The 72,089-nt window shown below is 42.9% G+C and overlaps 4 gene segments (V, D, J or C); all 4 read left to right on the forward strand.

Moving 5' to 3' along the window:
* Positions 1-16,009: 16,009 nt before the first annotated feature.
* On the forward strand, positions 16,010-16,496 carry LOC128399148 (immunoglobulin heavy variable 3-21-like). The segment is given in 2 exon segments: positions 16,010-16,079; positions 16,168-16,496. Coding segments are annotated over 2 exon segments (375 nt in total).
* Positions 16,497-31,678: 15,182 nt separating this feature from the next.
* Positions 31,679-32,190, forward strand: LOC128399149 (Ig heavy chain V region 3-like). The segment is given in 2 exon segments: positions 31,679-31,724; positions 31,808-32,190. Coding segments are annotated over 2 exon segments (429 nt in total).
* A 20,161-nt stretch (positions 32,191-52,351) lies between these two features.
* On the forward strand, positions 52,352-53,043 carry LOC128399150 (immunoglobulin heavy variable 4-38-2-like). The segment is given in 2 exon segments: positions 52,352-52,583; positions 52,670-53,043. Coding segments are annotated over 2 exon segments (510 nt in total).
* Positions 53,044-59,067: 6,024 nt separating this feature from the next.
* On the forward strand, positions 59,068-59,766 carry LOC128399958 (immunoglobulin heavy variable 4-61-like). The segment is given in 2 exon segments: positions 59,068-59,153; positions 59,241-59,766. Coding segments are annotated over 2 exon segments (420 nt in total).
* The last annotated feature ends 12,323 nt before the right edge of the window (positions 59,767-72,089 follow it).

Consider the following 72,089-nt stretch of genomic DNA (forward strand, 5'->3'; position numbering starts at 1 on the left):
AGCAAACTATCTCAAAGTTTTAGACAACGCTAAACATCGATGGGCATTTTCCAGGGCCCGCTTTAACGCTCTCCCTTCAGCTCTTCTAGAGGGAAGATACAATAAAATACCGATCGAACAAAGATTATGTCCCTGTAACAGCAATGAAATCGAAACCATTGGGCATGTCATCTTATACTGCCCATTATATCGAGACTCAAGAAAAGGGCTGATCAAACCGATTCTGAGGAAAATACCTCGTAGTACAGATGACACCTATATCAGACACCTCTTAGCTGACAAAGAGCCCAAAATTAACAGGTCCGTGGCAAAGTACTGTTACATTGCAACAAGAATAAGACAAGCAATGATGTCAACAACGGAGTTCAAATTGTAAACATCGAAGGAACGATAATAAACAGTAGCGACACCTGAATTGAATTTTTAAAACTTTAAAAGTCGAAACCTGGTCATAAATATAAGCACCAATTCTGTGAATTGGCCATATTTCTACTGTTATTTGTAGCACAATACTACTTTTAATGTCATATTTTTATAAATTGCTTCCTGGTCACTGACCGTATTAAAGATATTTGATTTGGTGCTGCTTTGCTCTTCCCAATGTCACTAAAAGCTACAACCAGAAATCTATGCCAAATGCCATTTTGCAAATTAATCTTCCAATCAGAAACCAAGATCCATATTCCACTTCTTCCTGCTGCCCACAGCAGTATGGTAGCGCTGCAGAGAGCTTCCTGGGGAGACCATGCATTAAAAAAAAAGGACTCAAAAATAACTTAAACAAGGTTTTAATAAGGAAAATAAAAACTCCTTTTACACTAAATACATTAACGACCAAACCAGACCCAACCACCAACCCATCCCCCAGGGTAATGGGAGAGCTAGGTGCTGCTCCTTATATACTACACCCAAATGCTGACACACCTTAATCAAATACAACTCAGCAGCACCTGCTATGTTTCACAGCTGTAAAGCTGGGTTTCGTTATCTTGCTCTGGCCCTTGCTCTGGCCCCTTAAAGACATACACATCAGGTGGAACAATGATGAACCTTTACATTTAAAGAAACCATTCAACACAGCCATGGTGTGAAGAACAGAAAATTCCATCTGCAATAACTGGAATGGCATTGGGTTCCCCACACCTGTCCAAAGGCAAATGCTGGTGAGGAGGACTTCTTCTTAATTCACCCAGACAACCTCCACACTCCTGCTACATCCTGAACCACAACCCTTGCTTGCTTATGACTTCTTGTCAGTCAACCCCTCACCAAGCAAAAGGGAGAGGGGTGGGTGGGATTGGCACAACTTTGTCTCTTTCCATTGACTATGAAATAAGTAAGTAAGTAAGTAAGTAAGTAAATAAATAAATGCCAGTCCCGTTAACTTTCCACCACAACCAGCAGTTTTAAAGTATATATATAAAAATCCATCCCCAGTACATTAATCTCTTCCAAACCTTCCTCCAACACCAACGTCTTTGATTGAATTTTGCATTCCATCTATGCCCCCTCCATTAGAACTCCACTCTGTGTGCATTTGCCTATGTGTGTTTGTGTGTGCAGGGGACAAAGAGGAAACCAGCAGCAAAACTTGATCCCCCAAACGGCTTTTATCTGCCTCATGTGCCTCACTGGGGAGGTCTCATGTAAATGTGACCAGGAAGTTGGGAGTAGTTTCAGATGAAAAGCCCTGAATATAAAATCTTCACTTGCTTCCCAGCCCAGAGTCCCCTCTTTCCTGTATCTCTAGCATATTCATTCATCAACATTATGGAGCTCTTCTTGCTCTTGTTTCCCTTGGTGGCTTTTTCAAAAGGTAAGGGAAGTTCTGCAATGTTAATTTACTTCATGGGGCCATTAGATGACGAACAGCCATTCATTGTTATCTTTTCTCTTTCCAAGGGGTCTCCTCAGACATTCAGCTTGTATCATCTGGGCCAGGAATAGTGAGACCTGAAGAGAATCTCAACCTGCTTTGTAAAGTCACAGGTTTCTCCATCTCTACTCAGTCCTATTGGTGGAGTTGGATCCGTCAAGCTCCTGGGAAAGGTCTGGAATGGATTGCATGGATATACCCCTATAATGGAGAAACAAGATATGCCCCTTCTCTGAAGAGCCGAGCAAGCATTTCTTCAGATGTCTCAAAGAATGAGTTCTCCCTCCAGCTGAACTCCCTGACAGCTGCAGACTCCGCTGTATATTTCTGTGCCTGAGAAGACACAGTGAGAGAAAGCCTATTGGGCCCTGTTCAAAAAGTAGAAGTCCTGCTTCTATAAACAAATAGACTGTGAAAGTTTTGACAGAGCAATTCTACATTCCACAGATGATGCGGAAAAATATCCAAACTGCCTGCCTCTTCAATCTGCAACTTAATCCAGAAATGATTATACTGATGGAAACCTACAGAAGTAACACACAATAGAAATAGAAAAATGTGGATCAGTACAACGTTGTATCAAGTGACTTTGCTGCAAAATCAATATCCAGTTTTGTAAATACATGATTATCTGTGTTTTGTCTGGTCACACCTCTGAGTTATGGTTCCAGGCGATTCTCACTGGGGAGAGCATTCCACAAACAGGGAGCCATTGCAGAAAAGGCTCCTTCTCATTTTCTCACCCTCCAGACATCATGTGGAGGAGGAACATGAACAAAGGGCCTCAAATGATGATCTCAGTGTCCAGATCAGTTCTATGAATCTTTAATTTACACCAAGGACCATCAAACATTCTGCAATGGGCACTACACACAAACACCACAACCAGCCACACACCGCAGCTTGTTCTATTGGTTACACTAAAGAGCTTCTTTAAAATTTCTATTGTGGAGAGAGGATACTGTGAGAAGTGTGCTCGCCCTTTGCAGTCTACCTCATTGTGGGCAGGCACTCCCCTGCGTGCCAGGATCTGACTTGGGATTCCCAGACATCACAGGAAGGCTCTACCAAACTTGTTGCTTAACTACCGTATATACTCGAGTATAAGTCGGCTTTTTCAGCTTATTTTTTATGCTGAAAAAGCCCCCTCGGCTTATACTCGATTGAGGGTCCCTGTCGGCAGCTGTCAGCTGTGGTGGCGGAGGAAGTAGCAGCCTGATAGCAGCCATTTCGGGCTGTTTGTTCTTCCTCCGCCGCTGCCGCCACCAGCCTCTGACCTCTCGGCAGCACCCTAGGTAGGCAGGAGGGGCTGGGAGGAAGAGGTTTGTGGTGTGGTGAAACAGCTTATACTCGAGTCAATAAGTTTTCCCATTTTTTTGTGGTAAAATTAGGTTCCTCGGCTTATATTCGGTCGGCTTATACTCGAGTATATATGGGTAATTTGCCCTGTCCACTTGCCTTATCAAGTGAATCGGGAGCAAGCATGGGCAACCAAGTTAAAGGACGTTCCTCCAGTATATAATACAGACCCGTGGCTTGTTCTGCAGCCACTTTTCGTTGGATCCCCACCCACCCACTTTACATATTGCTATTGCATGTTGTTCTGCTCCACTTTGCTATGGCATAGTCGATCACCGTGTTGGGGGCCAGGTTAAAATTTTCCAACTCAGCCCTCTGATTTTTGCCATCCTCACTGTAATTGTCACAACTTTGACAGTTTAGGCATTGGGTAGGTATAGTGTTGCTCTGAGGTGCGGTTGTAGCCCCTGCCTTTGAAACGGGGTATCCTGTTAAAGGGATCATGGGGAGACGCTTCTGTCCGGACCCCCAGGCAGGGGTGAGGTGCCACAACACTCCCCAGGTGCAATCCAGTGGGGGAGATACCCCTTGATGTAGGTCAGGGACTCCCTCATTTCTTCTTGTCCCCAAAATACAAGTTCTTTTTGCAGGAAGGGGGGGTATACAAAATACCTATGTCAAACTTTTGTTGTCAATAAAGTTGTGGCCTGATTTCACCCAAGTATTGGTTGTTGTGTTATTCTTGGTATTGGGGAGGACCAAAGGGAGGATGCCTTGACATGCAAACAGGGAATGTTTCTGAACGTGCATATGCACCCATATAACACCCCCCCCCCAATGTAAACAAAGCTTTTGTATTTCTCATTCACATCTTACAGAGACAGGATTCCCCATGCCAAAGCAAGGGGCTATGTCATGTGCTCTTCTATTCTATATTAAGACAGGATTCTTATACATATGCTATTCATGTATCTTTTTTATTTAAAGCCTTTAAGAGAGAGCATTCCACGGATATTTCATTTCTTTGCTGAGCTGTGATCTACAGTGTTAATCTAGATTTTTCTTCCACTGCATTTGACCATATCATTGCAGCCCAATTCCTCTCCACAGTTATGCTAAGAAATTGTTCCCCACCTTTGATGGTACAAGCACTGGGCATGCTGAAAGTGATGGAGTTTCTGAAAACCTGCGTTGCTCTTTTTTCTGAGAGTTATACATAAAATCATCCCTGTATAGACCTATACAAACTGTGCAGCAGCAAAGAAGGAGATTTCTGACAAAGTGCAGACATGACTCAAGTCCCTCACTTCCCAGAGTCTCTGTTGATGCTTTTATACTAACGAGTATTTAAATCTTCAGAGAGAGCTTCCTCTTTAAATCAGTCAGAGAACCTCCCTTCCCATGCATACCACTTCTTGCTTAACTCTCTCAAAGAATCAGATAAGGAAAATGATAGTTTTACTTCAACTTGTTTTCTTTTCAGCAGCTTGGGGAGGTAAATTCATTTTTCCAGTTGAAGAAAGCTGATACAGTCTGGGTGTTTATAACATGGATCTGGTCTCTCAATATGCCTTTCTTTCTAGGTGTCCAATCGGAGGTCCAGCTGGTTGAGTCTGGGGGAGATGTGAAAAGGCCTGGGGAGTCCCTCCACCTCTCCTGCCAAGCCTCTGGGTTCAACTTTGGGAATGCTTACATGAACTGGGTGAGACAGGCTCCTGGAAAAGGCCTGGAATGGGTGGCCTACATATATCCCCAATCTAATTACATTTCCTACATGGATAAAGTGAAGGGAAGATTCACCGTCTCCAGGGACAATTCTAATAGCCTCCTCTATCTGCAAATGAACAGTCTTAAACTGGAAGACTCGGCTGTGTATTACTGTGCAGGAGACACAGTGAGAGGAAGTGAATCTGGAGCCAAGCAAAAACCCTCCTTTGCCCACAGCTGCCCTTTGAATTGATTCAGCTGCAAGAGACTGAAGAAACATTTAAGAAACAAATGATTCTTTTTTGTCCTTTTTGGTGTGTCAGCACTCCCCCAACTGTTTCTTATTTAGGTCAATGTGGCCCCAAGACATATTTTAGGTCAGGATTTTACATGGGTTCAAGCAGCAAGCCGTGGTTCAATTCTTGCTTCTCTCCCTCTTTTACATGAATTACATATGACACACATGATGCCCAATGTTCATTTTTTTTCTTTTTGGAAGTTAGGGTCTTTTTAAGGCTCACGTGTGTGCATTTGCCTATGGTGAGGTCATATGATGTTTTCTTTATGTAGTGCATATACTTTATTTAGTTGTCGTAAAGCATTTTTCATGGCCTCTGGGTGTGGATATTTATTCATTGGGAGAAATGTTGGAGTAGGGACACCATCTCTCCACACAAGACTCTGCTTCTCCTAAAACATCTTAGTGTCTTCCTGCAAAGCAATCATATATGACAATTCAGATATGCATGTGTAACAAGGGCTTTTATTTATGCAGAGAGCCGCCTATCAAAATACACAAACATTGTAAATATACATTGGTACCTCAGGTTAAGAACTTAAATCGATCTGGCGGTCCATTCTTAACCTGAAACTGTTCTTAACCTGAGGTACCACTTTGGCCAATGGGGCCTCCCGCTGCCGCCGCACCGCCACTGCACGATTTCTATTCTCATCCTGAAGCAAAGTTCTTAACCCGAGGTACTATTTCTGGGTTAGCAGAGTCTGTAACCTGAAGCGTCTATAACCTGAAGTGTCTTTAACCCAAGGTACCACTCTATTAGATAGATTAGATGATAGATGATAGATAGATGATAAATAGATAAATGATAGATGATAGATATAGATGATAGATGATAGATGATAGAGTCTCTCTCTCATTCTGCAAGTGGATTTATACAATCAAAAGAAATGCATCTGGTGAGACTGAAAGTTATAGAGATGTTTAGTAGACAGAGGTTACAGTAAGAAGCACTGGAGGAGGAAGAGGTGTGCGGGGGGAGCACACTGCCCCTGGCAACGCGATACCGGTGGGGTACCATCGTGGCTGCCCCCCCACGCCCCTGCAGGTGGCACGCCCCGCCCCCAGGACATGTGCCACACCCCTGTAGGCAGCACGCTCTTCCCCTGGGATGCCCCCAGCCCCTCTCCCACCTGCTCTCCGCCCCCTGGTTCCAGAGCATGAAGCTCCATCACAGGTGAGAAGTTTGGTAAAACAAACAAAAGCAGACCTCTTCCCCCTCTTGTTTCTCACAAGGGGGCAGTCATGGTGCAAAGATGAGAAAAGGCCCCATCTGCCAGGACTGAAATAAAATGCTGTTCGAACTACGGTTGGTGATTTCATCTGTGAAGCATTTACTTTCTCAGATGTTTCCTGGTCAACCAACTTTCTATAACCGCCCTGAGACTTTGAGTCCCTGAGAAAATTTCAAGCAATTATCTCTGTGCTTCAGCCAATGGGCAACAGTTTCTGGGGAAGGAATCCATGGCACAATCTTCTTTTCTACAAATATGGATGCCCTGTAGATTGAGGGCATGTGTAAACAAAATATTTGTAGTACAGCAGACCTTCCAACTGTCCTACTTTGAGCAGAACGTCCCAGATCTACAGAAGCCGCCCTTCATTATCATTATCTCTACCCATTAATCTTCACCATCATGACCATCATCATCATCTCTCGAACTTCAAAATGGCTACCCCTAGGATGAAAGGCGTTGGACTCCCAAACCATTTGCATGAGTTTCCCCACCCCTGTCCAAAGGCAAATGCTGTTGAGGAGGACTTCTTCTTAATTCACCCAGACAACCTGCACACTCCTGCTACATCCTGAACCACAACCCTTGTGTGCCTTTGACTTTTTTGTCAGTCAACCCCTCACCAAACTAAAGGGAGAGGGGTGGTTGGAATTGGCTCAACTTTGTCTCTTTCCTTTGCCTATGAAGGCAAAATGCCTCCTTTCAAGTGTATAGGACTATTCTAAATATTTATGCAAATGAAGCTTTCCAATATCTCCCTTCTTGCAGAGGAAGCATTTAAAAAAAATTTTTTTAAGACTCTTGATGTAATTTCATGAGGGAAGGTAATAAATAATGGTTTTGCATTTGGGAGTGTGGTGGGCATTCCAGTGGTGAATGAAGGGTGCACTGGAGTGTGAATATAAAGATGGAACCTATATTTTACATTTTCTTTTATTTACTTAAAATTCCACTTCTCCAGGTTGCCATAGCAGAGCTCCCTCCCAGCACATTATTTTCACAAGCTACATTTGAAATTATAGTTGCATCACACCAGCATCATCTCTAAAGTTGCATGGGGAAGGGAGGCAGAAATAATAATAATAATAATAATAATAATAATAATAATAATAATAACAACAACAACACCACCACCACCACCACCACCACCACCAACAACAACAACAACAAATTAATAAATGCCAGTCCTTTGCACTTTCCACCACAACAAGCAGTTTTAAAGTATAAAAGAAAAATCCATTCCCAGTACATTAATCTCTTCCAAACCTTCCTCCAACACCAACATCTTTGATTGAATTTTGCATTCCATCTATGCCCCCTCCATTAGAACTCCACTCTGTGTGCATTTGCCTGTGTGTGTGTGTTTGTGTGTGTGCAGGGGACAAAGAGGAAACCAGCAGCAAAACTTGATCCCCCAAACGGCTTTTATCTGCCTCATGTGCATCACTGGGGAGGTCTCATGTAAATACCACCAGCAAGTTGGGAGTGGTTTCGGATGAATGCCCTGAATATATAATCTTCACTTGCTTCCCAGCCCAGAGTCCCCTCTTTCCTGTATCGCTAGCACATTTATTCATCAATATTATGGAGCTCTTGTTGCTCTTGTTTTCTTTGGTGGTGTTTTCTAAAGGTAAGGGAAGTTCTGCAATGTTTATTTAGTTCATGGGGCCATTAGATTACGAACAGCCATTCATTGTCATCTTTTCTCTTTCCAAGGGGTCTCCTCAGACATTCAGCTTGTATCATCTGGGCCAGGAATAGTGAGACCAGGAGAGAATCTCAACCTGCTTTGTAAAGTCACAGGTTTCTCCATCTCTACCGGATACTATGCGTGGAGTTGGATCCGTCAAGCTCCTGGGAAAGGTCTGGAGTGGATTGCACAGATATACCCCTATAGTGGAGGGAAAGTATATGCCCCTTCTCTGAAGAGCAGAGCAAGCATTTCTTCAGATGCCTCAAAGAACGAGTATTCCCTCCAGCTGAACTCCCTGACAGCTGCAGACTCCGCTGTATATTTCTGTGCCCGAAGAGACACAGTGAGACAAAGCCTATTGGGCCCTGTTCAAAAAGTAGAAGTCCTGCTTCTATAAACAAATACACTATGAAAGTTTTGACAAAGCAATTCTACATTCCACAGATGATGCGGAACAACATCCAAACGGCCTGCGTCTTCAATCTGCAACTTAATCCAGAAATGATTATACTGATGGAAACCTACAGAAGTAACACACAATAGAAATAGAAAAATGTGGATCAGTACAATGCTGTATCAAGGGACTTTGCTGCAAAATCAATATCCAGTTTTGTAAATACATGATTATCTGTGTTTTGTCTGGTCACACCTCTGAGTTATGGTTCCAGGCGATTCTCACTGGGGAGAGCATTCCACAAACAGGGAACCATTGCAGAAAAGGCTCCTTCTCATTTTCTCACCCCCCAGACATCATGTGGAGGAGGAACATGAAAAAAGGGCCTCAAATGATGATTTCAGTGTCTGGATCAGTTCTATGAATCTTTAATTTACACCAAGGACCATCAAACATTCTGCAATGGGCACTACACACAAACACCACAACCAGCCACACACCGCAGCTTGTTCTATTGGTTACACTAAAGAGCTTCTTTGAAATTTCTATTGGGGGGAGAGGATACTGTGAGAAGTGTGCTCGCCCTTTGCAGTCTACCTCATTGTGGGCAGGCACTCCCCTGCGTGCCAGGATCTGACTTGGGATTCCCAGACATCACAGGAAGGCTCTACCAAACTTGTTGCTTAACTACCGTATATACTCGAGTATATATATATACCGTATATACTCGGCTTTTTCAGCTTATTTTTTATGCTGAAAAAGCCCCCTCGGCTTATACTCGATTGAGGGTCCCTGTCGGCAGCTGTCAGCTGTGGTGGCGGAGGAAGTAGCAGCCTGATAGCAGCCATTTCGGGCTGTTTGTTCTTCCTCCGCCGCTGCCGCCACCAGCCTCTGACCTCTCGGCAGCACCCTAGGTAGGCAGGAGGGGCTGGGAGGAAGAGGTTTGTGGTGTGGTGAAACAGCTTATAATCGAGTCAATAAGCTTTCCCATTTTTTTGTGGTAAAATTAGGTTCCTCGGCTTATATTCGGTCGGCTTATACTCGAGTATATATGGGTAATTTGCCCTGTCCACTTGCCTTATCAATTGAATCGGGAGCAAGCATGGGCAACCAAATTAAAGGACGTTCCTCCAGTATATAATACAGACCCGTGGCTTGTTCTGCAGCCACCTTTCGTTGGATCCCCACCCACCCACTTTACATATTGCTATTGCATGTTGTTCTACTCCACTTTGCTATGGCATAGTCGATCACCATGTTGGGGGCCAGGTTAAAATTTTCCAACTCAGCCATCTGCTTTTTGCATCCTCTTTGTAACTGTCAGAACTTTGACAGTTTAGGCATTGGGTAGGTATAGTCTTGTTCTGAGGGGCGGTTGTAGCCCCTGCCTTCGAAACGGGGTATCCTGTTAAAGGGATCATGGGGAGACGCTTCTGTCCGGACCCCCAGGCAGGGGTGAGGTGCCACAACATTCCCCAGGTGCAGTCCAGTGGGGGAGATACCCCTTGAAGTAGGTCAGGGACTCCCTCATTTCTTGTTGTCCTCAAAATACAAGTTCTTTTTGCAGGAAAGGGTGGGGTATACAAAATACTATGCCAAATTTTTTTTGTCAGTAAAGTTGTGGCCTTATTTCACCCAAGTATTGGTTGTTGTGTATCTTATTCTTGGTATAGGGGAGGACCAAAGGGAGGATGCCTTGACATGCAAACAGGGAATGTTCTGTCCGGACCCCCAGGCAGGGGTGAGGTGCCACAACACTCCCCTTGATGTACCCCTTGATGTAGGTCAGGGACTCCCTCATTTCTTCTTGTTCCCAAAATAAAAGTTCTCTTTGCAGGAAGGGGTGGGGTATACAAAATATAAAGACAGGATTCCCCATGCTTTGAGAAGAGCAATAACAAGGAGCTATGAGCCTTTAAGAGAAAGCATTCCACAGACATTTCATTTCTTTGTTGAGCTGTGATCTACAGTGTTGCTCTAAATGTTCTTCCACTTCATTTGACCATATCTTTATAGCCCAATTCCTCTCACAGTTATGCTAAGAAATCGTTCCATTCCTTCGATGGTACAAGCACTGGGCATGCTGAAAGTGATGGAGTTTCTGAAAACCTGCATTGCTCTTTTATCCTGAGAGTTCTACATCAAACCATCACTGTAAAGACCTGTACAAACTGTGCAGCAGCAAAGAAGGAGAATTCTGACAAAGTGCAGACATGACTCCAATCCCTCACTGCCCAGAGTCTCTGTTGGTGCTTTTATACTGATGGGTATGTAAATCTTCAGAGAGAGCTTCCACTTTAAAGCAGTCAGAGAACCTCCCTTCCCATGCATACGTGGGACCACTTCTTGCTTAACTCTCTCAAAGAATCAGACAAGGAAAGTGATAGTTTTCCTTCAACTTGTTTTCTTTTCAGCAGCTTGGGGAGGTAAATTCATTTTTCCAGTTGAAGAAAGCCGGTGCACTCTGGGAGTTAATAACATGGATCTGGTCTCTCAATATGCCTTTCTTTCTAGGTGTCGAATCAGAGGTCCAGCTGGTTGAGTCAGGGGGAAATGTGAAAAGGCCTGGGGAGTCCCTCCGCCTCTCTTGCCGAGCCTCCGGGTTCAGCTTTGGGAATGCTTACATGCACTGGGTGAGACAGGCACCTGGAAAAGGCCTGGAATGGGTGGCCTACATATATCCACAATCTAATTACATTTCCTACTTGGATAAAGTGAAGGGAAGATTCACCGTCTCCAGGGACAATTCTAACAGCCTCCTCTATCTGCAAATGAACAGCCTTAAACTGGAAGACTCGGCTGTGTATTACTGTGCAGGAGACACAGTGAGAGGAAGTGAATCTGGAGCCAAGCAAAAACCCTCCTTTGCCCACAGCTGCCCTTTGAATTGATTCAGCTGCAGGAGACTAATCTATTGCTGAATGTGGAAACGCTGTATCTGGAGGAGTTTGTAAGGACAGAGAAGTTACAATTTATGGACTGCTTCAACAGAGTTTTGGGAGCAAGAAGCCACAAGGGAGAGAAGCACACTTCATTGGGCTTGATATATGTATAATAGTTGTGATCCTGCAATTAAAGAGCTATTTTAAAAGTTTTGTGTGTGGAGTCCACTTCATCACTAGGGAGTCATAAGGGTTAAACCACTGCATCACTCTGCATGGGTCCGAAGAAAAAGCTAATGGGTGGCACAAAATTAATTGAATGAATCACCATTGCAGGTTCAATCTTGTTTTGGGAACAGCTACAGGCTTGACGCTACTGCTCTCTGCGCCATTTCACTGGAAGGAAAACCCATTCTTCTCTACAAAATGTAGAGATGAACATTAATCATCTTGTCACAAAACCTGGCCTCTCCTCCTCCTGTTCCTCACAAGGGGGCAGTCATGGTGCAAAGATGAGGAAATGCCCCATCTGACATAACTGAATTAAAATGTTGTTCGAAGTACGGTTGGTGATTTCATCTGTGAAGGCAAATACTTTCTCAGATGTTTCCTGGATAACCAACTTTCTATGAGCCCCCTGAGACCTTGAGTCTCTGCGAAACTTTCCTGCAATGATATCTGTGCTTCAGCCCATGGGCAACAGTTTGTGAGGGAAGAAATCCATGGCACAATCTTCTTTGCTTCAAATATGGATGGTCTGTAGACTGAGGATATGTACTGTATTTATTCGGGATTTTACATTGTTCTTTAATCTTGTGAACCGTCCTGAGATTTTATGATGAAGAGCGATATATAACTATAAAATCATCATCATCATCATCATCATCATCATCATCATCATCATCATCTCTCCAACTTCATTAGTTCACATTATTGCAGCCTGATTCTTCCCATAAGTATGTTCAGGAATTGCTCACTATCTTCCACAAAGTGCTTGGCATGCTCAGAGTGAAAAAGGGCTTGCCCACATTACTCTTATTCTCGTGTTTTCTTTTCTCCCTTCACTTTCCCCAGGAAAAGCCATGGTTTAGGACTAAAAAAGTCAATCAGGTTTTCTATTGGGTTGACATTTGTTCTGGTTCAGCGATAAACTGTTGACAAAAGAAGAACATCTTCGACCCATGCTAAGAGAACACAGGACAAATGAAAATGTGGATAAGCCCAGAGTTTTCAAAAGGCCATGTTGCTTGTGCATTCTGAGAGGGACACCCAAGTCTACAGATGTAAAGAGCTCTGCAAACATCAAACAGTGCCAAAGGGACAGATTTTTGCAAAGTCCAGGTATGCCTGCAGTAGTACATTGCAGAAAGTCCCTGTTGGTGTTTTTATCTTGATGGGTATGCAAATTTTCAGAGAGAGCTTCCTCTTTAAAACAGTCAGACAGCCTCCCTTCCTCTGCATATCTGGGACCAAATTTTGCTCAACGCTGTCACAGGATTAGACAAGTAAAATCATAGTTTTGCTTCAACTAGTTTTCCTTTTGGTAGCTTTTGGAGGTAAATCCATCCTTTCCGTTAAAGATAGTTGGGGTACTCTGGGTGTTAATAACATGCAGCAGACTTCTTAAAATGCCTTTCTTTGTAGGTGTCCAATCAGAGGTCCAGCTGGTGGAGTCTGGAGGAGATGTGAAAAAGCCTGGAGAGTCCCTCCGCCTCTCCTGTCGAGCCTCTGGGTTCAACTTTGGGGACTATAGCATGGACTGGGTGAGACAGGTTCCAGGGAAGGGCCTGGAATGGGTGGCCTACATAAGCTCCACTTCGGGTACAATTCACTACTTGGATAAAGTGAAGGGAAGATTCACCATCTCCAGGGACAATTCCAACAGCCTCCTCTATCTGCAAATGAACAGCCTTAAATCGGAGGACACGGCTGTGTATTACTGTGCAAGAGACACAGTGAGAGGAAGTGAATCTGAAGCCAGACAAAAACCCTCCTTTTCTCATGGCTGCTCTCAATTACAATCTTGAGGAACAAACATTGCCATTTATAGTTTAAAGGGATATTTTCATGTCTCCTTTTGCACATCAGCATTCACCATCCCATTTTACAACAAGACCCCAAAACACATTCCAAGTCATGGTTTTGCACAGATTCCAATAGCACTCAGTGGCTCCAGCTATTTTCACCACACTTCACATTGGTCTCCATTGCAGGACTCAGGTAGACAACGGACCAGGGAAAGGGTGAAATATCTATTGCTTGACACTGTTTGAGGGGGGGGGGAGCATAGCTCTTAGAAATATAGAAATCTTATCCTGACTTCAACATATTCCTAGATAGGGTTTAATTCTTGTTTCTCTCACTGTTTTCCATGGGTTATGTAACATATGATGCTCACTCTCTACATTTCTCTAAAATGTTAGGGCCTTTTTATGTTTAATTGCATATATTGGGTGTAAATCACTGTCCACATGTGTGCACATGCCTCCGTTGAGATCGCATGATATTTATGTAGTGCATCTATTTTTACCTCCATAAGCTACTCTTTCATTAACTGTGGGCACAGAAGTACTTCATTACGTACACAGGTTGGAATATGCAAACCTTTAGAGCGACACACATTTGTCTCCAAGAGCAGAGTTCTGCTTCTCATAAAAGAGTATGTGGGGGTTCTCATGTGGGATGGACATTTATCAGGATTCAGAAATGCATGTGTTACAAACATTTCCACCCACACAGGGAGAGTCATTCATCAAAAGAGCTGAGGGCTCTATCTATGCAAGTTAAAGCCACTCCTGACCTAAAGGGGGGGGGGTTGCGGGCTCACGCCCCCGTCTACATTTTTGCGGGGCTGGCAGCAGCCCCGCGGGACTCAGGGATTCCCCAGTCTCATTAATATTCATCACCCTCGGGCCAGCCAATCAGCTGGCGATAGGGGCGGGCTTACCTAGGTGCTCTTAAGGTCGGGGCAGCCCTGGCTCGCACCTTTCCTTCTCTACAGCAGCAGCGGTTTCCCACCCACCCTCCCTCTAGGTTCCATCCGGACTTTGCTATGGGCTTCGGCTGGTCGCCGCAAGGGGCCTGGTAGGAGTTTTTCCATTTGGCTAATTGGCTGTGATTTGAAGCCACTTGGTTTTTTTGCCTACCTCGTAGCAAAATGTCACAACACCTTTGGTTTTGGCGGTAAGGCATTGGCAGGGGTATTGTTATGCAAATGAGGTCGGGAGGGGGAACGCCATCACTTCCCCCTCATCTTGAAGGGTAGTTCGTTAAAGGACTCCGGGGGGTGTCGCCTCATCCGAAACCTACGGAGGCTAGGGCCTAAAGCGCACTCCCGAGCAGTAACCCCTTGGGGAGCGCCTACGGATGTGCATCTCGGGGGGCTCCCCCTGTTGGTGCTTAACCCTTCCCGGTTAGACAGGATAGTATGTTAGGGCCAATGCCTAAAGTCAATACCACTCTTACCTGTAATCAATAAAGTTGTGGCCATTTTCGCCCATTAACCTTAATTCTGGTGTCCGGTGTCTTTATTTACTCCATCTGTGGGAGGGGGCGGGAATCGCCACGCAACAGGAATACACACCTCAGTCAGGTGCAAATTCTGTTCCTGTGAGGCTGCTCTTCTTCTCACAATTCTCTGTGTGTCATCAGCTCATGGGGAACAATTCCGAGGGCATGAGCATGTGATATTTTCTTATGTAAATCATGTACATGTGTAAACAGGATTTAATCCAAACAATTTGTGCCTAGTTCTACATATGGATATACCAATAGAGACTTTTTGCGCTGAGAAAGATACTCCCGTTTTGGGGTTTTCTTTCTGACTCAAGTGTCTGCTTCATGTAGGCCAGGGGCCACGAACAACTCATGGGCGCTTTTGGGTATCAGGAAAATCTGTCATGGGCACTATGCACAAACACCACAACCAACCCATCACACACCACAACCTGTTATATAGACTGAGCTTATATAAAGGCTAATTTCTTTGGGAAGGAGAATTAGGGAAGCTTTCTGCAGATGCATGGGCACCTATGGGCAGCATGTTAGCAACCCTGGATGCGACACATTTTTCATATTTCCTCATTCACACATTGCAAAGGACACGTTATAAAGGACTCTTGTTGCTTTGAGAAAGGCAGAAAGAAGGAACTATGAGCATGCCTTGCCTGGTGCTCTATTACTTGGTCTTAAGGGAGGATAAACTATATTTTCTACCTTTTCATTTAAAACCTTTATGAGATGGCACTGGACATATTTCTCTCTATGCTGAGCTCTTATCTACATTTTTATTTAATTTCCAATCTAAACTTTCTGAAAACTCATTTGATATTTCCATTAATGTTAATGAGCTGTTCACAGCCATCCTTAATAAGGGCACTGGACATGTTCAAAGCAGAAGCCTGTGTTGCTCTTCTAACCTCATACGAATACATAAATCCACCACTGTAAAGAGCTGTGTGAATTGTATGGTAGCAAAAAAAGAGATTTTTGCAAAGACAAGACACAGCTCCAGTTCTACATTGCCAAATGTTTCCGCTAGTCCTTTTATCCTGATGGGTATGTAAATCTTCAGAGAAAACTTCCTCTTTAAAGCAGTCAGACACCCTCCCTTTGCCTGCATGCTTAGGACAACATTTCACACAGGGAAAATGATAGCTTTGCTTCAACTTGTTTTCTTTTCAGCAGCCTTTGGAGGTAAATCCATCCTTTCTGTTGAAGAAAGCTAGTACATTATGGATGTTAAAGACATACACCAGGTCTCTTAAAATGCCTTTCTTTCTAGGTGTCCAGTCAGAGGTCCAGCTGGTTGAGTCAGGAGGGGATGTGAAAAGGCCTGGGGAGTCCCTCCGCCTCTCCTGTCGAGCCTCTGGGTTCACTTTCAACAGCAAATGGATGCACTGGGGAAGACAGGCTCAGGGAAAGGGCCTGGAATGGGTTGCAAGTATAAATGCAGGTTCATCTGACATTCGCTACTTGGATAAAGTGAAGGGACGATTCACCATCTCCAGGGATAATTCCAACAGCCTCCTCCATCTGCAAATGAACAGCCTTAAACCTGAGGACACAGCTGTGTATTACTGTGGAGGAGAGATACACAGTGAGAGGAAGTGAATCTGAACCCAGGCAAAAACCCTCCTTTGCCAGCAGCTGCCTCTGAATTGATTCAGAATCAAGAAATTGAATAAAAGTATTCAGGTAATTCAGACTGATACATTTCTGTGCACATCACAAGGCACACACAAAGAAAGAGTCATGGTGCAAAGAACTGAAAATGCCATCAACCACGACTAACATAAAATGGTGCTTGAAGTATCACTGGTGATTTCATCTGTAATCATTTCCTCATATTTTCCTCAGACATTTTCATGTGAACCAACTTTGTATGAGCCCCTTGAGACCCTGATGCCTTGAGAGACATCTCTCTAGTTCTTCAGCCCATGAGTAATAATTCATGGAGGACTCACAATTGACTCCTCTCCTAATCTAGGTGTCCTATAGATTGGAGGTATTAAAATAAAACCACCATAGATAGTGATTATGAAATACATGAGGAACCATAATGTGGAAACAGGACATGTGCAGTATGATGTGTGCCTAGTTCAACGTTTGTATATCCCTATAGTGATATCTGAGTGGAGAAAAATACTTCTTATTTTAATGTGCGACTGTACTGTCTGGTTCATCTACACCTAGGGCTGGAAACCCTGCAGTGCTGAACCTTGGGATCTCAAATTTCAGCAGCACCCTGTGTGATGCCAAAATCTGAAACCCCCACCTCTCATGCTCCATACTAAATCATAGTTATGGCACCCCAAGACTCCATGTCTAGTGCAACCAAACTTGTAATGTTCCCTTGAATCCACCTCTGACCCCTGGATATTTTGCTGCTCGGAGATTGGGATGGTGTGCAACAGGATTGTCAGGCATGAGTTTGACACCAAAGAAACACAGGTGCCCTCTCTTGCTTAAGATTGGTAAGATAACACCTGGGATTGGTAAAATACCACTTGTTTTGCTAAATGCAAGAATCCCTGACAACTTCTGGCATCCCACAACACATCTTCTGGCATCACTTGAAGGAAAATTCATAAATCTCTCTCACATATTAACCATATTGTCACAATACAAGACCTCAGAACTCCCTACCACCACAACCTCCTCCTCCTCGTCTCCCCAAGGGGGCAGTCATGGTGTGAAGAAAAGAAAATGCCATCGGCCATGACCAAATTAAACTGGTGCTTTAAGTACAGTTGCTGGTTTCATCTGCGAGGCTAATCATTTCCTCAGACATTTCTTGTGAAGCCACATTTTAGGAGCCCCTTGAGATTTGACTCCCTGAGAGACTTTCTCACAATCTTCTCTTATGTCGCCAGCCCATGGGTAGCAATTCATGAAGGGGTAATTCACGGCCTAATCAGCTAGTGTCTGATTCTGGGTGCCCTATTGCCTGAAGACCTCAAAAGAAACATAAATGGTGACTGGACCATGGGCATGGGCATATGACATTTTCTTGTGTGACCCATGAAGATTGTTCTGATTGAAAAGCATACAGTTCACCCCTAGTTTTACCTTTGGGGATGAAAATACTTCTGTTTGCTATTTATGTGAATGAAGCATCTGGTTCATGTAGACCAGGGGTCATCAACTATTCTGGACCCATGGACCTATGTGCCATCCAGAAAAAAAATATCTCATGGTCAGCGCACAGAAACACCACAGTCAACCACACACCACAAACTATTTTCTTGGCTACAATCAAGTGCTACCTTCACACCTAATTTCAACGGGGGAAGTGGAATATACGGAAAGCAAGGGAGATTGCCACATTGCCACCCTCTGATGTAAACACAGCTTTCCTATTTTCTATTTCAAACATGAGAAGGGCAGCAACAAGATTCTATGAGAATGCCTTGTCATTTTCTCCAATATTCTACCTTAAGACAGTGTACCCATATATAAGCTGTATATCGATAGACCCCATGGTGAAAACCATTGCTGAAACAGCACCAACTGCATACACCACAGCCAACTATTCTGTTGGCTAAAGTGTTTATTTATTGAAGTCTAATTTCAGCTGAAGTGGGGCTGGGAGCTGTGCTTCACAGGGAATAGCTCTGTGTGTAAACAGGTAACCATGGGCAGGCCAGAAACAAGGGACCCTGAGAGGGCCTTGTCTTTTGCTCTGATTCTTTACTTCAAGTCAGGATACCTATAAAAAAAAAAAACCTTTTAAAAATATTTTTGCTTAATGGTTAATCAAAGCTTTCCCTTCTGCTGCTTCACTTGAACGTGCCATTCCGGCACAATTCCTCCCTGCAACAATGTCAAGAAATTGTTCACCAGGATTACATGGCATTTTCAAGAGGACATTCTCCCCTCAGATGTTTGTGTATTTTATCCTTAGAAAGATATATATTTCCACCCTTGTTAAGAAGTACTGAAGTTGTACGTTAACGAGGAAGCAGACTTTTTCAAAGACTAGATATGCCTAGTCAGAGGCTGCCTGAAGTCTCTGTTGCTGCTTTTCTCCTGCTGGGTATGCAAATTTTCAGAGAGAGACAATTATTTAGGATGGTCAGACCCCCTCCCTGCACCAGTGACCCTGAATACCTCAGCCCACTTTTCACTCAGTTCTCTAGCAATAGATAAGGGAAATGATACTTTTGCTACAACTTGTTTTATTTTCTGCAGCTTTTGGAGGTATATTAATCCGTTCTCAAATCAAGAAGCATGGGACACTCTGAGTGTAATAACACGCAGCAGTTTTGCTAAAATGCCTTTCTTTTTAGGTGCCCAATCTGGAGTCCTGCTGGTTGAGTCTGGAGGGGATGTCAAGAGACCTGGGGAATCCCTCCGCCTCTCCTGCCAAGCCTCCGGGTTCACCTTCAGCAGCTACTGGATGGCGTGGGTGAGGCAGGCTCCTGGAAAGGGCCTGGATTGGGTGGGAGATATAAGTACAGATTCATCTGCCAAACGCTACTCGGATAAAGTCAAGGGACGGTTCACCATCTCCAGGGTCAATTCCAACAGCCTCCACTATCTGCAAATGAACAACCTGAAACCAGAGGACACGGCTGTGTATTACTGTGCAAGAGACACAGTGAGAGGAAGTGACTCTGCAGCGAAGCAAAAACCCTCCTTTGCCCAAAGACGCTCTCTGAGATATTTGTCCCCATTAGCATGCCAACACTCCCCCACCTGTTTGTTATTTAAGTCTCTGAGGCCAAAGACATATTTAAGGTCAGGATTTTACATGGCTTCAAGCAGCACCTAGTGGTTTGATTCTAGCTTCTATCCCTCTTTTACATGAATTATATAACACACAGGATGATCGCTGTTCATTATATTGTTGTTGATGATGATGATGTTTATTATTGTTGTTGTTGTTGTTGTTGTTGTTGTTGTTGTTGTTGTTAGTTAGGTAGGGTCTTTTACTGCTCAAAGAGGACCAAAGAGGATGCCTTGACACGCAAATAGGAAATGTTTCACAACATGCATATGTATGCAGTCATGACCAGCATGTTTAGTGACACCCCCATGTAAACACAGCTTTTATATTTCTCATTTGCCTATTACAAAGACAGGATTCCCCGTGCTTTGAGAAGAGGAAGAACAAGGAGCTATGAGAATGTTGTGTCATGTGCTCTACATTAAGATGGGATTCTTGTACATGTGCTTTTTGTGTTGTTGATTTTATATTTATTCAAAGCCTTTAAGAGAGGGTATTCCACAAACATTTCATTTCTTTGCTGAGCTGTAATCTACAGTGTTTCTTCATACTTAATCTAAATTTCCTTCCACTTCATTTGACCTTTTCACAGTGAGGCCAAAGTCTCCTCCACAGCCAGTGTGACCAGTAAATACCGCTGACGTACTTAATGTTTTAACTATTTATTTTTTATTTTAAGCTGTATTTTAATCTTGTGAACCATCCTGAGGTTTTATGATGAAAAGTGATATATAACTGTAATAAAATCATAATCATCACCATCACCATCATCTCTCGAACTTCAAAATGGCTACCCCTAGGATGAAAGACGTTGGAGTCCTAAAACTTTTCAATGAGTTTCCCCACCCCTGTCCAAAGGCAAATGCTGGGGAGGAGTACTCCATCTTAATTCACCCAGACAACCTCTGTGCTCCTGCTACATCCTGAGCCTCGCCCCTTCTGTGCTTATGACCTCTTGTCAGTCTACACCTCACCAAACAAAACGGAGAGGGGTGGGTGGAATTGGCTGAACCTTGTCTCTTTCCTTTGCCTATGAAGGCCAATTACCTCCTTTCAAATGTAGAGCACTTTTCTAAATATTTATGCAAAGAAAACATTCAAATATCTCCCTCCTTGCTGAGGAAGCATTTTAAAAAAACAACTCTTGATTTTTTAAGCTGCATTTGAAATTATAGTTGCTTCACACCAGAAGCATCTCTATAGGTGCATCAGTAAGGGAGGATGAAAATAGTAATAGTAATAATAATAATAATAATAATAATAATAATAATAATAATAATGCTGCCAGTCTATTGACTGATCCACCACAACCAACAGTTTTAAAGCATAAAAGAAAGAAAAAATCATCCCCAGTATATTAATTTCTTCCAAACCTTCCTCCTACGCAAATGTCTTTCCATGATAAATGCCCATCCCTTTGAACTCTCCACCACAAGCAGCAGTTTTAAAGGATGAAGGAAAAATCCATCACCAATACATTTATCTCTTCCAAGCCTTCCTCCAACACCAACGTCTTTGATTGAATTTTAAATTCCGTTTATGCCCCCTCCATTAGAACTCCACTCTGTGTGCATTTGCCTTTGTGTGTTTGTTTGTGCAGGGGACAAAGAGGAACCAGCAGCAAACCCTGATCGCCAAAATGGCTTTTATCTGCCTCATGTGCCTCACGGGGGAGGTCACATGTAAATGCCACCAGCAAGTTGGGAATAGTTTCGGATGAAAAGCCCTGAATATAAAATCTTCACTTGCTTCCCAGCCCACAGTCCCCTCTTTCCTGTATCTCTTGGACATTAAGTCATCAACATTATGGAGTTCTTGTTGCTCTTGTTTTCTTTGGTGGCTTTTTCTAAAGGTAAGGGAAGTTCTGCAATGTTAATTTACTTCATGGGGCCATTAGATGACGAACAACCATTCATTGCCATCTTTTTTCTTTCCAAGGGGTCTCCTCAGACATTCAGCTTGTATCATCTGGAGCAGGAATAGTGAGACCATCAGATAATCTCAACCTGCTTTGTAAAGTCACAGGTTTCTCCATCTCTACCCGATACTATCCCCTTCATGGATCACTGCCTTGCCGTGGCGAAGGGGCTTGAAGAACTCAGAGAAGCTATGAACTACGCCGAGCAGGGCACACAAGATGAACAGGTCATAGTGGAGAGTTTTGACCAAATGTGATCCACCTGGAGGAGGAACCGGCAAGCCACTCCAGTATCCTTGCCAAGAAAACTCCATGGACAAAGACAACAGGCATATAAAAGTTATGACGCTGGAAGATGAGCCCCTCAGGTCGGAAGGCGTCCAACATGCTATAGTGTTTTCGAGGCTACCAGCATGAGTTTGACCAAACTGCGGGAGGTAGTGGAGGACAGAGGTGCCTGGCGTGCTCTGGTCCATGGGGTCACGAAGAGTCGGACACGACTAAACGACTAAACAACAACAACAACAACCCGATACTATGCATGGCATTGGATCTGTCAAGCTCCTGGGAAAGGTCTGGAATGGATTGCATGGATATATCCCTATAATGGAGACACAGCATATGCCCCTTCTCTGAAGAGCCGAGCAACCATTTCTTCAGATGCCTCAAAGAATGAGTTCTCCCTCCAGCTGAACTCCCCGACAGCTGCAGACCCCGCTGTGTATTTCTGTGCCCGAGAAGACACAGTGAGACAAAGCCTATTGGGCCCTGTTCAGAAAGTAGAAGTTCTGCTTCTATAAACAAATACACTGTGAAAGTTTTGACAGAGCAATTCTACATTCCACAGATGATGTGGAACAACATCCAAACTGCCTGCCTCTTCAATCTGTAACTTAATGCAGAAATGATTATACTGATGGACACCTGCAGAAGTGACACACAATGGAAATAGACCAATGTGGATCAGTACAACACTTTACCAAATGACTTTGCTGCAGCATTTTTTTCCTACCACCTAAATTCAATATCCAGTTCTGAAAATAGATGATTATTTGTGTTTTGTTTGCTCTTACCTCTGAGTTATGCTTAAGGCTGCTGGTGATAGACCTCAAAAAGAAATGTAGACTTTTTACAAAATTGTGAATTGGCCATTGTGTATTTCTTCATCATCCCATCATCTCTTTGCATGGCGTGAAACCTCCTCTGCAGCACATAGGACATGGGAAACCCGGGTTCAAATACCTACTTGTGCATGAAGCTCACTAGATGATCTTGGGTCAGTCACAGCCTCTCAGTCTGACCTACCTTACTGGGGTATTATGGGAAATATTTGAGGAGGGGGATATTACGTATAGCACCTTGAATTCAAGGGAAAAGCTAGAATAAAATGCTGGAAATAAATATTATAAATTCCATGGGAATTGTGTTTATGTGCATTTGTTTAGTCGTTTTGTTGTGTACGACTCTTTGTGACCCCATGGACCAGAGCACGCCAGGCACTCCTGTCTTCCACTGCCTCCCGCAGTTTTTTATTGTTGTTTATGTGCATACATAACACGTATTCCCAAACACCTACCTCTCCATTGTGGTGAGGAAAAAAAACAGATATGGAAAACATATGGTTTGGCAGCTCTGTTCAGCAATGGTGTGTTCTGTGGTATGTTAAGAGAGGAATTAACTGAAAGAATAATAATTTTAAAAATCAAGATCTTATACTTGAAATGTGTATTAAGTGCAACTACATGTTCGGTGCTGCTTTGCTCTTCCCCAATTCACTAGATGGTATACCCACAAATCTATGCCAAATGTCATTTTGCAAATTAAGCATCTTGTCAGAAACCAAGACTCCTGGAATTATATCCCACCTCTTCCTGTTCCCCACAAGAGGGAAGTGATGGTGTCAAGAACAGAAAATGCTAATGGAAATGAGGTGTGGTCCAGTCAGACAATAGTCAGATCTCCTCTACTGATGCCGTTATTTTCCTTGTTTTTGTCAAGAAAAAAAAAGGACTGCTTGCCAAGGCTTGATAATGCTTGACTGATGCAAGTAAATTTCCTGATTCATGTAGGTATTTGTATTTGCCAAGTCACACATTATATTCATATTAATTTGCCAAGTCTCACCAGAGTTGCCCTGCCCTGAAAAAAGCAGATATGTTCACCTCATCACTATATTCCGCCTTAAAAGGATATTTAATTTGAAGGTCCCTGTGTTTCTCTTTTATAGTGTACTTTAGTAAATAAGCATGTTATTTATTAAAAAAATACATGCAGCAATAAGCCACCAAAGAGCTGCTTCCTCCATGTCAGTTAGGCGCTAACCCTGCCCCAGTTACAAAACCCTGAATTCCTGGGACCACTTTTCACTAAACCATCTCAAATAATTCAAGAGGGGAAATGATAGTTTTGCTTCAACTTCTCTTCTTTTCAACAGCATTTGGAGGTAAATCCATCTTTTCAATTAAAGAAAACTGCTTCATCTTGAGGCCTTACCCATTGTCTCGCTGATAACTGCCCCCTTCCCCCGGCAAACTGTTCTTTAGTGCTCCATTGGAGCAAACAGCCATTTGTGGTTCCTCCAAATTGCAATTTCTTCTTGTATAACACTAAAGAGGGGGTTTTCTCTTGGAAAGTAGTGAAACCGCTCAGACTTGTGTTTTCTAGGCACAACACTAGCAGAAGTATGGACAAGCGACTTAAAATGCCTTTATTTCCAGGTGCTGAATCGGAAATTCAGATGGTTGAGTCGGGGGGGGGGGACAGCAAAAACCTGGGGATTACCTCCGCCTCTCCTGTCAACTTCTGAGTTCACCTTCGGGAGCTCCAACATGTACTGGGTGAGACAGGCCCCTGGGAAGGGCCTGGAATGGCTGGCACTGATAGCTACGGATTCAGTGACAAGTGACTACTTGGATGCAGTGAAAGGTTCTATTTGCAAATGAATAGCCTCAAAGCTGAGGACACGGCAGTGTATTAAGGTATTAGCTACACAGTGGTGGGAAGCGAATCGGAAGTCAAGAAAGAACCCTTTCTTGCTTACAGCTGAACTGAGTAGGTTCAGTTGCAAGAAAGAAAAGAAAATTATTTAAATAATTGAGGCACTAGTCGGATCCCTATATTTCCATTCTCACAAAAAAAGCTATGTGCATACAACATTACAAGTTTTAATGTTGGTGGTTCAATTATTATTCCTATTCCAAATCTCTACATTTGTGGCCTGATTTGATCCAAAATACAGGTGTCTTGTATGTTTATTTGGGAGATGGTCATGGATTGCAGGAGGCACCTGTTTCACACAAGACAAAAATCTTCCTTCTACTTCAACAGGAGTACAGTAGTTTATAAAGAAGACAAAACATGGTTAACCACAAGGTCAAATGGCATCTGAGTAACATATGTTGCCCTGTGTTTTCTACCACAAAACAAATCATTTCCTCATCTGCTTCCTTGAAAATGAATATTGTACAGACCCCTTGAGAGTTTGCCCCCTCAAGAGACTTCTGCATAATTTTGGAGTCCACTTTCCAACACATTTCTATGATTAAAAATGAAATGTGGCTGAAAATTTAGTTTGGATGAGAGGCAGTTGACCAAACAGGACATGAGAAGCTAAAATCAATGAGAAAATGTTTATTTTAAAGGCAGCAGAAGTGAGTACGCTTCAACCTAAAAAACTGTGTCCAGTTCTGGGTGCCACAATTAAACAAGGATATTGACAAGTTGGAAAGTGTGCCAAGGAGGGCGACTACATGCATAGCTCAGTTGGTAGAGCATGAGATTCTTAATCTCAGGTCATGAGTTGGAGCCCATGTTGGGCAAAAGATTCCTGCTTTGCAGGTTGTTGGATTTGATGATTGCTGTGGTCCTTCTAGCTCTACAATTCAGTGGTTCTATAATAGCCAAATAATTATTAAATGGAAAAATAAGGCATAATATGAATAAGGAATTTAACTATTAATCTTTATTTAGGTAAAGGTAAATGGACCTCTGACAGTTAAGTTGAGTCGCAAAGGACTCTGGGGTAGCGGCGCTCATCTTGTTTTACAGGCCGAGGGAGCCAGCGTTTCTCTGCTCCGCAGTCAGTTTTTCCAGGTCATGTGTCCAGCATGAATAAGCCGGTTCTGGCGCCACAGAACACTGACACCAGGACAGCACATGGAAACACCATTTACCTTCCCACTAGAACGGTACCTATTAATCTACTTGCACTTTTTGGCGTGCTTTCGAACTGCTAGGTTGGCAGGAGCTGGGACCGAGCAATGGAAGCTTACCCCATCGCAGGGATTCGAACCACCGACCTTTTGATCGGCAAGTCCAAAGCTCAGTGGTTTAGGCTACAGTATCACCTGCGTCCCTAATCTTTATTTAGAGAAGCAATAAGAAACTTTTTTTAAGAAATAAAAATTATGCCATGCAAAACTAATATTTTTTAACAGTTTCACAACATTCACCAGTGCAAACTAGCTGTATTCTCTGGTTTGGGCAAGATATTAAAGAACAACCACAATAGAGATTGAATTGATATACATTTAATGTTTCCCCTTGATCAACTTCTTTGACCAATTTCAAAGTAATTTTGAATGAAATGTACTTTCAGGCACATACTTCAAACCCTTTACCCCTCCCCCCATTATTTATATATTTGATTGTTTCCATCTTTGAAATCCTGCAGCCTGTGTGCATGAGGGGGATACATAAGCCCATCAAGGTTAAGAGCTATGCAAATTGTGCAGTATATTTTTGTCAGGTCACCATTTGCTTCCAGTCAGACATTGTCAGATGTCTTTGTTGATACTTTTATCCTCCTGGTTATGTAAATTTCAGAGAGAGCTTCCTCTTTAAAGCAGTCAAACACTCTCCCTATCCCTGCATACTAGGGACCGCATTTTGGTCAAATCTCTCAAAGCATCAGGCAGGCAAAAATGATAGCTTTGCTTCAGCTTGTTTTCTTTTCAGCAGCTTTAGGAGGTAAATTTCTCATACCAGTTATCCAAGGTTGGTACATTCTGGGTGATGTTAACATGCAGCAGACTTCTTAAAATGCCTTTCTTTCCAGGTGTCCAATCTGAGGTCCAGCTGGTGGAGTCTGGAGGAGATGTGAAAAAGCCTGGGGAGCCCCTCCGCCTCTCCTGTCGAGCCTCTGGGTTTAACTTTGGGGGCTATGGCATGAACTGGGTGAGACAGGTTCCAGGGAAGGGCCTGGAATGGGTGGCCTACATAAGCTACAATTCAGGTGCAATGTACTACTTGGATAAAGTGAAGGGAAGATTCACCATCTCCAGGGACAATTCCAACGGCTACCTTTATCTGCAAATGAACAGCCTTAAACCCGAGGACACTGCTGTGTATTACTGTGCAAGATACACAGTGAGAGGAAGTGAATCTGAAGCCAGACAAAAACCCTCCTTTAATCAAAAAAGAGGAGTTGCATTCTCTGCAACCTTCCACATAAAAATAGGGATATTATATCAGCTGCCAGAGATCAAGTAAACCTGTTAAGATAATTTTGTCCCATGGTCTGCCACCTTCTTTTCCCCGGTCCCCATTCACACACAGGCAGCTAGCTAGTCATGCAGCTGTACACCTGGGAATTTTGCTAGGCAAACTATATTGATTTATTGGTGTTATTATTATGAATTTGTCATTTGCTTTACCATACCCACGGCAATCCAATGAGACTTACAACCCAAGAGACAACAAACCCCACATAGATACAATAAAACCAAGAGGAAAGAGAACTACATTAAAAACACCTCATCCACTTCTAAGAGACCACGGATAGTTAATGGGCAAAGGCCTGGTTATAGAGGAAAGGTTTTGCCTGTTGCCTACAGATGTATAATGATGGTTCCAGACGATTCTCACTGGGGAGAGCATACCACAAACAGGGAGCCATTGCAGAAAAGGCTCCTTCTCACTTTTCCACCCTCCAGGCCTCTTGTGGAGGAGGAACATGAAAAAAACAGCCTAAATTATGATCTCAGGGTCCGGATCAGATCTACAAATACAAATATCTACACATTTATTTTTTAAATGTGACTCAGTTCTCTTTTTCATTTACACTAAGGGCCATCAAACATTCTATAATGGGCACTATACACACCTACCACAACCAGCTACACACCACAACTTGTTCTATTGGCTACACTAAAGAGCTTATTTGAAACCAAATTTCCATTGGGGAGAGAGGATATTGTCAGAAGTGTGTTAGCCCTCTTGGGTAGGCACCATTTTGGGCTGGCATTCCCCTGTTTGCCAGGAACTGACTTGGGATTCCCAGGCAGTAAAGGAAGGCTCTGGCCAAACTTGCTGCCTGAGTAATTTTCCTGTCCACTTGCCTAATAAGCAAATCGGGAGCAAGCATGGGCAACCAAGTTAAAGCTTGTTCCTCCAGTATATAATACAGGCCTGTGGCTTGTTCTGCAGCCACTTTTCGTTGGATCCCCACCCACCCACTTTACATATTGCTATTGCATGTTGTTCTGCTCCACTTTGCTATGGCATAGCCAATCACCGTATTGGGGGCCAGGTTGAAATTTTCCCACTCAGCCCTCTGCTTTTTGCCACCCTCATTGTAATTGTCACAACTTTGACAGTTTAGGCATTGGATAGGTGTAGTCTTGTTCTGAGGGGAGGTTGTAGCCTCTGCCTTCAAAATGGGGTATCCTGTTAAAGGGATCGTGGGGAGAGGCTTCTGTCTGGATGCCCAGACAGGGGTGAGGGGCCACAACACTCCCCAGATGCAATCCAGTGGGTGAGATACCCCTTGATGTAGGTCAGGGACTCCCTCATTTCTTGTTGTCCCCAAAACACAAGTTCTTTTAGCAGGAAGGGGTGGGGTATAGAAAATACCTATGCCAAACTTTTGTTGTCAATAAAGTTGTGGCCTGATTTCACCCAAGTATTGGTTGTTGTGTATCTTATTCTTAGTAATGGGGAGGACCAAAGAGTAGGGAGGATGCATTAACATGCAAGCAGGGAATGTTTCTGAACGTGTATATGCACCCATATAACACTCCGCCCAATGTAAATCAAACTTTTGTATTTCTCATTTACATCTTACAAAGACAGGATTCCCCATGCTTTGAGAAGAGCAATAACAAGGAGCTATGAGAATGTTATGTTATGTGCTCTACTATTCTACATTAAGACAGAACTCCCTACCACGGCAACCTCCTCCTCCTCGTCTCCCCAAGGGGGCAGTCATGGTGCGAAGAACAGAAAATGCCATCGACCATAAGTACAGTTGGTGGTTTCATCTGCGGCACTAATCATTTCCTCAGACATTTCTTGTGAAGCCACATTTTAGGAGCCCCTTTAGATTTGACTCCATGAGAGACTTTCTCACAATCTTCTCTATGTTGCCAGCTTTCGGAGGTAAATTCATCCGTTCTCAAATCAAGAAGCATGGGACACTCTGAGTGTTAATAACATGCAGCAGTTATGCTAAAATGCCTTTCTTTTTAGGTGCCCAATCTGAAGTTCTGCTGGTTGAGTCTGGAGGGGATGTCAAGTGACCTGGGGAGTCCCTCCACCTCTCCTGTCAAGTTCACCTTCAGCGGCTGCTGGATGGCGTGGATGAGGCAGGCTCCTGGAAGGGGCCTGGAATGGGTGGGATATATACGTACAGATTCATCTGGCAAACGCTACTCAGATAGAGTCAAGGGACGGTTCACCACCTCCATGGACAATTCCAACAGCCTCCTCTATCTGCAAATGAACAACCTGAAACCTGAGGACACGGCTGCGTATTACTGTGCAAGAGACACAGTGAGAGGAAGTGAATCCGAAGCCAGGCAAAAACTTTCCTTTGCTCACATCTTTTCTCTGCAAGCTGCAAGAGACTGAAGATAACTGAAACAAAAAGTCTGACTACTACCTTTCCAGAGTTCCCATTCACACAGCCGTACCCTTCACACAAAGCTACCCTAACATACACTGACATATTTGACGGGGGTTTTCTGTGCAAGCTAAAATGGTCACACCAATGTCAGTTGCAATTTCTGTTTTTATGGTGCTGCTCTTCCTCTACCATGGACCTAAGAAAGAAAGGGTCACGGTCCACCCAGGAAACACTAAACTCCACCCCCCTCTGCCTTTTGGTAAGCTTCCAATCCCACGTTTTTTACACACATTCCTACAGAACACTCATTGCAGTACCCAACTCTGCAAACACATTGCATGTATGGGAAACAATCTGCAGCCATAAAAGGCTGCACATTTCTTCTCACCCCATTCCACCATTCCCTTGTTACAGGTAGGCAAAACCTAGGGTAACCTTTTCTCTGACAGCTCATGGTCTGAAGAACACAAAATGGTACCACCAATGACTGAAATAAAATGGTTCTCCAAATACCATAGGTCTTTTCATCTGTGAGACTATTCCCTCAGCTGTTTTCTTCTGTTTGGTTTTTTTAAAAATAATATTTATTCAAATTTTAAAGATTACAAGGAAAATATTAAAAAAAATACAGAAAAAATACAAACTGTTAAAAAAAATAATTTGATGAGAGTTGGAAAAATCGTGGAATGAAATTTTTATGACCCTAGGGGAAATGTCTTAAGAGATTAAGTTTAAATATATCAGTTTTAAGGAGAAGTAAGATTAAATAAAGTAAAAATGGATGCCTAATTGGTGAAAGAAGAGAATGTAAAATTACAGTATATTAAGATAAATTATTAGGATAAAGAAGATTGGAAAAAAATCAAAGTTTATCTACAGAAATATTGTAAAATCAAGGAATGTTAGAAGGAATGAAGTAATGTGATTTTAGCAGAAATGATATAAAGGATTAAGTAAAAAATGGACTTTTTAACTGGTGAAAGATGAGAAAGCCACTCCCGAATTTAGGAGGGGGGGGTGTTGCGGGCTCATGACCCCGCCCACACACACTCTCGCGGGGCTGGTGCCAGCCCCGCGGGAACCAGGGATTCCCTTTTATTATTCATCTCCTGCAGCCTCAGCCAATCGGCTGGCAGCAGGGGCGGGCCGACCTAGGGGCACTTAAGGTCGGGGCAGCCCTTGGCTCGCCCCTTTTCCTCCTTCGCAGCAGCTGTGTTTTCCCACCCACCCGCCCTTTAGGTTTAGCATTCAGACTTTGCTATGGGCTTTGGCTGGTCGCCGCAAGGGGCCTGGTAGGAGTTTTTCCATTTGGCTAATTGGCTGGAATTTTGAAGCCACTTGGTTTTTTCGCCTACCTCGTAGCAAACGTCACAACTTCTTGGTCTTGGCGGTTAGGCATTGGCCGGGGTATTGTTATGCAAATGAGATGGGGGGGAGGAACGCCATCACCTCCCCCACTTCTTGAAGGGTAGTTCGTTAAAGGACTCCGAGGGGCGTCGCCTCGTCCGAAACCTACGGAGGCTAGGGCCTAAAGCGCGCTCCCGAGTGGTAACCCCTCGGGGAGCGACTAGGGATGTGCATCTCGGGGGCTCCCCCTGCTGGTGTTTAACCCTTCCCGGTTAGAACCGGATAGTCTGTTAGGGCCAATGCCTAAGCCAATACCGCTCTTTCCTGTAATCAATAAAGTTGTGGCCATTTTTCGCCCATTAACCTAAATTCTGGTGTCCTGTGTCTTTATTTACTCCATCTGTGGGAGGGGGAGGGAATAGCCACGCAATGTAAAATTACAGTATATTAAGATAAATTACTAGGATAAAAACAAAGTCGGAAAGGATTTGCTGAAATACTTAATTGAACTAGAATACAAAAAAGGGAGGTGTGAGGAGGTCAAGGGAATAAGCAAAGGAAAGAAAGCTATGTAAAGGTATTCCCTCAGCTGTTTTCTTCTGAGGGGGGAAACCAGGGGACTTTGACTCCCTGAAAAAAGTGTATTACATTTCTTTATATTTCTTTAGGTCTTGGGTTGCAGTGAACAGGAGAGAAATGTGTCTACTTGTGTCAACATCTTGAGCCACTGCTTTATGCCCTGTTTATTACCATAAATCATGCTTACGCTCAATGAAATTTGTCTGCTGAAGGCCTTTTGCTCTTTTATCCTGAGGAATATGCAAATGCACTGACAACATCCTGTTCAAGTCCTCTATATACTCACCCTGCCCCAGCAACACCCAAAGACACATCTCAGTCTGCCTGCCTTGATGACCAGATTTCATTTAATCTATTGGAAAACAGAAGAATTGGAAATGACATTTTGGCTTCATTGTCTTTTCCTTTTAGCAGTATTTGAAGGTAATTTCTCTTCTTCTGAAGAGGACTGTTAGGTTTTAGCTATTCATGGGCCTGCAGTGTAATTATAGTATTTTCACTTCCAGGTGTCCAGTCAGAAATGCAGCTCAGGGAATCTGGAGGGGATATCAAGAGACCTGGGGAATCCCTCCGCCTCTCCTGTCAAGCCTCTGGTTTGGACTTCAGTAACTATTGGATGAGCTGGGTGAGACAGGTTCCAGGGAAGGGCCTGGAATGGGTGGCCTACATAAACTCCAATTCAGCTGCAATGTACTACCTGGATAAAGTGAAAGGAAGATTCACCATCTCCAGAGACAATTCCAACAGCCTCCTCTATCTGCAAATGAACAACCTTAAACCCGAGGACACGGCTGTGTATTACTGTGCAAGAGACACAGTGAGAGGAAGTGAATCTGAAGCCAGACAAAAACCCTTCTTTTCTCATGACTGCTCTCAATTACAATCTTGAGGAACAAACATTGCAGCTTATAGTTTAAAGGAATATTTTCTTGTCCCCTTTTGCACATCAGCATTTATCATCCCATTTTACAACGGGGCCCCAAAACACATTCCAGATCATGGGTTTGCACAGACTCTAGTAGCAGTCAGAGGTTCCAGCTATTTTCACTACACTTCACATTGCTCTTCGTTGCAGGACTCAGGTAGCCATCGGACCAGGGAAAGGGTGCAATATCTATTGCTTGACACTGTTTGAGAGGGGGGAACATAGCTCTTAGGAATATAGAAATATTGATCCTGACTTCAACACCTTCCTAGATAGGGTTTAATTCTGGTTTCTATCACTGTTTTCCATGGGTTATGTAACAATCATGCTCACTCTCTACACTTCTCTAAAATGTTAGGGCCTTTTTATGTTTAATTGAACATATTGGGTGTAAATCACTATCCGCATGTGTGCACATGCCTCTGTTGAGATAGCATGATATTTATGTAGTGCATCTATTCCCCCCCCCCATAAGCTACTCTTTCATTAACTGTGGGCACAAAAGTTCTTCATTGTGTACACAGGTTGGAATATGCAAACCTTTAGAGCAACACACATTTGTCTCCAAGAACAGAGTTCTGCTTCTCATAAAAGAGTATGTGGGGGGTTCTCTTGTGGGCTGGACATTTATCAGGATTCAGAAATGCATGTGTTACAAACATTTCCACCCACACAGGGAGAGTCATTCATCAGAAGAAGAAGAAGAGTTTGGATTTGATATCCCACCTTTCACTCGCCTTCAGGAGTCTCAAAGCGGCTAACATTCTCCTTTCCCTTCCTCCCCCACAACAAACACTCTGTGAGGTAAGTGGGGCTGAGAGACTTCAAAGAAGTGTGACTAGCCCAAGGTCACCCAGCAGCTGCATGTGGAGGAGCGGAGACTCGAACCCGGTTCCCCAGATTATAAGACTACCGCTCTTAACCCCTACACCACACTGGCTCAAAAGAGCTGAGGGCTCTATCTATGCAAGTTAACAGGAATACACACCTCAGTCAGGTGCAAATTCTGTTCCCGTGAAGCTGCTCTTCTTCTCACAATTCTCTGTGTGTTATCAGCTCATGGGGAACAATTCCAAGGGCATGAACATGTGATATTTTCTTATGTAAATCATGTACATGTGTAAACAGGATTTAATCCAAACAATTTGTGCCTAGTTCTACATTTGGATATACCAATAGAGACTTTTTGCACTGAGAAAGATACTCCCGTTTTGGGGTTTTATTTGTGACTCAAGTGTCTGCTTCATGTAGACCAAGGGCCACCAACAACTCATGGGTCCTTATGGATATCAGGAAAATCTGTCATGGGCACTATGCACAAACATCACAACCACCCATCACACACCACAACCTGTTATATAGACTGAGCTTATATAAAGGCTAATTTCTTGGGGAAGGAGAATCAGGGAAGCTTTCTGCAGATACATGGGCACCTATGGGCAGCATGTTAGCAACCCTGGATGTAACACATATTTCATATTTCCTCATTCACACATTGCAAAGAACACATTATAAAGGACTCTTATTGCTTAGAGTGCTCTATTACTTGGTCTTAAGGCAGGATAAACTGTATTTTCTACCTTTTCATTTAAATCCTTTACAAGATGGCACTGGACATTTTTCTCTCTATGCTGACCTCTTATCTACATTTTTATTTAATTTCCTGTCTAAACTTTCTGAAAACTCATTTGATATTTCCATTAATGTTAATGAGCCATTCACAGCCATCATTAATAAGGGCACTGGACATGTTCAAATCAGAAGCCTGTGTTGCTCTTCTAACCTCATACGGATACATAAATCCACCACTTTAAAGAGCTGTGTGCATTGTACTGTAGCAAAGAAGGATATTTTTGCAAAGAGCAGACACACCTCCAGTTCCACATTGCCAAATGTTTCTGCTAGTCCTTTTATCCTAATTGGTATGTAAATCTTCAGAGAAAACTTCCTCTTTAAAGCAGTCAGACACCCTCCCTTTGCCTGCATGCTTGGGACAACATTTCACACAGGGAAAATGATAGCTTCAACTTGTTTTCTTTTCAGCAGCCTTTGGAGGTAAATCCATCCCTTCTGTTGAAGAAAGCTAGTACAATAAGGGTGTTAAAGACATACAACAGGTCTCTTAACATGCCTTTCTTTCTAGGTGTCCAGTCAGAAATCCAGCTGGTTGAGTCAGAAGGGGATGTGAAAAGGCCTGGGGAGTCCCTCCGCCTCTCCTGTCGAGCCTCTGGGTTCACTTTCAACAGCAAATGGATGCACAGGGGAAGACAGGCTCAGGGAAAGGGCCTGGAATGGGTTGCAAGTATAAATGCAGGTTCATCTGACATTCGCTACTTGGATAAAGTGAAGGGAAGATTCACCATCTCCAGGGATAATTCCAACAGCCTCCTCTATCTGCAAATGAACAGCCTTAAACCTGAGGACAGGGCTGTGTATTACTGTGGAGCAGAGATACACAGTGAGAGGAAGTGAATCTGAACCCAGGCAAAAACCTTCCTTTGCCAGCAGCTTCCTCTGACTTGATTCAGAATCAAGAAATTGAATAAAAGTATTCAGGTAATTCAGACTGATACATTTCTGTGCACGTCACAAGGAACACACAAAGGGAGAGTCATGGTGCAAAGAACTGAAAATGCCATCAACCACGACTAACATAAAATGGTGCTTGAAGTCCCATTGGTGATTTCATCTGTAATCATTTCCTCATATTTTCCTCAGACATTTTCATGTGAACCAACTTTGTATGAGCCCCTTGAGACCCTAATGCCTTGAGAGACATCTCTCTAGTTCTTCAGCCCATGAGTAATAATTCATGGAGGAGGAATCCATGACACAATTGACTTCTCCCCTAATCTAGGTGTTCTATAGATTGGAGGCATTAAAATAAAACCACCATAGATAGTGATTATGCAATACATGAGGAACCATAATGTGAAGTATGATGTGTGCCTAGTTCAACCTTTGTATGCCTATAGTGATATTTGAGTGGAGAAAAATACTTTATATTTTAAAGTGTGACTCCACTGTGTGGTTCATCTACACAAAGGACTGGAAACCCTGCAGTGCTGAAGCTTGGGATCTCAAATTTCAGCAGCTTGCTGTGCGATGCCAAAATCTGAAACCCCCACCTCTCATGCCTCATACTAAGTCATAGTTATGGCACACCAAGACTCCATGTCTAGTGCAACCAATCTTGTCATGTTCCCTTGAATCCAACTCTGACCCCTGGAAATTTTGCTACTTGGAGATTGGGATGGTGTGCAACAGAATTGTCTGGCATGAGTTTGACACCAAACAAACACAGGTGCCCTCTCTTGCTAAAGATTGGTAAGATAACACTTGGGATTGGTAAATTAACACTTGTTTTGCTGAATGCAAGAATCCCTGACAACTTCTGCTTAAAAACCTCCAACGAAGGAGAGTCTGATTTATGAAACCTCCTAGTTAAAGTATAATTCTAGCTTTGATCCCCTTTCATATTATAGTCTTAGAACACATCTTCTGGCATCACTGAAGGAAAATTCATAAATCTCTATCCTATCACATATTAACCATCTTGTCACAATACAAGACCTCAGAACTCCCTACCACCACAACCTCCTCCTCCTCCTCGTCTCCCCAAGGGGGCAGTCATGGTGCGAAGAACAGAAAATGCCATTGGCCATGACCGAATTAAATTGGTGCTTGAAGTACAGTTGGTGGTTTCATCTGCAAGGCTAATCATTTCCTCAGACATTTCTTGTGAAGCCACATTTTTGGAGCCCCTTGAGATTTGACTCCCTGAGAGACTTTCTCACAATCTTCTCTTATGTCGCCAGCCCATGGGTAGCAATTCATGAAGGGGGAATTCATGGCCTAATCAGCTAGTGTCTGATTCTGGGTGCCCTATAGCCTGAAGACATCAAAAGAAACATAAATAGTGACTGACCCATGGGCATGGGCATATGACATTTTCTTGTGTGACCCATGAAGATTGTTCTGATTGAAAAGCATACAGTTCACCCCTAGTTTTACCTTTGGGGATGAAAATACTTCTGTTTGCTATTTATGTGTATGAAGCATCCGGTTCATGTAGACCAGGGGTCATCAACTATTCTGGACCCATGGACCTATGTGCCATCCAGAAAAAAATATCTCATGGGCAGCACACAGAAACACCACAGGCAACCACACACCACAAACTATTCTCTTGGCTACAATCAAGTGCTACCTTCACACCTAATTTCAACGGGGGAAGTGGAATATATGGAAAGCAAGGAAGATTGCCACATTGCCACCCTCTGATGTAAACACAGCTTTCCTATTTTCTATTTCAAACATGAGAAGGGCAGCAACAAGATTCTATGAGAATGCCTTGTCATTTTCTCCAATATTCTACCTTAAGACAGTGTACCCATATATAAGCTGTATATCGATAGACCCCATGGTGAAAACCATTGCTGAAACAGCACCAACTGCATACACCACAGCCAACTATTCTGTTGGCTAAAGTGTTTATTTATTGAAGTCTAATTTCAGCTGAAGTGGGGCTGGGAGCTGTGCTTCACAGGGAATGGCTCTGTGTGTAAACAGGTAACCATGGGCAGGCCAGAAACAAGGGACCCTGAGAGGGCCTTGTCTTTTGCTCTGATTCTTTACTTCAAGTCAGGATACCTATAAAAAAAAACCTTTTAAAAATATTTTTGCTTAATGGTTAATCGAAGCTTTCCCTTCTGCTGCTTCACTTGAACGTGCCATTCCGGCACAATTCCTCCCTGCAACAATGTCAAGAAATTGTTCACCAGGATTACATGGCATTTTCAAGAGGACATTCTCCCCTCAGATGTTTGTGTATTCATTTTATCCTTAGAAAGATATATATTTCCACCCTTGTTAAGAAGTACTGAAGTTGTACGTTAACGAGGAAGCAGACTTTTTCAAAGACTAGATATGCTTAGTCAGAGGCTGCCTGAAGTATCTGTTGCTGCTTTTCTCCTGCTGGGTATGCAAATTTTCAGAGAAAGACACGTATTTAGGATGGTCAGACCCCCTCCCTGCACCAGTGACCCTGAATACCTCAGCCCACTTTTCACTCAGCTCTCTAGCATTAGATAAGGAAGATGATACTTTTGCTACAACTTGTTTTATTTTCTGCAGCTCTTAGAGGTAAATTCATCCATTCTCAAATCAAGAAGCATGGGACACTCTGAGTGTAATAACATGCAGCAGTTATGCTAAAATGCCTTTCTTTTTAGGTGCCCAATCTGGAGTCCTGCTGGTTGAGTCTGGAGGGGATGTCAAGAGACCTGGGGAGTCCCTCCACCTCTCCTGCCAAGCCTCCGGGTTCACCTTCAGCAGCTACTACATGGCGTGGGTGAGGCAGGCTCCTGGAAATGGACTGGAATGGGTGGGAGTCATAAATACAGATTCATCTGGCAAAGGCTACTCAGATAAAGTCAAGGGACGGTTCACCATCTCTAGGGACAATTCTAACAGCCTCCTCTATCTGCAAATGAACAACCTGAAACCAGAGGACACGGCTGTGTATTACTGTGCAAGACACACAGTGAGAGGAAGTGACTCTACAGCCAAGCAAAAACCCTCCTTTGCCCACAGACACTCTCTGAGTTTTTTGTCCCCTTTAGCATGCCAGCACTCCCCCACCTGTTTGTTATTTAAGTCTCTGAGGCCAAAGACATGTTTAAGGTCAGGATTTTACATGGCTTCAAGCAGCATCTTGTAGTTTGATTCTTGCTTCTATCCCTCTTTTACATGAATTATGTAACACACAGGATGCTCACTGTTTATATTATTATTATTATTATTATTATTATTATTATTATTATTATTATTATTATTATTTTAAATTAGGGTCATTTTACTGCTCAAAGGAGTGCCTGGCATGCAATGGTCCATGGGGTCATGAAGAGTCGGACATGACTAATCGACTAAACAACAACACTGCTTAAAGAGGATGCCTTTACACGTAAATAGGAAATGTTTCTGAACATGCATATATATGCAGTCATGAGACCATGTTTGGTGACACCCCCCATGTAAACACAGCTTTTATATTTCTCATTTGCCTATTACAAAGACAGGATTCCCCATGCTTTGAGAAGAGGAAGAACAAGGAGCTAGGAGAATGTTGTGTCATGTGCTCTACATTAAGATGGGATTCTTATATATGTGCTTTTTGTGTTGTTGTTGTTTATTTATTTAAAGCCTTTAAGACAGGGTATTCCACAAACATTTCATTTCTTTGCTGAGCTGTGATCTACAGTGTTTCTTCATACTTAATCTAAATTTTCTTCCACTTCATTTGACCCTTTCACAGTGAGGCCAAAGTCTCCTCCACAGCCACTGTGACCAGTCAAGACCGCTGACGTACTTAATGTTTCAACTATTTATTTTTTATTTTAAGTTGTATTTTATTCTTGTGAACCATCCTGAGGTTTTATGATGGAAAGTGATATATAACTATAATAAAATCACCATCACCACCACCATCATCATCATCATCTCTCCAACTTCTCAATGGCTACTCCAAGGAAGAAAGGCGTTGGAGTCCCAAAACATTTCGATGAGTTTCCCCACCCCTGTCCAAAGTTTGATGCTGGTGATGAGGACTCCTTCTTAATTCACCCAGACAACTTCCATGATTCTCCTATATCCTTAGCCACATCCCTTGTGTGCTTAAGACGTCTTGTCAATAAACCCCTCACCAAGCAAAAGGGAGAGGGGTAGGCGGAATTGGCTCAACTTTGTCTCTTTCCTTTGCCTATGAAAGCAAATGGCCTCCTTTCAAATATTTAGAGCACTTTCCTAAATATTTATGCAAAGAAAACTTTTTAATATCTCCCTCCTTGCAGAGGAAGCTATTTTTTTTTTAAGTCTCTTGATGTTTTTTCCGGAGCAGAGATAATAAATAATGGTGTTGCATTAGGGAGGGTGGTGGGCATTCCAGGGGTGGAAGAAGGGTGCACTGGGGTTTGATTTTAAAGATGGTAGCTATAGCTTACATTTTCTTTTATTTACCTAAAAATTCCTCTTCTCCAGGTTGCCAAAGCAGAACTCCCTCCCAGCATTTTTTTCCCCACAAGCTACATTTGAAATTATAATTGCATCACACTAACAGCATCTCTATAGGTGCATGGCGAAGGGAGGCTGAAATGATTATGATGATGATAATCATAATAATAATAAATGACCGTCCCTTGAACTTTCCAACACAACCAGCAGTTTTAAAGGATAAAGGAAGAATCCATCACCAATACAATTATCTCTTCCAAACCTTGCTCCAACACCAATGTCTTTGATTGAATTTTGCATTCCATCTATGCCCCCCTCCATTAGAACTCCACTCTGTGTGCATTTGTCTTTGTGTTTGTGCAGGGGACAAAGAGGAACCAGCAGCAAACCCTGATCACCAAAATGGCTTTTATCTGCCCCATGTGCCTCACGGGGGAGGTCTCATGTAAATGCCACCAGGAAGTTGGGAGTAGTTTCGGATGAAAAGCCCTGAATATAAAATCTTCACTTGCTTCCCAGCCCAGAGTCCCCTCTTTCCTGTATCTCTTGGACATTAAGTAATCAATATTATGGAGTTCTTTTTGCTCTTGTTTTCTTTGTTGGCTTTTTCTAAAGGTAAAGGAAGTTCTGCAATATTAATTTAATTTATGTGGTGATTGGATGATGTCCAATCAATCATTACCCTCTTTTCTCTTTCCAAGGGGTCTCCTCAGACATTCAGCTTGTATCATCTGGGCCAGGAATAGTGAGACCACGAGAGAATCTCAACCTGCTTTGTAAAGTCACAGGTTTCTCCATCTCTACTCAGTCCTATTGGTGGAGTTGGATCCGTCAAGCTCCTGGGAAAGGTCTGGAATGGATTGCATGGATATACCCCTATAATGGAAACACAGCATATGCCCCTTCTCTGAAGAGCCGAGCAAGCATTTCTTCAGATGCCTCAAAGAATGAGTTCTCTCTCCAGCTGAACTCCCTGACAGCTGCAGACTCCGCTGTGTATTTCTGTGCCCGAGATGACACAGTGAGACAAAGCCTATTGGGCCCTGTTCAAAAAGTAGAAGTCCTGCTTCTATCAACAAATACATTGTGAAAGTTTTGACAGAGGAACTCTACATTCCACAGATGATGCGGTACAACATCCAAACTGCCTGCCTCTTCAATCTGTAATGTAATGCAGAAACGATTATACTGATGGAAACCTGAAGAAGTGACACACAATGGAGGTCGACCAATGTGGATCAGTACAGCACTGTACCAAATGACTTTGCTGCAGCATTTTTTTCCTACCACCTAAATTCAATATCCACTTTTGAAAATAGATGATTATTTGTGTTTTGTCTGCTCTTACCTCTGAGTTATGCTTAAGGCTGCTTGCAATAGACCTCAAGAAGAAAAGTAGACTTTTTACAATATTGTGAATTGGCCATTGTGTATTTCTTCATCATCCCATCACCTCTTGGCATGGGCTGAAACCTCTGCAGCACATAGGACATGGGAAACCCGGGTTCAAATACCTACTTGTGCATGAAGTTCACTAGATTACCTTGGGTCAGTCACAGCCTCTCAGTCTGACCTACCTTACTGGGGTATTATGGGAAATATATGAGGAGGGTGATATAATGTATAGCACCTTGAATTTGAGGGAAAAGCTAGAATAAAATGCTGGAAATAAATATTATAGATTCCATGGGAATTGTGTTTATGTGCATACATAACACTTATTCCCAAACACTTACATCTCCATTGTGGTGAGGAAAATAATCAGATATGGAAAACCTATGGTTTGGCAGTTCTGTTCATCAATGGTGTATTCTGTGGTATGTTAAGAGAAGAATTAACTGAAAGAATAATAATTTTAAAAATCAAGATCTAATACTTGAAATGTGTATTTGGTGCAACTACATGTTTGGTGCTGCTTTGCTCTTCCCCATGTCACTAGATGGTATACCCATAAATCTATGCCAAATGTCATTTTGCAAATTAAGCATCTTGTCAGAAACCAAGACTCCTGGAATTATATCCCACCTCTTCCTGTTCCCCACAAGAGGGAAGTGATGGTGTCAAGAACAGAAAATGCCAATGGAAGGAGGTGCGGTCCAGTCAGACAATAGTCAGATCTCCTCTACTGATGCCTTTGTTTTGCTTGTTTTTGTCAAGAATAAAAAAGGACTGCTTGCCAACGCTTGATAACGCTTGACTGATGCAAGTAAATTTCCTGATTCATGTAGGTATTTGTATTTGCCAAGTCACACATTGCGTGGCGATCCCCCCCCCCCAGTTGGAGTAAATAAAGACACAGGACACTTTCCGGCATAGAACTGGAAAGGGTTAACACCAACAGGGGGAGCCCCTGAGATGTACAACCCTAGGCGATCCCTGAGGGGTCATCGCTCGGGAGCGTGCTTTAGGCCCTAGCTTCCATAGGTTTCGGACGAGGCAACGCCCCCCCCCCGAATCCTTTATTGGACTACCCTTAAATATTTGGAGAAGGTGATGGCGCTCCCCCCGACTCATCTGCATAATAATACCCCTACCAATGCCTAACCGCCAAAACTGAATGTGTTGTGACGTCTTGCTACGCAGTAGGCAAATAGCTTTAAATCAATGCCAATTTGCCGAGTGGAAAAACTCCTACCAGGCCCTTTGTGGCAACCAACCGAGTTCCATAGCAAAGTCCGAGGGAAGACCTAGAGGGTGGGTGGGTGGGAAACCGCAGCTGGAACAGGGAAGGAAAAAGGGTGATCTCAGGCTGCGCCATCCTTAAGTGACCCTAGCCCCACCCCTGCAGCCAGCCAATTGGCTGGCCGAGGGGATGACGCGGCCTGAGGATTCCCCAGATGATGGAGGGCGCGAGCCCACAAACACCCCCCCTTATGTCGGGAGTGGCTTTATATTCATATTAATTTGCCAAGTCTCACCGGAGTTGCCCTGCTCTGAAAAAAGCAGATATGTTCATCTCCTCACTATACTCCCCCATAAAAGGATATTTAATTTGAAGCTCCCTGTGTTTCTCTTTTATAGTGTACTTTAGTAAATAAGCATACTATTTATTAAAAAAATACATGCAGCAATAAGCCACCAAAGAGCTGCTTCCTCCATGTCAGTTAGGTGCTAACCCTGCCCCAGTGACAAAACCCTGAATTCCTGGGACCACTTTTCACTAAACCATCTCAAATAATTCAAGAGGGGAAATGATAGTTTTGCTTCAACTTGTTTTCTTTTCAACAGCATTTGGAGGTAAATCCATCTTTTCAATAAAAGAAAACTGCTTCATCTTGAGGCCTTATCCATTTTCTCTCTGATAACTGCCCCCTTTCCCCAGCAAACTGTTCTTTAGTGCTCCATTGGAGCAAACAGCCATTTGTGGTTCCTCCAAATTGCAATTTCTTCTTGTATAACACTAAAGAGGGGGTTTTCTCTTGGAAAGTAGTGAAACCGCTCAGACTTGTGTTTTCTAGGCACAACACTAGCAGAAGTATGGACAAGCGACTTAAAATGCCTTTATTTCCAGGTGCCGAATCGGAAGTTTAAATGGTTGAGTCGGGGGGGGGACACCAAAAACCTGGGGATTACCTCCGCCTCTCCTGTCAACCGTCTGAGTTCACCTTCAGGAGCTCCAACATGTACTGGGTGAGACAGGCTCCTGGGAAGGGCCTGGAATGGGTGGCATTGATAGCTACGGATTCAATGACAAGTTACTACTTGGATGCAGTGAAAGGGTGCTTCACCATCTCCACGGATAATTCAAACAGCCGCTTCTATCTGCAAATGCATAGCCTCAAAGCCGAGGACACGGCAGTGTATTACGGTGTTAGCGACACAGTGGTCGGAAGTGAATCTGAGGTCAAGCCATAACTGTTTCTTGCTTATAGCTAAACTCTGAGTAGGTTCGGTTGCAAGAAAGAAAATAAAATTATTTAGATAATTGAGGCAATAGTCAGATTCCTCAATTTCCATTCTCACAGAGAAAGCTACCGGTATGTGCATACAACATTACAAGTTATAATGCTGGTGATCGATTATTATACCTATGCCAAATCTCTACATCTGTGGCCTGATTTGATCCAAAATACAGCTGTCTTGTAAGTATATTTGGAACATGGCCGTGGGTTGAATGAGGTGCCTGTTTCACACAAGAAAAAAATCTTCCTTCTGCTTCAAGCAAGAGTACAGTAGTTTATAAAGAAGACAAAACATGGTTGACCGCAAGGTCAAATGGCATCTGAGTAACGTATGTTGCCTTGAGTTTTCTACCACAAAAGAGATCAGTTCCTCATCTGCTTCCTTGAAAATGAATATTGTACAGACCCCATGAGAGTTTGCCCCCTCAAGAGACTTCTGCATGATTTTGGAGTCCACTTTCCAACACATTTCTATGATTAAAAGTGATATGTGGATGAAAATTTAGTTTGGATGAGAGGCAGTTGACCAAACAGAACCTGGGAAGCTGAAATCAATGAGAAAATGTTTATTTTAAAGGCAGCAGCTGAAGACCGGTGAGCATGCTTCAACCTAAAAAACTGTGTCCAGTTCTGGGTGCCACAATTAAACAAGGTTATTGACAAGCTGGAAAGCGTGCCAAGGAGGGCGACTATATGCATAGCTCAGTTGGCAGAGCATGAGATTCTTAATCTCAGGGTCATGAGTTTGAGCCCATGTTGGGCAAAAGATTCCTGATTTGGAGGTTGTCAGATTTGATGATTGCTGTGGTCCTTCCAGCTCTACAATTCAGTGGTTCTATAATAGCCAAATAATTATTAAATGGAAAAATAAGACATAATATGAATAAGGCATTTAACTATTATTCTTTATTTAGGTTAAGGTAAATGGACCTCTGACAGTTAAGTTGAGTCACAAACAACTCTGGGGTTGCAGCGCTCATCTCGTTTTACCAGCCGAGGGAGCCAGCGTTTCTCTGCTCCACAGTCAGTTTTTCCAGGTCATGTATCCAGCATGACTAAGCCACTTCTGGCGCCACAGAAAACTGACACCAGGGCAGCACACGGAAACGCCATTTACCTTCCCACCGAAGCAGAACCTATTAATCTACTTGCACTTTTTGGCGTGCTTTCGAACTGCCAGGTTGGCAGGAGCTGGGACCGAGCAATGGAAGCTTATCCCATCGCAGGGATTCGAACCACCGACCTTTTGATTGGCAAGTCCAAAGCTCAGTGGTTTAGGCTGCAGCATCACCTGCATCCCTAATCTTTATTTAGAGAAGCAATAAGAAACTTTTTTTAAGAAATAAAAATTATGCCATGCAAAACTAATATTTTTTAACTGTTTCACAACATTCACCAGTGCAAACTAGCTGTATTCTCTGGTTTGGGCAAGATATTAAAGAACAACCACAATAGAGATTGAATTGATCTACATTTAATGTTTCCCCTTGATCAACTTCTTTGACCAATTTCAAAGTAATTTTGAATGAAATGTACTTTCAGGCACATACTTTAAACCCATTGCCCCTCCCCCCATTATTTATATATTTGATGGTTTCCATCTTTGAAATCATGGAGCCTGTGTGCATGAGGGGGATACATAAGCCCATCAAGGTTAAGAGCTATGCAAATTGTGCAGTATATTTTTGTCAGGTCACCATTTGCTTCCAGTCAGACATTGTCAGATGTCTTTGTTGATACTTTTATCCTCCTGGTTATGTAAATTTCAGAGAGAGCTTCCTCTTTAAAGCAGTCAAACACTCTCCCTATCCCTGCATACTAGGGACCGCATTTTGGTCAAATCTCTCAAAGCATCAGGCAGGCAAAAATGATAGCTTTGCTTCAGCTTGTTTTCTTTCCAGTAGCTTTAGGAGGTAAATTTCTCATACCGGTTATCAAAGGTTGGTTCATTCTGGGTGTTGTTAACATGCAGCAGACTTCTTAAAATGCCTTTCTTTCTAGGTGTCCAATCGGAGGTCCAGCTGGTGGAGTCTGGAGGAGATGTGAAAAGGCCCGGGGAGTTCCTCCGCCTCTCCTGTCGAGCCTCTGGATTCAACTTTGGGGGCTATGGCATGAACTGGGTGAGACAGGTTCCAGGGAAGGGCTTGGAATGGGTGGCCTACATAAGCTACAATTCAGGTGCAATGTATTACTTGGATAAAGTGAAGGGAAGATTCACCATCTCCAGGGACAATTCCAATGGCCTCCTTTATCTGCAAATGAACAGCCTTAAACCCGAGGACACTGCTGTGTATTACTGTGCAAGATACACAGTGAGAGGAAGTGAATCTGAAGCCAGACAAAAACCCTCTTTTTCCAGGTCCCCATTCACACACAGACAGCTAGCTAGTCATGCAGCTGTACACCTGGGAATTTTGCTAGGGAAACTATAATGATTTATTAGTGCTATTATTATGAATTTCTAGGTTGCTTTTTCTTACCCACGGCAATCCAATGAGACTTAAAACCCAAGAGACAACAAACCCCACATAGATACAATATAACCAAGAGTAAAGAGAAATACATTAAAAACACCTCACCCACTTCTAAGAGACCACGGATAGTTAAAGGGCAAAGGCCTCGTTATAGAGGAAAGGATTTGTCTGGTGCCTACAGATGTATAATGATGGTTCCAGGCAATTCTCACTGGGGAGAGCATTCCACAAACAGGGATCCATTTCAGAAAAGGCTCCTTCTCATTTTGCCACCCTCCAGACATCATGAAGGAGGAGGAACATGAAAAAAACGGCCTCAAATTATGATCTTAGGGTCTGGATCAGATCTACAAATATTTATTTTTAAAATGTGACTCAGTTCTCTTTTTCATTTACACTAAGGGCCATCAAACATTCTATAATGGGCTCTACACACACACACACCACAACCAGCTACACACCACAACTTGTTCTATTGGCTACACTAAAGAGCTTATTTGAAACCAAATTTCCATTGGGGAGAGAGGATATCATCAGAAGTGTGTTTGCCCTCTTGGATGGGTGCCATTGTGGGCTGGCATTCCCCTGTGTGCCAGGATCTGACTTGGGATTCCCAGGCAGTAAAGGAAGGCTCTGGCCAAACTTGATGCCTGAGTTATTTGCCCTGTCCACTTGCCTAATAAGTGAATCGGGAGCAAACATGGGCAACCAAGTTAAAGCTCGTTCCTTCAGTATATAATACAGGCCTGTGGCTTGTTCTGCAGCCACTTTTCATTAGATCCCCACCCATCCACTTTGCATATTACTATTGCATGTTGCTCTGCTCCACCGAATTTGGGGCCAGGTTGAAATTTTCACACTTAGCCCTCTGATTTTTGCCCTCCTCATTGTAACTGTCACAACTTTGACAGTTTGGGCATTGGATAGGTATGGTCTTGTTTTGAGGGGAGGTTGTAGCCTTGTTTTGAGGGGGAGGTTATAGCCTCTGCCTTCAAAACAGAGTATCCTGTTAAAGGGATCATGGGGAGATGCTTCTGTCCGGATGCCCAGGCAGGGGTGAGGGGCCACAACACTCCCCAGGGGCAATCCAGTGGGGGAGATACCCCTTGATGTAGGTCAGGGACGCCCTCATTTCTTGTTGTCCCCAAAATACAAGTTCTTTTTGCAGGAAAGGGTGGGGTATACAAAATACTATGCCAAACTTTTGTTGTCAATAAAGTTGTGGCCTGATTTCACCCAAGTATTCGTTGTTGTGTATCTTAATTCTGGTATAGGGGAGGACCAAAGTGTAGGGAGGATGCCTTGACATGCAAACAGGGAATGTTTCTGAATGTGCATATGCACCCAAATAACACCCCCCCCACAATATAAACAAAGCTTTTGTATTTCTCATTCACATCTTACAGATACAGGATTCCCCATGCTGTGAGAAGAACAAGAAGCTATGAGAATGTTATGTCATGTGCTCTACTATTCTACATTAAGACAGGATTCTTATACATATGCTATTCATGTATATTTTTATTTAAAGCCTTTAGTAGAGCGCATTCCACGGACATTTCATTTCTTCATCAATATTTTATTATTATTTTCTTTTCACATTCATTTTACATTTCTTTAGCCCACATATACACTTTTAGCTCTGCCAAGCTTGTGACTTCCCTCCTTACCTTCAGCAGGTATCCCTTGTTTTCTCCAGTCACGTATTTTAGTTTTTTTTTTTTTAAATATTTATTAACATTTTCAAAAAACACACAACAAGAAATAAACGAACCAAAAGAAAAAACAAAACAAAAATACATAGTATTCAAAACTAAACAAAAAATAGAGAAAACACATAAAGTTTCTGATACTTATTATTCTTAACCTTATTTCTCAGACCTCCTCACACCTCCCCTTCTTGTATTCCAATTTAAATTGTCAGTTCAGCAAGTCCTTAACTTATTTCTTTACCTTAACTTAAACATTTATTCTAACATACTATTGTTTTGCTTTACTTCTTTTTTCCATTTCCTCAATTTATTTTTAACAGCCTTATTTTCAATTAATTTAAAAAGAGAGAAAAAAAAAACCAGTTTTACCCTATTAATATCACACATCAATACTTATACCCCATTAATTATTCTTAAACCTTTTTCCTAAAGTCGACCAAAATTTCCCTTCCACGATTTACCCAATTTCCTTACCATTAACAAAATATAAAAAGCAAATTATCCTTATGTACCCTTTGGATTCCCAGCCTCCACCCACCCTTTTCCCGGTTCCAGTCCCCAACCAATATCCATCAGTCTTTATGTTATTAATTTAGCCTGGAGATCTCACGTCCGAGGCCCTTGTATCTCTCTCAGTTCCTTTCTGCCGGTCTCTTTGATAGTCCTTGATGTTAAGCCCCAAGTCTCGGAGGGGCTCCGGCCCAACAGAATCCATGTTGCTTCCAGCCAGTCCTCCATACTTAAAAGCAAAGCCTATGGGGTGCTCCTACTCTTGTTTCAAATTTTTTTCAAATCCAAATGTCCCCAAAGCTCCAGCTTTCACCTTCAACAAATTTGTAATCCTCAGGTCTTCAGATCCCCTCCAAAGGGGATCTCTCCATTTTCCAAACTCCCATTCAGACCAGGCTTTCCACATCCAGTTTTTATTGTCCTTTTTTATCATCATGTCAGGCCTCATATTGTAACTCTCCTTTAACTCCTGCAAATCTCCTGCTCCTCCTTCATTTTCTTCAAAAACAGCATATTGCTCCATCATATCTACACTTTCAGTTTCATTTATTTGTTCAGTTGAACAGGCTTCCTGTTTCAAGCCCTTATCAGGCTCTAAACTGTTGTTTACTGTCCAGTATAGTAGTGATACCTTTGTAGACAAAGCATTGTATTCATCTTGCAAGTTTCCCAAGAGAACGAGTGCTCTGTCCAATTCTGCTTGGAATTTACATGCTCCAACCATTTTTGTGATGTAATGTCCCTATTACCCCTCTAGGGGGATTTTAGATCCTTAATGTTCCTTTCAACTCAAAACCAAAAGTCCAGTTATTTTGTATCAGCCCTCCTTATTTTCAACAAGTTATACCAAGTAAACCAGCAAAAACGGTGGAAACAATGTTCTCTTTTTCCAGCTGACAACTAGCTGACTAACAGCTCCCTTGACAGCTGTCAAAATCTTCAATGCAACAGGCTTTCTCATAGGACGTTCCCGGGTCTCGGGGGGGGTGAAATTTCAGCTCCCAAAATTCTTTTTATCCTCCAGTAAATCTTCTTATAGTGTCAAAACCGTGAAGTCAGGATCTTTAAACAAGAAACAGATTCTCTCGACCTTAGCTGCCCAGTCCTTTGCTTTAAGTTGTTTACAAAGAGGGGGGGGGTGGACTTCCTTTTTAGCCCCTTCCCGCTCATTCCGAATCCAGAATTAAAAAATTTTAAAGTTCCAATCTCCGTATTACTCACGGGTTTATGTTTTGGAGTCCAATCGGTCTTGGAAGAAGTTGGCGCTCTCTGTCAATGGCTTGCGGCTTCACTCCGTAGGCGAGGGAGTACTCTCAGCACCACGCCTCACCCTGCCTCCGTTCCGAAGCCTTTAAAAAGGCTCCGTCGCGGATTGGGGGGGCGCAAATGGTGCCCGCCGAGTCTCTGTGTTCACAGGCATCCGCGCCTGTGATTTTAAGGGTCTCCGCTTCGCCGCAGCGGACAGACCCAGACGCTACGGAGCCGATTCCCTCCGGAGCTCGGAGGGAATCCGCCATTAAACAATGGCGCCAACCCGGAAGTCAGCCACGTATTTTAGTTTTTTGACCTTATATCTATCTTATACATTGTAGGAGTTACTTCAGTCCTGCCAGTGTCTTTAAATTTTTAGTTATCCTTAAAGTGCACAACAATTTTACTTCAACTATCCTGGAATCTCTGATCATCCCGATCCCGAATCCTGCCAGTCAGCTTGGCTAACTTGGCGTAATTCATCATTTTCGTCTGCCACTCCGCAATGTTAGGAATTTCTTGTAATTTCCAATATTGGGCCAGCATATTCCTTGCCACTGCTGTGGTGTACATGAATAGTCTTTGGTCTGATTTCTTAATCTCCTTCCCCATCAAACCCAGCAAAAGAGTTTTGACGAAGTGCAGACATGACTCTAGTCCCTCACTGCCCACAGTCTCTGTTGGTGCTTTTATACTGATGGGTATGTAAATCTTCAGACAGAGCTTCCACTTTAAAGCAGTCAGCGAACCTCCCTTCCCATGCATACATGGGACCACTTCTTGCTTAACTCTCTTAAAGAACCAGACCAGGAAAATGATAGTTTTCCTTCAACTGGTTTTCTTTTCAGCAGCTTGGGGAGGTAAATTCATTCTTCCAGTCGAAGAAAGCTGGTACATTCTGGGTGTTAATGACATGGATCTGGTCTCTCAATATGCCTTTCTTTCTAGGTGTCCAATTGGAGGTCCAGCTGGTTGAGTCTGGGGGAGATGCGAAAAGGCCTGGGGAGTCCCTCCGCCTCTCCTGCCGAGCCTCTGGATTCAACTTTTGGGTTGCTTACATGCACTGGGTGAGACAGGCTCCTGGAAAAGGCCTGGAATGGGTGGCCTACATATATCCTCAATCTAATTACATTTACTACTCGGATAAAGTGAAGGGAAGATTCACTGCCTCCAGGGACAATTCCAACAGCCTCCTCTATCTGCAAATGAACAATCTGAAACCTGAGGACACGGCTATTTATTACTGTGCAAGAGACACAGTGAGAGGAAGTGAATCTGAAGCCAAACAAAAACCCTCCTTTGCCCACAGATGCTCTCTGAGATGGTTCAGCTGCAAGAGACTGAAGAAACATGTAGTTCAAAAGATTTTTTGTTTTTCCCTTTTAGTGTGTCAACCCTCCCAAATCCATTTCTTATTTAAGTCTAAGTGGCCCAAAGACAGTCAGGATTTAACATGGGTTCAAGCAGCATATTGTGGTTTAATTCCTGCTTCTATCCCTCTTTTACATGAATTATATAACACACATGATGCTCTCTGTTCATGTTTTTTTGGAAGTTAGGTATTTTTAGGGCTCACGTGTGTGCTCTTGCCTAGGGTGAGGTCATATGACGTTCTCTTTATGTAGTGCATATACTTTATTTAGTTGTCGTAAAGCATTTTTCATGGCCTCTGGGTGTGGAAATTTCTTCATTGGGAGAAAGGATGGAGTCGGGACACCTTCTCTTCACACACAAGTCTCTGCTTCTCCTTAAGGTTTCCTGCAAAGCAAACATATATGACAATTCAGATATGCATGTGTAACAAGGGATTTTCTTTATGCAGAGAGCCGCCTATCAAAACACACAAATATTGTAAATATATTAGATAGATAGATAGATAGATAGATAGATAGATAGATAGATAGATAATAGATAGATGATACAGATAGATTGATGATAGATAGATGATAGATAGATAGATAGATAGATAGATAGATGATAGATAGATGATAGATGATAGATAGATAGATGATAGATAGATAGATGATAAAAAAGCAGACCTCTTCCATCTCTTGTTTCCCACAAGGGGGCAGTCATGGTGCAAAGATGAGAACACGCCCCATCTGCCAGGACTGAAATAAAATGCTGCTAGAAGTGCGGTTGGTGATTTCATCTGTGAATCAATTACTTTCTCAGATGTTTCCTGGTCAACCAACTTTCTATAACCCCCCTGAGACTGTGAGTCCCTGAGAAACTTTCAAGCAATTATCTCTGTCCTCTCAGCTCATGGGCAAAAGTTTGTGGGGAAGGAATCCATGGCACAATCTTCTTTTCTACAAATATAGATAGCCTATAGATTGAGGGCATGTGTAAACAAAGTATTTGTAGTACAGCAGACCTTCCAACTGTTCTACTTTGAGCAGAACATCCCAGATCTACAGAAACTGCCCTGGTTTCTGTTTAAATGTTCCACTTCCTCAGCCACCACCACAGTCAGGCCAAAGTGTCCCCCACAGCCGCTGTGACAAGTCATGACTGCTGATATTCTCAACGTTTTAACTACTTATTTGTGCTTTTACATTGTATTTTAATTTTGTAAAATGTCCCAAGATTTTATGATGAAGAGTGATATATAACTATAATAAATTAATATTAATATTAATCATCATCATCTCTCTCCAACTTGACAATGGCTACCCCAAGGATGAAAGGCATTAGACTCCCAAAACATTTGGATGAGTTTCCCCACCCCAGTCCAAAGTCAAATGCTCTTGAGGAGGACTCCTTCTTAATTCACCCAGACAACCTCCGCGCTCCTGCTACATCCTGAACCACAACCCTTGTGTGCTTAAGACTTTTTGTCAGTCAACCCTTCCCCAAGCAAAAAGGAGAGGGGTGGGTGGAATTGGTTCAACTTTGTCTCCTTCCTTTGCCTATGAAGGCAAAATGCCTCCTTTCAAATGTATAGGAATATTCTAAATATTTATGCAAATGAAACTTTCCAATATCTCCCTCCTTGCAGAGCAAGCATTTTTAAAAATATTTTTTAAAGGACTTGATGTGATTTCATGAAGCGTATGTAGCCTGAAGCGTATGTAACTCGAGTTACCACTGTATAAAAGAAAGAAAAATCCATCCCCAGTACATTAATGTCTTCCAAACCTTCCCCCAACACTGTCTTTAATTGGATTTTACATTCCATCTATCCCCCCTCCATTAGAACTCCACTCTGTGTGCATTTCCCTGTGAGTGTTTGTGTGTGCAGGGGACAAAGAGGAAGCCAGCAGCAAACCCTGATCCCCCAAACCGCTTTTATCTGCCTCATGTGCCTCACTGGGGAGGTCTCATGTAAATACCACCAGGAAGTTGGGAGTGGTTTCGGATGGAAAGCCCTGAATATAAAATCTTCACTTGCTTCCCAGCCCAGAGTCCCCTCTTTCCTATATCTCTAGCACATTCATTCATCAACATTATGGAGCTCTTGTTGCTCTTGTTTTCTTTGGTGGTGTTTTCTAAAGGTAAGGGAAGTTCTGCAATGTTTATTTAGTTCATGTGACGATTAGATAACGAACAGCCATTCATTGTCATCTTTTCTCTTTCCAAGGGGTCTCCTCAGACATTCAGCTTGTATCATCTGGACCAGGAATAGCGAGACCAGGAGAGAATCTCAACCTGCTTTGTAAAGTCACAGGTTTCTCCATCTCTACTGAGTACTATGAGTGGAGTTGGATCCATCAAGCTCCTGGGAAAGGTCTGGAATGGATTGCAACGATATACCCCTATAGTGGAGGAAAAGCATATGCCCCTTCCATGAAGAGCCGAGCAAGCATTTCTTCAGATGCCTCAAAGAATGAGTTCTCTCTCCAGCTGAACTCCCTGACAGCTGCAGACTCCGCTGTGTATTTCTGTGCCCGAGATGACACAGTGAGACAAAGCCTATTGGGCTCTGTTCAAAAAGTAGAAGTCCTGCTTCTATAAACAAATGCACTGTGAAAGTTTTGACAGAGCAATTCTACATTCCACAGATAATGTTGAAAAACATCCAAACTGCCTGCCTCTTCAATCTATAACTAGGGCAATGCACGAAAATGCCATTTACCTTCCTGCCGGAGCGCTATCTACTTGCACTTTTTGGCGTGCTTTCGAACTGCTAGTTTGGCAGGAGCTGGGACTGAGGAATGGGAGCACACCCCGTAGCAGGGATTCAAACCACTGACCTTTCGATCGGCAAGCCCAAGGCTCAGTGGTTTAGGCCAAAGTATCACCCGCATCCCTAAAACTAATATTTTTTAACTGTTTCACAACATTCACCAGTGCAAACTAGATGTATTCTCTGGTTTGGGCAAGATATTAAAGAACAACAATAGAGATTGGATTGATCTACATTTAATGTTTCCCCTTGATCAACTTCTTTGACCAATTTCAAAGTAATTTTCAATGAAATGTACCTTTAGGCACATACTTCAAACCCCCCCCCCCATTACTTATATATCTGATGGTTTCCATCTTTGAAATCATGGAGCCTGTGTGCATGAGGGGGATACATAAGCCCATCAAGGTTAAGAGCTGTGCAAATTGTACAATGGCAAAGAAGCAGATTTTTGCAAGGTCATCATATGCTTCCAGTCAGACATTGCCAAATGTCTCTGTTGGTGCTTTTATCCTCATGTTTATGTAAATTTCATAGAGAGCTTCCTCTTTAAAGCAGCCAAACACTCTCCCTATCCCTGCATGCCAAGGACCACATTTTGGTCAAATCTCTCAAAGCACCAGGAAGGAAAAATGATAGCTTTGCTTCAGCTTATTTTTAACTTTGGGGGCTATGACATGAATTGGGTGAGACAGGTTCCAGGGAAGGGCCTGGAATGGGTGGCCTACATAAACTTCAATTCAGGCACAATTTCCTACTTGGATAAAGTGAAGGGAAGATTCACCATCTCCAGGGATAATTCCAACAGCCTCCTCTATCTGCAAATGAACAGCCTTAAACCTGAAGACACAGCAGTTTATTTCTGTGCAAGAGGCACAGTGTGAGGAAGTGAATCTGAAGCCAGACAGAAACTCCTTTAATCAAGACAAAGGAGTTGCATTTCCTCCAACATTCCACATCAAAACAGGGACATTATATCAGCTGCAAGAGAACAACGAAACCTGTTAAGATAATTTTCACCGATAGTCTGCCACCTCATTTCCCCTGGTCCCTATTCACACGGAGACAGCCAGCTAGTCATTCTGCTGTACAGCTGGGGCTCTCACTGGGCAAATTATAATAATTTATTAGTGTTATTATTATGAATTTGTCAGTTCCTTTATCTTGCCCAGGGCAATCCAATGAGACTTACAACCAAAGAGACAAAAAACCCTTTATAGATATGTTAAAACCAAGAGGAAAGAGAAATACATTAAAAACACCTCACCCACTTCTAAGAGACCATGGATAGTTAAAGGGCAAAGGCCTGGTTATAGAGGAAAGATTTTGCCTGGTGCCTGCGGATGTATAATGATGGTTCCAGGCGATTCTCACTGGGGAGAGCATTCCACAAACAGGGAGCCATTGCAGAAAATGCTCCTTCTCATTTTCTCACCCTCCAGACACGATGTGGAGGACGAACATGAAAAAAGGGCCTCAAATGATGATCTCAGTGTCCGGATCAGTTCTATGACTCTTTAATTTATACCCAGGACCATCAAACATTCTGCAATGGGCACCTCACACAAACACCACAATTCTATTGGTTACACTAAAGAGCTTCTTTGAAATTTCTATTGGGGAGTGAGCATACTGTGAGAAGTGTGCTCACCTTTTGCAGTGTACCTCATTGTGGGCAGGCACAAGCACCCTAGGTAAGCAGGGGAATGGGAGGAGCTGGGAGGAAGAGGTTTGTGGTGTGGTGAAACAGCTTATACTCAAGTCAATAAGTTTTCCCAGTTTTTGTGTGGTAAAATTAGGTTCCTCAGCTTATATTTGGGTCGGCTTATACTCGAGTATATATGGGTAATTTGCCCTGCCCACTTGCCGAATCAGTGAATCGGGAGCAAGCATGTCCAACCAAGTTAAAGCTCGTTCCTCCAGTATATAATATGGGCCCATGGCTTGTTCTGCAGCCACTTTTCATTGGATTCCCACCCACCCACTTTACATATTGCTATTGCATGTTGTTCTGCTCCACTTTGCTATGTCATAGCCTATCACCGAATTTGGGGCCAGGTTGAAATTTTCCCACTCAGCCCTCTGCTTTTCACCATCCTCATTGTAATTGTCACAACTTTGACAGTTTAGGCATTGGGTAGGTATAGTCTTGTTCTGAGGGGCGGTTGTAGCCCCTGCCTTTGAAACAGGGTATCCTGTTAAAGGGATCATGGGGAGATGCTTCTGTGCGGATGCCCAGGCAGGGGTGAGGGGCCATAGTACTCCCCAGGTGCAACCCAGTGGGGGAGATACCCCTTGATGTAGGTCATTACTTGTTGTCCCCAAAATAAAAGTTCTTTTAGCAGGAAGGGGTGGGGTATACAAAATACCTATGCCAAACTTTTGTTGTCAATAAGGTTGTGGCCTGATTCCACCCAAGTATTGGCTGTTGTATGACATATTCTTGGTATTGGGGAGGATCAAAGAGTAGGGAGGATGCCTTGACATGCAAACAGGAAATGTTTCTGAACGTCCATATGCACCCATATAACACCCTCCCCCCAATGTAAACAAAGCTTTTGTATTTCTCATTTACATCTTATAAAGGGAGGATTCCCCATGCTTTGAGAAGAGCAATAACAAGGAGCTATGACATGACTCTAGTCCCTCACTGTCCAGAGTCTCTGTTGGTGCTTTTATAGTGATGGATATGTAAATCTTTAGAGAGAGCATCTTTTTTAAAGCAGTCAGAGAACCTCCCTTCCCTTGCATATGTGTGACCACTTCTTGCTTAACTCTCTCAAAGAATCAGACAAGGAAAATGATAGTTTTCCTTCAACTTGTTTTCTTTTCAGCAGCTTTGGAAGGTAAATTCATTCTTCCAGTTGAAGAAAGCTGGTACATTCTGGGTGTTAATGACATGGATCTGGTCTCTCAACATGCTTTTCTTTCTAGGTGTCCAATCGGAGGTCCAGCTGGTTGAGTCTGGGGGAGATGCGAAAAGGCCTGGGGAGTCCCTCCGCCTCTCCTGCCAAGCCTCCGGATTCAACTTTGGGAATGCTTACATGAACTGGGTGAGACAGGCTCCTGGGAAAGGCCTGGAATGGGTGGCCTACATATATCCACAATCTAATTACATTTACTACTTGGATAAAGTGAAGGGAAGATTCACCGCCTCCAGGGACAATTCTAACAGCCTCCTCTATCTGCAAATGAACAATCTGAAACCTGAAGACACGGCTGTTTATTACTGTGCAAGAGACACAGTGAGAGAAAGTGAATCTGAAGCCAAACAAAAACCCTCCTTTGCCCACAGATGCTTTCTGAGATGGTTCAGCTGCAAGAGACTGAAGAAACATGTAGTTCAAAAGATTTTTTGTTTGTCCCCTTTGGCGTGTCAGCCCTCCCCAATCCGTTTCTTATTTAAGTCTATGAGGCCCAAAGACATATTTTAGGTCAGGATTTAACAACCGTCCAACCGACGGTTGTTAAACAGACCTTCCAACCGTCCTACTTTGTTGTTTTTTTAAAAAAAAATAATTTTTATTAACAGGCCAATCACATCACATTATTCAAACCACATTGGTTTTGAATTATACAGCCAAATTTTAAATTTTTGAGGGTACCCATATATCAAGCTCCGCACGAGTCCAAAATTCCGGATAAATCCAGACATCACTCATTTTACTGCATTAATTAATCAGTTCTATCCAGTTCAATCCGGATAGTCCTTTATTACTTTCTTTCTCATCTTGTTGTAGTCATATATTCCTTTCTTTGCGATCTCTGATGATTCTCACAAGCAGACTCAAAGCTGGCGTCTCTGTGTGGGTTTTGTACTCTTCAAAAGCTAAATCAGTCCAGGACAGCCTCTGTTTAACGCTTCCATAAACAAGATTAATCTTCGGTCTGTCCTTTATTTTTCCAGGCTAGCCAAATAAATCAAATAGGTCAGAGGGCTCTGTCAGGTCAAACTTTCAATTCCGACACTCCTTCTCTTTCCAACATTCCTGATTCTCCTCCCCTGTCCTTCTTTCTCCTGCAAGCCTGTCTTGGCGAGACGCCATTTTTTAATTGCGTCATAAAAATTTTCCACTTTCTCACCGTTCAAATCTTCTCTCCTGTTGTAATCCATCCCCACACAGTTCTTAAAATCCTGCTTATGATTCTTAAAAAACGCGACGATCTTGTTTCTTTCTGGGGTGGAGGGTTATTTTATCACATCATATAAAGGGAAAAAAGGGTTTTTCCTCCACCCCCCCTTCGTTCCAAACTTACAGTCTCTTAGTGGTGACACATCAAAAGATTTACTTATCCATCCGTCGCTCCCACCAACCGTCCTACTTTAAGCAGAACATCACAGATCTACAGAAACTGCCCTAGCTTCTGTTTAAATGTCCCACTTCCTCAGCCACCACCACAGTCAGGCCAAAGTCTTCCCCACAGCCGCTGTGACAAGTCATGACTGCTGACGTTCTTAACGTTTTAACTACTTATTTGTGCTTTTACATTGTATTTTAATTTTGTGAAATGTTCTAAGATATTATGATGAAGAGTAAAATATAACTAAAATAAATTAATATTAATATTCATCATCATCATCATTATCTCTCTCCAACTTCACAAAGGCTACCCCAAGGATGAAAGGCATTGGACTCCCAAACCATTTGGATGAGTTTCCCCACCACTGTCCAAATACAAATGCTTGTGAGGGGGACTCCTTCTTAATTCACCCAGACAACCTCCGCGCTCCTGCTACATCCTGAACCACAACCCTTGTGTGCTTATGACTTTTTGTCAGTCAACCCTTCCCCTAGCAAAAGGGAGAGGGGTTGGTGGAATTGGCTCAACTTTGTCTCTTTCCTTTGCCTATGAAGGCAAAATGCCTCCTTTCAAATGTATAGGACTATTCTAAATATTTATGCAAATGAAACTTTCCAATATCTCCCTCCTTGCAGAGCAAACATTTTTAAAAATATTTTTTAAAAGACTCAATTTTATTTCATGAAGGGAGATAATATATAGTGGTGTTGCATTTGGGAGGGTGGTGGGCATTCCAGGGGTGGAGAAAGGGTACACTGGGTTGTGAATATAAAGATGGAACCTATATCTTACATATTCTATTATTTACTTAAAATTCCTCTTCTCCAGGTTGACATAGCAGAGCTCCCTCCCAGGACATTTTTTAAACAAACTGCATCTGAAATTATAATTGTATCACACCAGTATCATATCTGTAGGTGCATGGGGAAGGGAGGCTGAAATAACAGCAGCATCAGCAGCAGCAAGTCTCTTGAACTATCCACCACTACCAGCAGTTATAATGTACAATGGTACCTCGGGTTAAGAACTTAATTCGTTCCAGAGGTCTGTTCTTAACCTGAAATTGTTCTTAACCTGAAGCACCACTTTAGCTAATGGGGCCTCTGCTGCCGCTGCACGTTTTCTGTTCTCATCCTGAAGCAAAGTTCTTAACCCAAGGTACTATTTCTGGGATAGCAGAGTCTGTAGCCTGAAGCGTATGTAACCTGAAGCGTATGTAACCCGAGTTACCATGGTATAAAAGAAAGAAAAATCCATCCCCAGTACATTAATGTCTTCCAAACCTTCCTCCAACACCGTCTTTAATTGGATTTTACATTCCATCTATCCCCCCTCTATTAGAACTCTACTCTGTGTGCATTTCCCTGTGTGTGTTTGTGTGTGCAGGGGACAAAGAGGAAGCCAGCAGCAAATCCGGATGCCCCCAAACTGCTTTTATCTGTCTCATGTGCCTCACTGGGGAGGTCTCATGTAAATACCAGGCAGTTGGGAGTAGTTTCGGATGAATGCCCTGAATATAAAACCTTCACTTGCTTCCCAGCCCAGAGTCCCCTCTTTCCTATATCTCTAGGACATTCATTCATCAACATTATGGAGCTTTTGTTGCTCTTGTTTTCTTTGGTGGCTTTTTCTAAAGGTAAGGGAAGTTCTGCAATATTAATTTACTTCATGTGGCAATTTTATGACGAACAACCATTCATTGCCATTTTTTTCTCTTTCCAAGGGGTCTCCTCAGACATTCAGCTTGTATCATCTGGGCCAGGAATAGTGAGACCTGGGGAGAATCTCAACCTGCTTTGTAAAGTCACAGGTTTCTCCATCTCTACTCAGTCCTATTGGTGGAGTTGGATCCGTCAAGCTCCTGGGAAAGGTCTGGAATGGATTGCATGGATATACCCCTATAGTGGAGGAACAAGATATGCCCCTTCCCTGAAGAGCCGAGCAACCATTTCTTCAGATGCCTCAAAGAATGAGTTCTCCCTCCAGCTGAACTCCCTGACAGCTGCAGACTCCGCTGTGTATTTCTGTGCCCGAGAAGACACAGTGAGACAAAGCCTATTGGGCCCTGTTCAAAAAGTAGAAGTCCTGCTTCTATAAACAAATACACTGTGAAAGTTTTGACAGAGCAATTCTACATTCCACAGATGATGCGGAACAACATCCAAACTGCCTGCCTCTTCAATCTGTAACTTAATCCAGAAATGATTATACTGATGGAAACCTACAGAAGTAACACACAACAGAAATAGAAAAATGTGGATCAGTACAACTCTGTACAAAATGACTTTGCTGCAGCATTTTTCCCTGCCACCTAAAATCAATATCCAGTTTTACATTATTATTTGTGTTTTGTCTGCTCATACGTCTGAGTTATGCTTAAGGCTGCTTGCGATAGACCTCAAGTATTATATTATTATTATTAATAATAATGGGAAAGCCGTTTTCAAATCCCTACTTGTCCATGAAGCTCACTAGATAACCTCGAATCAGTCACATACTCTCAGCCTAAGCTACCTTACTGGAGTGTTGTGAAGAATATATGAGGAGGGGGATATTATGTATAGAACATTGAATTCTTCGAGGGAAAATCTGGGATAAAATGCTGTGAATAAATAGAATAAATTCCATGGGAATGGTGTTTATGTGCTTGCATGCATACCACAGTCAAGGCAGCAAGTTTGACCAAGAGCCTTCCTGTGCTGCCAGGGAATCCCAAGTCAGGTCATGGCATGCAGGGGAATGCCAGTCCACAATGGTGCCCACCAGAGTGGGCAAGAACACTTCTCACAGTATCCTCTCTCCCCAATGGAAATTTCAAAGAAGCTCTTTAGAGTAGCCAAAGAACAAGCTGTGATGTGTGGCTTGTTGTGGTGTTTGAGTGTAGTTACCATTGCAGAATATTTGGCAGCCCTTGGTGTAAATGAAGAAGAGAACTGAGTCACATTCAAAAAATAAATATTAGTAGATGTGATCCGGACTCCAATATCATAATTTGAGGCCTTTCCCCCCATCTTCCTCCTCCACATGATGTCTGGCAGGTGGCAAAATGAGAATGAGCCTTTTCTGCAATGCCTCCCTGTAAATGGAAGGCTCTTCCAAGTGAGGATCGCCTGGAACCATCATTATACATCTGTAGGCACGAGGCAAAAACTTTCTTCTATAACTAGGCCTTTGCCCATTAACTATCCAGGGTCTCCTAGAAGGGGGTGAGGTGTTTTTAATGTATTTCTCTTTCCTCTTGGTTTTAACGTATCTATGAGGGGTAACAACAGGTAAAATTGTGCATTAGTAAATAAGCATACTATTTGTTATAAAGACCTGCAACCATAAGCTGCCAAAGAGCTGTGGTGGTTTTTTTTATGCTGGGGGGGTTATGCAAATTTTCAGAAACTGCTTCCTCCTTAAACCAGTTTGGTGCTAACCCTGCCGCAGCTACAAAACTCTGAATTCCTGGGACCACTTTTCAATAAACCATCTCAATTCATTCAAGAGGGAAAATGATAGTATTGCTTCAACTTGTCTTCCTTTCAGCAGCATTTGGAGGTAAATCCATCCTTTCAGTTAAATAAAACTGCTTCATTTTGAGGCCTTATTTGTGCTTCCTCCCCCCACCCACGAAAACTGCTCTTTAGTGCTCCATTGGAGCAAACTGCAAATTGTGGTTCCTCCAGATTGCAATTTCTTCCTATCTATCACTAAAGAGCGGGTTTTCCCTTGGAAAGGAGTGAGGCAACTGGGAAACCGCTCAGACTTGTGTTTTCTAGGCACAACACTAGCAGAAATGTGGATGAGCCCTGAGTGTTAATATCTTAAAACAGGCCTCCTAAAATGCCTTTATTTCCAGGTGCCCATTCAGAAGTTCAGATGGTTGAGTTTAGAGGGGACATCAAAAGACCTGAGGATTCCCTCCGCCTCTGCTGTCAAATGTCTGGGTTCACCTTCAGGAGCTTCAACATGTACTGGGTGAGACAGGAGCTGGGACCGAGCAACGGGAGCTGACCCTTCGCAGGGCTTTGAACCACAGACCTTTCGATTAGCAAGCCCAAGTCTCAGTGGTTTAGACCACAGGGCCACCTGCGTCCCTAAGATATTAAAGAACAACAACAATAATAATTAATAATTAAAATAAACAACAATAATAAACAATAAACAATAATAATATTAAAGAACAACAACAATAGAGATTGAATTGAATTACATTTAATGTTTCCCCTTGATTAACTTCTTTGACCAATTTCAAAGTAATTTTGAATGAAATGTACTTTCAGGCACATACTTCAAACCCTTTATATATTTGATGGTTTCCATCTTTGAAATCCTGCAGCCTGTGTGCATGAGGGGGATACATAAGCCCATCAAGGTTAAGAGCTATGCAAATTGTGCAGTATATTTTTGTCAGGTCACCATTTGCTTCCAGTCAGACATTGTCAGATGTCTTTGTTGATACTTTTATCCTCCTGGTTATGTAAATTTCATAGAGAGCTTCCTCTTTAAAGCAGTCAAACACTCTCCCTATCCCTGCATACTAGGGACCGCATTTTGGTCAAATCTCTCAAAGCATCAGGCAGGCAGAAATGATAGCTTTGCTTCAGCTTGTTTTCTTTTCAGCAGCTTTAGGAGGTAAATTTCTCATACCGGTTATCAAAGGTTGGTACATCCTGGGTGTTGTTAACATGCAGCAGACTTCTTAAAATGCCTTTCTTTCCAGGTGTCCAATCAGAGGTCCAGTTGGTGGAGTCTGGAGGAGATGTGAAAAGGCCTGGGGAGTCCCTCCGCCTCTCCTGTCGAGCCTCTGGGTTTAACTTTGGGGGCTATGGCATGAACTGGGTGAGACACGTTCCAGGGAAGGGCCTGGAATGGGTGGCCTACATAAGCTACAATTCAGGTGCAATGTACTACTTGGATAAAGTGAAGGGAAGATTCACCATCTCCAGGGACAATTCCAATGGCCACCTTTATCTGCAAATGAACAGCCTTAAACCCGAGGACACTGCTGTGTATTACTGTGCAAGATACACAGTGAGAGGAAGTGAATCTGAAGCCAGACAAAAACCCTCCTTTAATCAAAAAAGAGGAGTTGCATTCTCTGCAACCTTCCACATAAAAATAGGGATATTATATCAGCTGCCAGAGATCAAGTAAACCTGTTAAGATAATTTTGTCCCATAGTCTGCCACCTTCTTTTCCCCGGTCCCCATTCACACACAGACAGCTAGCTAGTCATGCAGCTGTACACCTGGGAATTTTGCTAGGCAAACTACATTGATTTATTGGTGTTATTATTATGAATTTGTCATTTGCTTTATCATACTCACGGCAATCCAATGAGACTTACAACCCAAGAGACAACAAACCCCACATAGATAAAATAAAACCAAGAGGAAAGAGAAATACATTAAAAACACCTCATCCACTTCTAAGAGACCATGGATAGTTAAAGGGCAAAGGCCTGGTTAAGGAGGAAAGGTTTTGCCTGGTGCCTACAGATGTATAATGATGGTTCCAGGCGATTCTCACTGGGGAGAGCATTCCACAAACAGGGAGCCATTGCAGAAAAGGCTCCTTCTCACTTTTCCACCCTCCAGGCCTCTTGTGGAGGAGGAACATGAAAAAAACAGCCTAAATTATGATCTCAGGGTCCGGATCAGATCTACAAATACAAATATCTACACATTTATTTTTTAAATGTGACTCAGTTCTCTTTTTCATTTACACTAAGGGCCATCGAACATTCTATAATGGGCACTATACACATCTACCACAACCAGCTACACACCACAACTTGTTCTATTGGCTACACTAAAGAGCTTATTTGAAACCAAATTTCCATTGGGGAGAGAGGATATTGTCAGAAGTGTGTTTGCCCTCTTGGGTGGGTGCCATTGTGGGCTGGCATTCCCCTGTGTGCCAGGATCTGACTTGGGATACCCAGGCAGTAAAGGAAGACTCTGGCCAAACTTGCTGCCTGAGTAATTTTCCTGTCCACTTGCCTAATAAGCAAATCGGGAGCAAGCATGGCCAACCAAGTTAAAGCTCGTTCCTCCAGTATATAATACAGGCCCATGGCTTGTTCTGCAGCCACTTTTCATTAGATCCCCACCCATCCACTTTGCATATTGCTATTGCATGTTGCTCTGCTCCACCGAATTTGGGGCCAGGTTGAAATTTTAGTCTTGTTCTGAGGGGAGGTTGTAGCCTCTGCCTTCAAAATTGGGTATCCTGTTAAAGGGATCATGGGGAGATACTTCTGTCCAGATGCCCAGACAGGGGTGATGCCCAGACAACACTCCCCAGGTACAATCCAGTGGGGAAGATACCCCTTGATGTAGGTCAGGGACTCCCTCATTTCTTGTTGTCCCCAGAACACAAGTTCTTTTAGCAGGAAGGGGTGGGGTGTACAAAATACCTATTCCCAATTTTTTGTGGCCTGATTTCACCCAAGTATTGGTTGTTGGGTATCTTATTCTTGTATTGGGGAGGACCAAAGAGTAGGGAGGATGCATTGACATGCAAACAGGGAATGTTTCTGAACGTGCATATGCACCCGTATAACACTCCGCCCAATGTAAATCAAACTTTTGTATTTCTTTTTTTTTCATCTTACAAAGACAGGGCTCCCCATGCTTTGAGAAGAGCAAGAACACGGAGCGATGAGAATGTTATGTCATGTGTTCTACTATTCTACATTAAGACAGGATTCTTATACATATGCTATTCATGTTTTGTTTTATTTGAACCTTTAAGACAGCTCATTACACAGACATTTCATTTCTTCATCAATAATTTTTTTATTATTTTCTTTTCACATTCATTTTACATTTCTTTAGCCCACATATACACTTTTCGCTCTGCCAAGCTTGTGACTTCCCTCCTTACCTTCAGCAGGTATCCCTTGTTCTCTCCAGTCACGTATTTTAGTTTTTTGACCTTATATCTATCTTATACATTGTAGGAGTTACTTCAGTCCTGCCAGTGTCTTTAAATTTTTAGTTATCCTTAAAGTGCACAACAATTTTACTCCAACTATCCTGGAATCTCTGATCATTCCGATCCCGAATCCTGCCAATCAGCTTGGCTAACTTGGCGTAATTCATCATTTTCGTCTGCCACTCCGGAATGGTAGGAATTTCTTGTAATTTCCAATATTGGGCCAGCATATTCCTTGCCACTGCTGTGGTGTACATGAATAGTCTTTGGTCTGATTTCTTAATCTCCTTCCCCATCAAACCCAGGAAAAGAGTTTTGATGAAGTGCAGACATGACTCTAGTCCCTCACTGCCCACAGTCTCTGTTGGTGCTTTTATACTGATGGGTATGTAAATCTTCAGACAGAGCTTCCACTTTAAAGCAGTCAGCGAACCTCCCTTCCCATGCATACATGGGACCACTTCTTGCTTAACTCTCTTAAAGAATCAGAGAAGGAAAATGATAGTTTTCCTTCAACTGGTTTTCTTTTCAGCAGCTTTGGAAGGTAAATTCATTCTTCCAGTTGAAGAAAGCTGGTACATTCTGGGTGTTAATGACATGGATCTGGTCTCTCAATATGCCTTTCTTTCTAGGTGTCCAATCGGAGGTCCAGCTGGTTGAGTCTGGGGGAGATGCAAAAAGGCCTGGGGAGTCCCTCCGCCTCTCCTGCCGAGCCTCTGGATTCAACTTTTGGGTTGCTTACATGCACTGGGTGAGACAGGCTCCTGGAAAAGGCCTGGAATGGGTGGCCTACATATATCCTCAATCTAATTACATTTACTACTCGGATAAAGTGAAGGGAAGATTCACTGCCTCCAGGGACAATTCCAACAGCATCCTCTATCTGCAAATGAACAATCTGAAACCTGAAGACACGGCTGTTTATTACTGTGCAAGAGACACAGTGAGAGAAAGTGAATCTGAAGCCAAACAAAAACCCTCCTTTGCCCACAGATGCTTTCTGAGATGGTTCAGCTGCAAGAGACTGAAGAAACATGTAGTTCAAAAGATTTTTTGTTTTTCCCTTTTAGTGTGTCAACCCTCCCAAATCCATTTCTTATTTAAGCCTAAGTGGCCCAAAGACAGTCAGGATTTAACATGGGTTCAAGCAGCATCTTGTGGTTTAATTCCTGCTTCTATCCCTCTTTTACATGAATTATATAACACACATGATGCTCTCTGTTCATGTTTTTTTGGAAGTTAGGGTCTTTTTAGGGCTAACGTGATTTCACTTGCCTAGGATGAGGTCATATGATGTTCTCTTTATGTAGTGCATATACTTTATTTAGTTGACGTAAAGCATTTTTCATGGCCTCTGGGTGTGGAAATTTCTTCACTGGGAGAAATGTTGGAGTCGGGACACCTTCTCTCCACACACAAGTCTCTGCTTCTCCTTAGGGTCTTCCTGCAAAGCAAACATAAAATCTGGATGATCAAATGGTCTAAAGGAGAATTTGGCTTCACTGGAAGGAAAACCCATTAATCCTCTACCAAATGTCATTTGGCACATTAAGCATCTAGTCAGAAAAGCAGACCTCTTCCCCCTCTTGTTTCTCACAAGGGGGCAGTCATGGTGCAAAGATGAGAAAACGCCCCATCTGCCATGACTGAAATAAAATGCTGCTCGAAGTACGGTTGGTGATTTCATCTGTGAAGCAATTACTTTCTCAGATGTTTCCTGGTCAACCAACTTTCTATGAGCCCCCTGAGGCTTTGAGTCCCTGAGAAACTTTCAAGCAATTATCTCTGTGCTCTCAGCCCATTGGCAAAAGTTTGTGGGGAAGGAATCCATGCGCAATCTTCTTTTCTACAAATATGGATAGCCTATAGATTGAGGGCATGTGTAAACAAAATATTTGTAGTACAGCAGACCTTCCAACTGTCCTACTTTGAACAGAACATCCCAGATCTACAGAAGCCGCCCTGGCTTCTGTTTAAATGTCCCACTTCCTGAGCCACCACCACAGTGAGGCCAAAGTCTCCTCCACAGCCACTGTGAAAAGTCATGACGCCTGATGTTCTTAACATTTTAACTATTTATTTATGTTTTTACATTGTATTTTAATTTGTGAATCATCCTGGAATTTAATGATGAAGAGCAATATATAAGTATAATAAAATCATCATCATCATCATCTCTCTCCAACTTCATTTCTTCACATTATTGCAGCCTGATTCTCCTTAAAGCATGTTCAGGAATTGCTCACTATCTTCCACAAAGTCAATCAATCAATCTTTATTACGGTCCAGAGACCCAACAAATCATTACAAATCAATCTTCCACAAAGTGCTTGGCATGCTCTGATGTTTTCTTTATGTAGTGCATATACTTTATTTAGTTGTCGTAAAGCATTTTTCATGGCCTCTGGGTGTGGATATTTATTCATTGGGAGAAATGTTGGAGTAGGGACACCATCTCTCCACACAAGACTCTGCTTCTCCTAAAACATCTTAGTGTCTTCCTGCAAAGCAATCATATATGACAATTCAGATATGCATGTGTAACAAGGGCTTTTATTTATGCAGAGAGCCGCCTATCAAAATACACAAACATTGTAAATATACATTGGTACCTCGGGTTAAGAACTTAAATTGATCTGGCGGTCCATTCTTAACCTGAAACTGTTCTTAACCTGAGGTACCACTTTAGCCAATGGGGCCTCCAGCTGCCGCCGCACCGCCGCTGCACCATTTCTATTCTCATCCTGAAGCAAAGTTCTTAACCCGAGGTACTATTTCTGGGTTAGCAGAGTCTGTAACCTGAAGCGTCTCTAACTTGAAGTGTCTTTAACCCAAGGTACCACTCTATTAGATAGATTAGATGATGATGATAGATAGATAGATAGATAGATAGATAGATAGATAGACAGACAGAGAGAGAGAGATGATAGATGAGTCTCTCTCTCGTTCTGCAAGTGGATTTATACAATCAAAAGAAATGCATCTGGTGAGACTGAAAGTTATAGAGATGTTTAGTAGACAGAGGTTACAGTAAGAAGCACTGGAGGAGGAAGAGGTGTGCGGGGGGAGCACACTGCTCCTGGCAGCATGATACTGGTGGGGTACCATCGTGGCTGCCCCCCCACGCCCCTGCAGGTGGCACGCCCCGCCCCCAGGACACGTGCCACACCCCTGCAGGCAGCACGCTCTTCCCCTGGGATGCCCCCAGCCCCTCTCCCACCTGCTCTCCGCCCCCTGGTTCCAGAGCATGAAGCTCCATCACAGGTGAGAAGTTTGGTAAAACAAACAAAAGCAGACCTCTTCCCCCTCTTGTTTCTCACAAGGGGGCAGTCATGGTGCAAAGATGAGAAAATGCCCCATCTGCCATGACTGAAATAAAATGCTGCTCGAAGTACGGTTGGTGATTTCATCTGTGAAGCATTTACTTTCTCAGATGTTTCCTGGTCAACCAACTTTCTATGAGCCCCCTGAGACTTTGAGTCCCTGAGAAAATTTCAAGCAATTATCTCTGTGCTTCAGCCAATGGGCAACAGTTTGTGGGGAAGGAATCCATGGCACAATCTTCTTATCTTCTTTTCTACAAATATGGATGCCCTGTAGATTGAGGGCATGTGTAAACAAAATATTTGTAGTACAGCAGACCTTCCAACTGTCCTACTTTGAGCAGAACGTCCCAGATCTACAGAAGCCGCCCTTCATCATCATTATCTCTCTCCAATCATCACCATCATCACCATCATCATCTCTCGAACTTCAAAATGGCTACCCCTAGGATGAAAGGCGTTGGACTCCCAAACCATTTGGATGAGTTTCCCCACACCTGTCCAAAGGCAAATGCTGTTGAGGAGGACTTCTTCTTAATTCACCCAGACAACCTGCACACTCCTGCTACATCCTGAACCACAACCCTTGTGTGCCTTTGACTTTTTTGTCAGTCAACCCCTCACCAAGCAAAAGGGAGAGGGGTGGTTGGAATTGGCTCAACATTGATTCTTTCCTTTGCCTATGAAGGCAAAATGCCTCCTTTCAAGTGTATAGGACTATTCTAAATATTTATGCAAATGAAACTTTCCAATAATAATAATAATAATAATAATAATAATAATAATAATAAATTAATAAATGCCAGTCCTTTGCACTTTCCACCACAACAAGCAGTTTTAAAGTATAAAAGAAAAATCCATTCCCAGTACATTAATTTCTTCCAAACCTTGCTCCAACACCAACATCTTTGATTGAATTTTGCATTCCATCTATGCCCCCCCCCCAATTTGGACCCAACCCTGTGTGCATTTGCCTGTGTGTGTTTGTGTGTGTGCAGGGGACAAAGAGGAAGCCAGCAGCAAACCCTGATGCCAAAATGGCTTTTATCTGCCTCATGTGCCTCACGGGGGAGGTCTCATGTAAATACCACCAGCAAGTTGGGAGTGGTTTCGGATGAATGCCCTGAATATAAAATCTTCACTTGCTTCCCAGCCCAGAGTCCCCTCTTTCCTGTATCTCTAGCACACATTTATTAATCAACATTATGCAGTTCTTGTTGCTCTTGTTTTCTTTGGTGGTGTTTTCTAAAGGTAAGGGAAGTTCTGCAGTATTAATTTACTTCATGTGGCGATTTGATGACGAAAAACCATTAATTGCCATCTTTTATCTTTCCAAGGGGTCTCCTCAGACATTCAACTTGTATCGTCTGGACCAGGAATAGTGAGACCAGGAGAGAATCTCAACCTGCTTTGTAAAGTCACAGGTTTCTCCATCTCTACTGAGTACTATGCGTGGAGTTGGATCCGTCAAGCTCCTGGGAAAGGTTTGGAATGGATTGCATGGATATACCCCTATGATGGAGACACAGCATATGCCCCTTCCCTGAAGAGCAGAGCAAGCATTTCTTCAGATGCCTCAAAGAATGAGTTCTCCCTGCAGCTGAACTCCCTGACAGCTGCAGACTCCGCTGTGTATTTCTGTGCCCGAGATGACACAGTGAGACAAAGCCTATTGAGCCCTGTTCAAAAAGTAGAAGTCCTGCTTCTATAAACAAATACACTGTGAAAGTTTTGACAGAGCAATTCTACATTCCACAGATGATGCGGAACAACATTCAAACTGCCTGCGTCTTCACTCTGTAACATCATGCAGATATGATTATACTGATGGAATCCTGCAGAAGTGACACACAATGGAAGCAGAGCAATGTGGATCAGTACAGCACTGTACAAAAATACTTTTGCTGCAGCATTTTTTCTACCACCTAAAATCAACATGCAGTTTTGTAAATACATGATCATTTGTGTTTTGTCTGTTCACACCTCTGAGTTATGCTTAAGGTTGCTGGGGATACACCTCAAGAAGGAATGTGGACTTTCAGAAATTGTGAAACCTCCTCTGCGGCACATAGGACCTGGGAAATCTGGGTTCAAATCCCTACTTGTCCATGAAGCTCACTAGATGATCTTGGACCAGTCACATCCCCTCAGCCTAATCTACTTTACTGGAGTGATGTGAGGAATATATGAGGAGGGGGATATCATATATAGCACTTTGAATTCTTCGAGGCAAAATCTGGGATAAAATGCTACGAATAAATAAATTAAATTTAATGGGAATGGAGTTTATGTGCATGCATTCATACCACAGTCAAGGCAGCAAGTTTGACTGAGAGCCTTCATGTGCTGTCAGGGAATCCCAAGTCAGATCGTGGCACGTAGGGAAATGCCAGTCCACAATTGTGCCGACCAGAGAGGGTGAGAACACTTCTCGCAGTATCCTCTCTCCCCAGTGAAAACTTCAAACAAGCTCTTTAGTGTAGCCAAAGAACAAGCTGTGGTGTGTGGTTTGTGGTGTTTGTGTGTAGTGCCTATTGCAGAATGTTTGATGGCCCTTGGTGTAAATGAAGAAGAGAACGGAGACATTTAAAAATAAATATTAGTAGATCTGATTCGGACTCTCAGATCATCAAATGAGGCCCTTTTTTCATGTTCCTCCTTTACATGATGTCTGGAGGTTGGCAAAAGGAAAAGAAGCCTTTTCTGCAATGGCTCCCTGTTAGCGGAATGCTCTCCCCAGTGAAGCTCACCGAGAACCATCATTCTACATCTGTAGGCATCAGGCAAAAATTTTCCTCTATAGCCAGGCTTTTGCACTTTATCTATCCATGGCCTCCTAGAAGGGGGTGAGGTGTTTTAAATGTATTTCTCTTTCCTCTTGGTTTTAACGTATCTATGAGGGGTATTTTGTCTCTTTGGATGTAAGTCTCATTGGATTTCTGTGGGTGAGATAAAGGAACTGGCAAATTCATAATAATAACACTAATAAATGATTGTAGTTTGCCTAGGGAGAGCCCCAGGTATACAGCTGCATGACTAGTTGGCTGTCTCTGTGTGAATGGGGACCTGGGAAACGGAGGTGGCAGACTATTGGTCAAAATTGTCTTAAGAGGTTTCTTTGATCTCTGGCAGCTAATACAATGTCCCAGTTTTCATGTGGAATGTTGGAAGGAATGCAACTCTTCTATTATGATCAAAGGAGGGCTTTTGTCTAGCTTCGGATTCACTTCCTATCACTGTGTCTCTTGCACAGTAATACACAACCGTGTCCTCAGGTTTAAGGCTGTTCATTTACAAATAGAGGAGGCTGTTGGAATTGTCCCTGGAGATGGTGAATCGTCCCTTCACTTTAACCAAGTAGTAAATTGTACCTGAAGTGGACCTTATGTTGGCCACCCATTCCAAGCCATTCCCTGGAACCTGTCTCACCCAGTGAAATGCTGTGAATAAATAGAATAAATTCCATTGCAGAATGTTTGGTGGCCCTTGGTGTAAATGAAGAAGAGAACGGAATCACATTAAAAAAATTAATATTAGTAGTTCAACCTTTGTATACCTATAGTGCCTAGTTCAACCTATATGCCTATAGTGATATTTGAGCGGAGAAAAATACTTCTTATTTTAAAGTGTGACTCTACTGTCTGGTTCATCTACACCTAGGGCTGGAAACCCTGCAGTGCTGAACCTTGGAATCTCCATTTTCAGCAGCACCCTGTGCGATGCCAAAATCTGAAACCCCCACCTCTCTGTTACGAAAAAGGAGCAATGCAGCTGAGTGCTCAATTGGCTGGAAAGCCAAACAGGGTGTTGACGTTATGGGACTGTACCGTGGGAACAAAGGACAGTCTATTCAGTGCACTGAGCACCGGATGTTAGCTCAGAGTGTCACATGATCTGTACTGGAAGTACATGGGAGGAGTGTTTTTCTCTCTCTGCTGTTGGTGATGAGAGAGAGCAGTCACATTTCTCTGTACTGCTGGAAGGACAGAAATAAAGGCATGTAAATACATTTCTGTCTGTCTCTTTCCCCTCCCTGGGAATGGAGGGGAGGAATGGTGTGTTCTTCTCACGTTGGGAAGGATCGCCGATTGAGATCTCGCCTGATCTTGCCGGGAGTCGCAGACAGGGAGGTCAACAAGGAATCAAGCCGAGGCACCTGGAAGGTGGCCAATTCCTCTGACTTTTGGCTTGATTCAACAACTGGTAGCAATAGCCGTTGGTTATCTGATCCATGGGAATCAGCATGAGAGGTGAGAGGTCGATGAATCGTTGCCATCCTCTGCACCTAAGAAGATAAGATAACGTCTGCGTGCAGCCAGAAG

Source organism: Podarcis raffonei, chromosome 13 (genome assembly GCF_027172205.1).
Source record: "Podarcis raffonei isolate rPodRaf1 chromosome 13, rPodRaf1.pri, whole genome shotgun sequence".
NCBI lineage: Eukaryota > Metazoa > Chordata > Lepidosauria > Squamata > Lacertidae > Podarcis > Podarcis raffonei.